The 69,307-nt window shown below is 33.9% G+C and overlaps 1 protein-coding gene across 1 annotated transcript; it reads left to right on the forward strand.

Moving 5' to 3' along the window:
• The first annotated feature begins 18,881 nt into the window (after positions 1-18,881).
• Positions 18,882-45,184, forward strand: LOC107191281 (vesicular glutamate transporter 1). The gene is made up of 8 exons (XM_015580313.1): positions 18,882-18,955; positions 23,596-23,822; positions 25,834-26,150; positions 27,065-27,239; positions 34,988-35,280; positions 39,020-39,400; positions 42,131-42,340; positions 44,907-45,184. The coding sequence occupies exons 1-8, from the start codon at positions 18,882-18,884 to the stop codon at positions 45,150-45,152; spliced, it is 1,923 nt and encodes a 640-aa protein (XP_015435799.1). The 3' UTR covers positions 45,153-45,184.
• The last annotated feature ends 24,123 nt before the right edge of the window (positions 45,185-69,307 follow it).

Raw genomic sequence — 69,307 nt, forward strand, 5'->3', positions numbered from 1 at the left:
ATACTAACGATTTAAGGTTATTTAAGAGGCGTTTCGAGTGTGGAGAGGATCGCCCGGATGATTTCGCAGTCTTCCGCGGCGATTATGAAAGATGCATGAACAATCTCAGCGCTGACTTCAGATTGAAGCTGTTGCAATACGTTGCACTTTGCAGAAGCGTGAAAGATACGTTGAAAAAGAGGTTGCGACCAGATATCGTTTACGAGGTCAGTTCGAGCTCCAGGTAACGAAGTTAATCGATTATGAATTGATGATGTACTCTCTCATGAATTCTATCGCGAGTAGTCGTGTAACATGTTAAAGGAATATCCTCGCACGGAGTAACGTTTTTTCGGCAATATTTAAGACTTAACGGGGAAGCATGTAACATCTAAAAATGAACGAATTTTTGGGAATTCATTGTGAAGAAAATATTGAACAATCTCTTTGAAACTTCGAGAATACTTTATTGTATAATTAAACTGAATACAAAATTTTTTATTTTCACGACAAATTTATAAATATTATTTTTATAAGGATTTATGTGCAGCCCGTAAGCAAAAAAAATGTTTTTCTCCGGGGTATGTAACTAAAAGAATATTCAAGCAACTGTCCCAGTTTTGCATGTACATATTCTTTAATATCTTGTTCACAGCATGAACCTATTTTGAAATTGACAAATGCAAAATTGAAAATAAGATGACATTTTTTAAAAAAAAGGTAACTTTTTTCAAGTATAAAAATACTAAAAAATATGATTTATTGGAACAATAAAATAATAAATGTAGGTTTGGGCTGTGAAGAAGATGTTAAAGAATATATACACGCAATGTTGGGTCAGGTGGTTGAATATTTTTTGAGTTACACTCCCCGGCGGGGAACACTTTTTTTTTCTTAAAGTTTCAGAGAAATTGGTTTAATAATTTCTTCACAAGAAATTCCTCCCCCCTTAAGGAGTTGTATACCTTTGAGCTGTTAAATAAGAAGAAAAACTAAAAATAATTTTTGTATATGTAGAATTATTGATTATTAAATATTCAACATATACAGCTTATTATATGTTATATCCTTAGTAATTTCTGAAAAATTGAGCTATATATCTATCAACAGAAGAAAATGACTGCCGACAATTACAACCCGTTTCACTAAAATACCATCTGCGGTAAAAGTCATTAGTACTAGTTTCTTTGGCAACTTCAATATAAAATTAAAAAACCCTGTTCAGTATTATCTGACGCAAGTTTTTTTAATTTTATATTAAAATGGACAAAAGGAACTAACACTTATCGAAGCCGATTTTAAAAATATCAATATTGTACAAAATGGCGGCTGTTTGAACTGAAACATGTAGTTTACGACGTAAATGTTCAACTTTTTGTGTTACTAAAAAAGGAAAAGAAATACTCGAATCAAAAATTCGATTCGTCAAAGTACTAAATTTTAGTCATAAAAATAAGACTGCCACAAAGTTTCATTCAAATTGGTTCAGTAGTTTTTTAAATATTTCTGGAATCGATTTTGAAAACTGCATTTCGAGTAAAACGCTTTCAAATGGCAGACATTTGCCTCTGTTAATAGATATATAGCTTAACTTTTCAGAAATTAATAAGGAAATAATATGTAATAAGATGTAAAGATTGAATTTTTAATAAACATTAATTCTGTATATACAAAACATTTTTAATTTTCCCTCGTATTTAACAGCTCAAAGGTATGTAACTCCTTAAACATCCCGATATCGATCGTGAAAAGCTATTGAAATCGTACCTACATAATTATTTATATGTACATATGTGAAAAAGTTATCGGGTGTAAAAAACATATCCACGTGACAAAAATCAAAGTTCAATTTCAATTTATATGGCCATTGGCTATACCGAAGTAAATCGTAAAAAATAAAATAAAAATTTGTTACGTTACATTACATAATGTTTATCCGTTATCAGCGTCTGTGTTAAATGGTGGCCTGGTGGTCACCAATGATCGATGCCACCAAATCTTCAGAAATGCTTGTAGTAAATCAGTCTAGTCGATTAAAGATTTTCGAATAAAATAAGGTAAAGTGAAATGTGTAGCACTGAACAAAAATTATATCAATTAAGTGGGTTACAACGATCCTGTGGTTATTGGCGAACATCAATGGCGTAAATACGAGTATACTAACGATAAGGATATATTGTGACAGTGCACAAGTTTCGATGAGGTTTGCTTTAAAAGACTACACTAATAATAAATTTCATTACAATTTAATAATTGTCTAATGATATAAATAATGATTCTTTTATAACATATACATAATTTCAATAGAAATCTTTATTCCAATAAATAAATTTTTGAAATATTGAATTTATATAATTGCATTATATTGATAAATTTATAGTTTACCATAGAGTGAGATTGACATAACAGCTTTTCCAAACAGATCATAAATGTTTTTTGCAGTGTTTGTAACGTTTATTCCTTTTAGTATTTAATGCCGTTTCAGGTGCTCAATTTCAATTTTGTTTTAAATAATAAAACACACTCGATCGTGTAAATTTTTGTTCTAAACATCAATTCGATACATAATATATTAACGTAAATATTTATTGTTCTCGCAAAATCCTAGCGACACGTTATCCGTAGAAACTCTACCAAAATTTTTGCACTGACCCAATAGTTTTGTTTAACTATTCTACAGAATATTTTATGATTGCGTACGTATGATACTAAAAATTCTATTGTAGCGAGTACTGTATGACAGACCAAATTCTTCTTTAGTGTTCTTCTAAGTTATCAGAGATTTAAACTATTGTATACGTTGATTTAATTTTAGTATGGGCAATGCACTGGCAGTTATTTCATATTTGTGAAAATTTATAGTTTTCAGTTAATCATTCTGGCGATATCGTAAATGTTAGTGTAAATGATTCAATTTTGAAGAAACAAAAGTGTTTAAAATTGTTTTCGTGTGTGTCCTTTGGGAGAGTCGTTTTCTTTACATTTGTAAGAAATATTTTCCTTTAAAATATTCACTGGTACTTTTTTTATATGTATAAGGAAATAATAACGCAAAAATACAATTATATGAAGGGAATTTATGATCTGCAAACGGGGATACTTCTGAACTATTTTTATGTGAAACCGATTTTTATTATATACCTACATACGATTATATGTATACCGCTCTATATTGCATAGAAGTATTCTTTCTTTCTTGGTGCATTTGTCTGGTTTAAGAAGACTTTTTTTGAACGTGAATGTAGCACAATGTTATTTACGAGAAAATATATATTAAAACTTTACAATTTTACAGACAAGGTGTTATTTTAATGTTTAATGTAAGAAAGATACAAAGAAATGTACCACAGTACATTCTGGTGAAGAATTAAATCCTGAAAATTGTAAGAAATAATCCTGGTTTGTTAAATCTTTGGTAACCTATTTGATTGACAGTAACGTGTGATAACGATGTATTGTATAAAAGGGAGAGTTGCCTAAACATCTATATTATATTTATTATATTTCCTGTTTGACACTATCTACTATGCAAATTAATATTGGTCACGGTAGCTTCATGTTTAAGAGACTTGCTATTACATATCTAACCTTTGCTCAAGAAGAAATTAAGTTGCTATAAATATTTTTATAAAAGTTACGACCGGTCTTCTAAAACGTACTTCTTTTAATAGTAGTAGATTTACGAATGGAAATAATAAAATAATAAGAGATGAGAGAAGGAATTATTTACTAATGCATATTTATACATATTAAGAACAAATAATAAAACATCCGACACACAGGGTGTCAATAAAAATGTGGGGTACTTTCTTAGATTCTACAGAAAAAACCAAGTCAAAAATCAAGAATGACGAAATTGCGTTCAAGGCTTCCCCTAGTAGCACAAAAATATTAGTTAAATATGTTTCTCAAATATTGAAACAATATTTTTTGAGCCACATTTTTTAATATGAAATAAATATTGAATCCAAATATCGTACACATGTACAGGAAATGTAAAATATATGTTTAAATAATATAAATTAAATATTCATAGAATATAAAAGAAATATTTAAAAAACGTAAGAAAGATATTCAAAAAATGTCGAATAAATGTTCAGAAAATATAAAAGAAATATTTTAAAAATATGAGTTGAATATTTAGACAATAGTAAATAAATACTGAAAGTGTGAAAAGAATGTTTAAAAGAAATTAAAGTAAGTTTCGTACGCCGTTTCACGCACCGAAATTAGTCTTATCCGTGATTATATCGCCCTCGCTCTATTAAACACTTTCTTTTGGCTTCTTGATTAAAGTACAATCTTTGGTTACATTTGGTTAAAAAAACATAGCAAAAAAAAATTTACCCACAGGGTATATTTCCGTTCGCGGACGGATCTTATAGATAATTTGCACTTTGTTTCGTTAAACTCTAAATGAGACGCTTTGGGGGTATGTACATAGTTATAATTTGCCGTATTTTTTACACGCATAAGACTGCGTTGACTTAGACGTGAGGAAAAAGGTCGTAATATAAAAGAACCCCTGTGAACATCTATAATTATTGGTACTTATATAGTAATACTTACTAACTACGGCTATGTACAGAAACTGGACAAGCTGCTTCCTGAATGAGCCGTGTGGCCCTTCTGTTAAAGAAATTATTTTTCATCTATATACAGGGTACGCGACATAATGACTCAGGCAAATCGAATTTAAATATATTTTACTACGTAAGTAAACTATGACAAACACGATAGAATCAATTGGAATAAATACCTAAAAATGCCTAAAATGGCCTAAAAATGCTTATTCAATGAAACTCTTCGTACCATGTACATTTGGCAAGCAAATCTGCAGGACAAAACTTTCCCGAATTTTCGACTTCACCGACCGTGCTATAACCCATACCTGGATCTTGGTGTTCGAGGCCACGGTAGATACTTACCATAAAGAAGTGTTCCGCACGTACACAGACTCGGGCTACATTTATGTGTTAAATTATTATATCTCACTTTCCTCAAAATTTCAATCCAATCAGCAATAGTCAATACTGAAAAATGAGTGGAAACAAATGTTTCTTGTATATTCGGAAAAAAATATTTCGCTTCCAATATTAAATAAATATTTCTTCTATATTTGGAAAAACATATTTTGCTTCCAATATTATATAAATATTTATTTTATATTGGGGTAAAAATATTTTGTTTTCAATATTGAATAAATATTTATTTTATATTGGGAAAAAAATATTTTTTCGTAATATAAAATAAACATTCTATGTATATTTAAATATTAAGAGGAGATTGAATCTCTTTTTAATATTGGATGAATATGTATTCAATATTTTGAGGATCATTTCCGAGCTACTAATTGATCAATAACTAGGGGATAATTTCCGAGCTACTAATTGTGGAAAATACGGACGAAATACGTCTTGACACGACGGGTTATTCTACTTGAAAGGCACGCTCTTCAAATGTTTCACAAGTTGCTTTTATTCATCTCATTTTATTTCATTCATCCATTAGTTTCACTAGGTCATCGATCGAGCGTGTGTATCAGCTGGGAATCGATTGTTGTAAGTATAGGGGAGAGTGGGTAGGTTTGGTATATTTCCAACCTTGTTACGCATACTTTATTCGTATGTCAATTGTTCGTTGTTGCAGTAATAGAAGTATTCATAACTTAAGCGAGAAGTTTGTACAGTGCGAATCTAGTCTTATCAAATATAAAGTCATTTTCATGGTCAGCTTTATACAAATTGCTAACCGAAATAAATCGCTGCAATAAAGTCACCCACTAAACCATAGTCATCTGCAGATACCGTAAGACATCTGAAAAAAGTCATTGTTACAAATATCGGAAAAAAGTTACCAGAAAGATATCATTCAGATAACTGTATTTTAGAAGTAGTCTTTACAATAACCTTCGATATCTTTTCGGCGGCCGAATAGATATCTTTTCAGATAGGATTACAGATATCTGTATCATTTATGGGGTATCTAAAAGGCACCTATTAGGCATCTCAGTGTTATGTGGGCATATAAGATACCTTGTGCTGGTAACAATTTTAATGGATCACCTTATGTCTCAGCAACAATTACAAATTACAAATTAGAACCTAAAACACGTGGTTTGAGTAACAGAGGTGTATTACTATGAACGTTCGGATACGGGAGGTGTCTATCAGAAGTGACCAAATAACGTCGTTAGTACGAGCAGAACACAGAATGTTGTCAAATTCAACATTGACTTTAGAAGTATTTAAAATTTACATTAAAAATTCGATTAACAGTTTCAATATTTTTATATACGTTGTGTTATTCCATCACAGACTTTGTTTTATGTTTATTGTGTTACTCCTTCAGAGTTTTTATTTCATTTATTGATTTCATTACTTTTATATACATGTATTACCACTTTGCAGGCAACAAATATATGCACACATTAATCTTTTCTATATTTACTGCAAAAATAATTCAAAAATTAAATGACCATTTATTCTCACTATCTGACTGAAACCTCCCCGTATAAGGGAGGTATTGGATGAAGAATTAGTTTTAGAATTATTATATTTTGAAAGATTCCTATGGAATAATAAAATGAAATCATGATGGAACATCAATGGTAAGACCTTACTAATTATAATTCTTCAGATTTAAAGCGTATTTCTCTTTCATTTTAATTGCTACTACAAATTAATTAAAAACTGACCGAAACCTACCCACTCTTCTCTAACTCATCTTGCCAGACTGTATTGTCACATATATTTTGCCCATATCTTCAATGATTACAAACTCAGAAATAAAGCGCCGAAAGCAATTTCGTCATTCTTGATTTTCGGCTTAGTTTTGGATGTAGAATCAACTCTGTGAAAGTGTCCCATAATTTTTGCTAGCACCCTGTATCATAATTATGGAATAACATGTTTATATGAATATTAATTCATATTGTGCTTTCTATATTTATATGTAATAATGAATTACGGCCAGGTGATCGCCACTAATAATTATTGGAAATATTATATAATAAAATATCAGGTAAGTTAATACATCGAAACTGGTTGCACAAGGTAAAATTGAATCGTTTCGAAAATTTTAAACCCCGTATCGCTATTAGGTACATATAGAAGGTGTCCCACCTAAGACCGAGCACCTAAAAATCGTCTTTATTTTTAATGATATGAGAAACAGTTCAAATACAGCTTGAATGATTTCAGAATGGGAGTATTGTACATGGAACATTTATGTATACGATTTCAGAATTTCATTACTTTTTCAATGTTCAAGTTCACCTCAAGGTCATAAGCTAGGCATATTTGAATGCACCTTAAGACGTGCTATATGATGCAATACAAAAACAGTACACGCTGTCGGGCTAAGAAATACCGGCGTTTTGAAGAAAAGTTTGAAAAAACTGATCATAACAATAAAAAATGTTCTATGTACGGTACTCTCCATTTGAAACCAATCAAATTGTGTTTGAAATATTTTCTATATCATTAAAAATAAAGAAGACATTCAGGTGTTCGATCTTGGGTGACACACCCTGCGTATAGGGCGAACATAAGCAATAGATTACCAATAATATCTATACATACATAAATCTGTCCTTAATAACCAAATTGGGAATATTTTTTACAGCCATATTTGACGAATACGTGTGGTCTAAGCAAAAAGAAAGGAGCAATTAGAGTTACGATCGTGAGAAATCAATAGCGGGCAAAAATTCGACGAGGAGAATTTCCGGCCGGTTTCTTGTCGCGATACGAAACGATAGTGAAATCTGAGTTATTCGATGCGTGCGGGCCTCCGCAGAGCAGATAATGTATTGTAGACCAACCCATTGAGAGCACCAGCATCCATCCCTCTGGCCAGATCGATATTTCCTGGCAACCACTGAAGAGGGTGCCCACCCCAGTTACTCTGTGTTTGTAACAATGCAAGTCGACTCCTAACAGCTAGCGAGAGATTTGAGCTGTCAGTATCCCTGATTTTTTCCCCTTATCCCTTTCGATCTGTGCGTCCCTTCGTCGCGTCATTTGGAAGAAATTCCACAGAAATCGTTCAAACTTCGTAAAATATTTAGCCCATAAAAAAGGTCATTTCGATGGATAGGATGCATAATTAGTTTTTTTCTTATTTATTAAAATATTCCTATGGACCAATACATTTTATAATATGATATTAATGTTAATAAATAAATATGATATTACGCGAAATTATTGTTTATATTAATCAGAATGACCTTTTTATGAGGTGTGAAAGACTGTCGTGAGTGACTGTAAGTACACAATCTGCAGTAGAAAGTAGAAATGGGCATTGCGTTCAAGGAGACACCCAGTACAAGTGGAATAAAACAGCTTTAAGTCAGCCATATGTCTGTATACAGGGTGTTCAATGTTATTACTAGCCAGCGTTTTCCTCGCAAATAATAAGTATTAGAAAAAAATGAATTCGGAAAAAGTTTTGCAGCTTTTTATGACAAACATAGTGACGGTTATCAATTTTTCACATTTGCAATATTTTTCCAGAAACGAAGGTGACCTTTAATTTTTTGAATGAAATGCTGTATATTTTTTTATGTTGCATGAAAGTATGTGTCAAGACGAATTCATTGATGTATTATAAAATGACCTTCAAGGTAATACATGTCCAGAAATGAAAGAAACATTTTGAATATTTCGCACTAATGTGTTTACAGTTTACAAGTATTCTTTATTGACAAGGCTACAATAGATCTTCAATATGACTTCCTTGTGCATGAATGCACATTTCAGATCTATGAATTACATCTCTGGTAGCTTCTGCTACTGTTGTCCGAGATATTAATGCACATGATTACGTTTTTTTTCTAATCGTTTACATTACTGGGCGGTGTATCGTAAACGATATTTTTAACAGTGCTTTATAAAAAGAAAGTCAGAAGTGTAGAAGCAGAAATAATCACTCTAATAGTGAATGGAAACAAAAAATCAGTCACATTTAACGATCTAAGCCGAATGAATGAGAAATACCTGTAAACACATTGGTACGAAATGTTCAAAATGTTTCTTTCATTTCTGACGCTGTAAGACCTTGAAGGTCATTCTGTAGCACATTAATGAATTCGTATTGTCGCACGTTTTCATGCAACATAAAAAAAATATACAGCATTCCGTTTACAAAATTAAAGGTCACCTTCGTTTCTTGAAAAATATTGCAAACGTAAAAAATTAATATGCGCTATTATATTAGTCATAGGAAGCTGTAAAACTTATTCCTCTTTCATTTTTTTCTAATACTTACTATTTGCGAGAAAAACACTGACTAGTAATAGCGTGTAAACCCTGTATACGCGTTCGAGATGTATTTGGCTGAAGAATGATAAATTCCATTTGACCGTGTTATTTCAACTCTAGATACGACTTCAATGGTCCCGAATAAAACTATGAATCTTCAACTTAAGAGACTCCTAATAAAAAATATTCTTCTCAGTAATTACGAAAATGAAGAAAAAACTGTACCTTCTAACAGGTTAAGCTTATAGTTACAGCATAGATTTTTTATCAAAGTCTAATTCGGGTAATAGGATAAGACGGATTCTATAAAATTAGTTCTTGATATGCGTAATCGATCGTTTCTAGATCTGACTGATATCCAAAATAACAGTGGAAGAGAAAAAGTCGTGACAGATTCGTATTGTTTAGATTCTAATCACACATATAAGAAACATTTAACTGTTATATTCAATTTGTTTTTAATGACTGCATTCAATAATATTAATTAATTTAATATAACGTATATTAAATAGCATTTAATTATAACGTTAATTGAGTTACGAAAGAAAGGAAATCTGGTATAAATGTATGAAATTATAATAAAATTGAAAAGAGTCTTTGACACATCAGAATTTGTACGCATGTTTCGCATTTTTTACGAGTTCTACATTTATTTAAAACTTGCATTACTTTGTCTACTGTCAATTAGAAGATAAACCTCAAGCTACTATGTAAGAAATATAATTGTACAATATGAACAAATAATACATATATGGTGTTAACCATGTTTTCTTATTTTCACTTTATCATTTCTGAAATTTTTATCAGAAAATCTATCTTCGTTGCATAATATTAGTAAGTCAAATGCCCAATTACAATTGTGCTGTTCTGATTCACATTGTTTTATGTAGTTTTATTTTCTATGAATTATTATAATATTTATTATAGATGTGATAAAAAATAAATACTATTGTGGTATTTTAAGAATTTCAAGTTTGTATTTAATTGCGTTGATGCATTTCCCAATGCTATGTATTATGCATTACTGAGTTCGTCTGTAAATCAGTTTCTTACTCGTTTATAAGATTTGTTAAAATAATTTTAAAAAATGGCTTAAAATATAGAATTTCCATGAAACGTTAAATTTTCTTCAAACAGACTAGGTGTCCTAAGTCCTAATACCTTTGGACGGCAGTGTATATGTACCTATACCTTGTATACATATTAATGTCTTGTTTTGTTTAAGTCAAAGTAAGCTGAAAATTTTAAACACTGTAATAACTTTATATCCGTAAGATTTACGAAAAATACGTATATTTAACTTTTCGACTCATTCCAATGCAGGATATGTTTTTTTTTGACATATTTTTATACTATTAAGGAAGAAAAAGTTGCTTGATACGATTAAAATAGATTAAGTCACGTTGAATACAAACGCAATACGTACATCAGTTTGACGGAAACTCTTTTTCAGAGTTTTTATTTAACTACCGGAGAACACACATTTTCTGTTCTATAGACATTTTTTCGTGCTCTTCATATTCATTCAGGGATGCAGTTAATTTCCATCAGGTTGGTGGGAAATTAATGGCCGATTATCACTAAATATCTCTGGTGTCATTACCCGGCTCAACTGGGCGAGGGTTACGGCCGAAGAAATCTTGGACTAAAATTTAAATTTTTTTAAAATTTCGTAGGCGTTTGTAAGGGGCGTGAATAGTATTGTAGTATCAGCCAATTTGTTTTGCTATTTTCTGGTCCTTCGGTGTGTCATCACCCCTTAAGGAGTGTTTCCCTACTTTCCTGTATATTTTGAAACATATAGTAGACATAAAAAAGTTGTTAACATGAAAGTTTAATAGCTTTTTATGTTCCATAAAACTGTGCAATGAAGTGGTTAAAAATGATTAATAACAAATATTTGTTCATTTAAACGATAGCCTTTTAACAATTTCATCGTACAATTTTATGGCGCATAAAAAGCTATTAAATTTTGGTTCTAACAATTTTTTTACATCTACCATAGTTTTCAAGATGTACAGGAAAATAGAAAAACACACAACCTTTAAGGGGGTGTTTTCACCCTGAAGAACCAAAAAGTAGCATGAATAAAAATTGCCTGATACATCTACTGAGATCCCCTAATAACCTGCACAGTTTCAAAAAAACCGGGATTTTCAGGTTACTACCTAAATTTTCCTTGTAAATGTTAAACAATTACACAAATATTTTCCAAAAGACGACAAAATCAATTTCCTGTTTACACGTTTAGACTTGTCGATTAATAAAATTCTAGACATTAAGATTATAAAGTAGTCATTTGATGGAAATATTTCATATTTCCTGTAAAAGCGTTCCTTTATATTCCGCTATTTTCCTCTTATATTTCCCTATGTTCCAATTTTATATTCCTTACAATGTTCGCGTTCGATAATTTATGTTCTGTTATTGTCTGTAATGAACGACCTATGAATGTTAAAGAATGAACATTGTGGCTCCATTCGAATGCAATGTCATCGATCGTTATGTGCATCCGGTGCCAATCGTTGATATAAGCACAGACTTTCTTCAGTCACTCCGATTGTGAATAATACATATTCAGTAAAGCTTGGGATATACATATTTTCTGTTATTATTAATTTGGGACTGTGCTATGACTGTAAATAAATAGAATTTCATTTTTCATTAACAATGCAATAATATATGTAAATAAATAAGATTTAAAATTTTTAATTTACAAAATATTGTAATTAACACCATAAGCCTAATAGTATACATTATTTTGTATAGGAAAATTGGTTTTTGCTTCGTCATACATAAAGGTTCATTCTCAGTATAAAATATGTTAGCAGAAATGCTGCAATTTTATTATTTATATTGCTTAAGACAATTTGTTTACAGTAAATCTTATAAATAATTATTACTACAGTATGTAATTGTTTAGTATTGTTACCTCAAAAGTAATTTCGTCTGCTTAATTTAAACGATCTTCTAACTCATTTCCATGAAATGAAATTGACGATTCTCCACAGATTTAATTTACCGAAAGCAAATGTATTTAGATGTTCTTCGTATACCAATTATTACGAATAATTAAATATTTCAATAATGTTTAACCATAAAGTAATGAAAAACAACTTTTCCAGATTTCTAATTATTAATTTTCTTTGATTTATAAATTATTAATCAGCTTTAATCCGAAGAAGAAACATTTCTTGTTGAAGAGATTCATTATTAATTAATTCTGTACGTTATAATTAATTCTATACATTGTGTATAATCAATACGTTGAAAAACCTAGGACCACGATGATCCAGATAAAAAGAAGGTATGTGTAGCAGATGTTTTACTAAATGTGGGTGGGTTAATTTGTCGAGATAGTTTGTATAGGGTAAAAGTGATTCGTTTCAAGTGTTTCAAGCCCCATACCGCTATTGTACATTTAGGCGACTTAAACATTGTTAGAAGCAGAATCATATTTTTTAAGAGTATACCATGTACTTTACATTCATAATTTTAAATGTATGGATTTTCTGCAGATGCTGTGATCACCACGGTTTTCTGGAAACAATAAACAATTATGTCAATATATTATACGTCGATGTCAATGCAACACAGTGAGATGTTGTTCAGAAGAAAGAAGCACTTCCCCTTCACACGTATTTTCAAACACAAATTTGCTCCTCCATCATGTTGTGTGCGCCGGCGCACCAGCACGACCCAGCTTTTGTGCAGGCACTGAGGCCGAGGCTATGATGATAGAAACTTATCATGGAGGGGGCTCTGAACTCATTGCCATTTTAGTCCCCTACAACCACGACCATGGCAATATAGTTAGAGTCCACTGTATATCGTAAACTGTAAATTTATCAATACATTTTAATTATATAATTTAACTGGATAACAATACTGAACAATTTTTTTTACTAGAATACAAATTTCTATTGAAAATACATGTTATCTAAAGAATCATTACGTATCTCATTAAATGGTTATTAAATTATAATTAAACCTACTATTAATCTACTCTTTTAGAGGAAGCCCCATCGAAACTTCTACACTGACCCAATATATTCTTTATAGTTTAATCTATTTCCACATTGATGGGCCTGTCCCATTTATAAAGTACACTAAAGCTACGATTAGTGTTCGAAGATTCCTCGGCACTGACAACGATAGGTTTCCAGGTGTAACGCTTACTTTTTAGTGAGGTTTAGCATATTCATAAAGCTTGAAATTCTGAAGCCAATGATATTTATTTCGGTTGCATATGGCCATTAGTTTATGAAATATTTAACGTTCAGTGCCGTGGAACTTTCGAACACTCATCGAGGTTGTACTCTAAGTTGTAAAAATCCTATATTAACAAACAAACGTTTTCATTCTAGTATGCTTGTATATCAGTTTAATCTAATGGATAAGGGTTCACAGTCTCCCCAAAGAAATTTCGTATTATAGTAAAGCCTCCCGTATCCCAACTATAGGGGGACATCAGGGTTTAACTTTTTGTTTTAAATATTGATCGTATTTAAATTTTACATTCACTTCTTCCCATTTCTTACAATACGCGAAGAATAAGTAAGAAGAATAGCAGGGTTAAATACAGGTTAAAAGAATCGACAATTAGTTTAAACATTAATGGATTTCGTATGTTTTTGTCCTGGTAAATTACAGAAAATTTTCAACGCATATCACTGCCGTAAAGTTTGAACGAACAAAAGAAACAATGACTTTCTATGCGAGCACTACACATTTGCGACAGGAGAAGGCGTCTGTTGTCGGAGAACTCTCTGTTCGGATAATAGAACGTTTGGATAATGGAAAACGTTCGAATATTAGGGTATATTCAGATAATTGGAGTTCGGATACGGGAGGCTGTACAGTACGTACTAGTTGAAATGAAATTTCCTTAATTCAGATTACACGTTATACACAGTGTCCCGTTGAATACCACCATTTAACCCTCATCTGTCTCTTCAGCGTCGGACTAAGGGGGGTTAGGGGGCTAGGGGGGACTATAGACCCGGTTCCACTTTCAAGGGGGATCCCGATATAAGCCTTCCCTTTATATAAAAAAATAATTCAATAAAATTTGTTTACTGTTTCCTTTTTGAAATAATTAAAAATTGTACTAAATATAGAAATAAATCGGATTAAAATTATTAAAATATAACAAAGCATTGTTTGTTGTAATCAAGTGTTCATTAGGATTACATGACATTTAATTTTAATTAAAATATTTTTCAATTTTATTGTATATTGCATTAGAACAATTGTGCCCCCCCCCCCCGCGCTTTTCATTCAAGGGGCCTTCGAAGGTTTAATAGCCCCGGGCTACAAGAAATCTTAATCCGGACCTGCGTCCCTTGTGTCAATTCGTTACATCTTTCTTCTAATAAATGATGTTATTCTGGTCACGTGTTGATAAATGTAATTGAGGCTGCGTGACTTTTATTTTAAATAATTTCCAAATTTAACTATTTATCTCTCCATTAGGATAAACACAACAATGAATGAATACTTGAGAGATTTTGTAACTACTAATCTAAATTAGACTTAAAAACGAATTTTGAATGATAATAATATTAATAAATATTTGACACGAGAAAATTAGATTTTTCAATATCTATATCTTCCTATAACGTACCTAGATTTTAGTTTAAAAAATTGACAAAATGGTATTAATTAAATTAAAAAGAAAGAATACCCAATTGCACAAGTAAACGAACAGTACAGTAAATCCTCGTTGAGTGGTCGAAGACTCGGCAATATTAAATATGTCATAAACTGATGGCCATATGCGGCTAAACCAAATATCATTGGCGTCAGAATTCCAAGCTCTATCACTGTGCTAACCTAATTAAGAAGCCAGCGTTAAAATTGGGGTCCTCTCCTTGTCAATGGTGACGAGCATTTGAACACACATCAAGGATTTACTGTATTATGTAAATGAACCTTTCTAACGAATCGCTCGAAAATTGTTTGAATACGAAACAAGGAATTGCAAAAACTCAATATTTAATCATTTCCTTACTTTTAATAACGTAATTTACTTGTTTCTATATAAAATGTTAATTCATTTACTGGTGCATCCAGTCTATATTAATTGTTTTATCACTATGTTAATCCAACATCGAGGGACATGTAATGTTTGGAAAATGAGGATGAGGGTTAAAAAAACAAGAATAACCGTTGGAATACCGTGTGTGTGTGTGTGTGTTCCATGCTAGAATGATCGACCAATTTTTATACGATCGTCTTTGTAACAGTCATGCGAGCAATTAAAACGGTGCCACATCGATCCTACCGAATTATGGGCTGTTACAGAAATCAACTGGGTGAGGGGAGAGGGGCTATCCCTCGCGTCTTCGTTGTCCACACGATGATGCACGCACATTAAACGTTAATGTCGCCCACGATTCCTGTGTTCCGGCGTAACGTTTTGTTGTTGCAAAACTCCCCGCGAGTTAGTGGGGGAGGGACCATGCCGGATTGGTCAGTGATATCGATGCGTCGTCACGTTCGGGCCAATGGCTTCGCCGTGTCGGGTTGCGCGGACGCGGTGACCAGGAGCTGAAGCTCGCGGGGGCCCCGCTTCCTACCGTGAACGTCGCCGCCGACGACGTCAGGCGACGTCGACGACGTTCTCCGTCGCGTACCCCGCGCGCTTCCGCTACTCGCTCCACTCGTAACCATATCTGGACTTAATTATTGGTGAGTCGTGAGTCTTTTCCTTTTCTTATTACTGTTTCGCCAATTTTTTGCTTTCCTTCAGTTTTTCCACAATCTTTTTGTTATCTGTGGTTTTGTCTCCACACCACCGTTTCAAGGGAAGAACCGTACCGTTTTCGTTCGGAAATCGGAAGTCCTGCAGCAGTTCCGTCTGCCGCCTCGGTGATGAACTTCGGGAATGGAGCAAGTTACGATTGAAATGCTTGTAAAAACGGGATTTGTGTCGATGATCGATGAGTCCAGTGACTTTTTTCCAGTGCGATTAGTGTACGTTTTCTTCTATTTCTGACGTAACTGTTTTGAAATTCGTTATGGTATTCGGCCAGTTTGTATTGTGGATTTTTGGATTTTCTCCGCTTCGGAACGGCAAGTATGGAAACGTTGGATGATCCACTGTGTGATTCCCAGCGGATTTGCTAGTTACGAAGTTACTTGTGCGTGGAAGTGATGATGTCACGAAGGATTACACAAAGAGATACGGTTTTGTTTAAGGGATCGGTGATTCGCGAGATTATAGTGGGGAGTAGTCGTTTTGCTCTCGAATCGAGATCACACGAATGTCCGAGATCAAAAGGACGTCAGCGACTTTTTGGTATTGATCTGCCGAGGAAAGGCATCGGACTCTCAGCTCTCGAGCGTTCGGTTCTGTTTTTCGCTGAGAAATTCTGAATATAGCGAAAACACGAAACTTATTTATTTATAAATAACTAAAAGTACTGCAAACAACAAAAGAAACGTAAACTTTTAATTGTTTCGTTGAAGTACTTCTGAACAATCTCTAACACATATCGTGATTCAACTTCTGAAACCTAAATTTTATACGGCAAAGTGGAGATACAACTACTAAAATACGAAATATATCCAATGACAAATTTCGATTCAATTTTTCCAAGACGGATTTTTCATTTTTCAAACGATATATTCCTGAATTCGCTCAATTTGTCCTTAGAAATGTACATTTGAAGCCGTTCTATTTGCCAAACTAATTAACTCTACAAAAATTTGACAAAATTCTAAAGGTATAATAAGTTAAATATAAAAATAACTTTTCAAGTTCTATTTATATTATTGATGAATTAATTTTCAGACAATAAACTAACTTTAGTTAGCCACTTTGGTCTGTGAACCGCTTTTACAACTTTATTGGTCACAAATTTAATCTATCGGTAATAGAAATGGATCCTAAAAATTATTTTTAAGTATAATTTGTCCCATAAAATTCAAAGATTCGATGACAATAAAATATAAGAAGTAAAGAATTATTAATGTCTGACAATATTATAGCTCCACGATATCGAGCGAGGAATATACTTCAAATAAATATAAAAGCTTAAAAAGCCTATATTAATCGGCATATTCAATAGCATTTGATGATTCTGGTAAAATGCATCTGAAGGGTTGTTCCACCACTTCGCGCAGAAAGAAATTGACGGGACCTGCATCCCCTATATAACGGCGGGCAACGAGTCGATTAAGTGAAATCAGCCGTTTCCATCTTCGCTGTTCCTCCCCAGTTCGTTAACACACGTGCTGTGCATTTCACGTCTTTTGTCAGTCACGTGCCGTTTTAATATCCGAGTGCCATTGTCCCCGCGATACGTCTCTTTGTGATCGGTTCGATAGTACCTAAGTCCACCATTTTTTATTTCGGGAATGTGTAATAGTGGAGTCGCCTCGGGCTACGAAACACGACGTTCATTAATCGATTTACCATCTGTAGAATAGAGTGAAACAAGGATCGTCATCGACATTCGGTGAAAGTTGGAAATTTGTCATGGTCAGACTTTATTTTTTTTTTTTACAAATCTATAATGTTTCTAGGTTTTTTCTGTAAAGAACAAGCCGTGAATCTCTATTCTGATTCTACGTGTAACGTTAATCAAGCTTCATACCGACCCCTCGTGGCGTCGAGCAATGTTTTGGGCGAAAAGCTTAAATGAAAAATACGACCTCGGGACAGGAGGCGACGCGTATCTTCTCGCATTTTCCACCCTGCAAAGACGTTCCCCGGAGAATTCGCAGATTAAGGCTGGAGAGACTACCACTCCAAATAAACACCCTTACTCCGAGTTTCCCCCCTGTGGGGCTCTATACAGAGAACGAATGCCCCGATAGGCGCAGACGTTTAAAGGAGGAAATACAGTCGACGGGGGATAGACTGAAATATTTGACCAGCAACGCTGCTTGCAGGCTCAAGGAGAAAATCGAGAATCAGTTCTTATGTTCCTGTATCTGAATCTTATGATTAAACAAGACGAAACAATTCTCTTCGCGCAGGGAATTGTTTCCTTGTAAAAAGAAAAGATTCCACTACGCGGAAAAAAGATTCATTTCGTGTTCAATAAATTGTTGCATTGCTGTTTCTTGACTTAAACTCGGTCTGAGCTAAAATCGAATTAGAGAAATATATGTCGCTTGATCGTTATTATGTGAACTATTTAAGTTGAATAGGTGTCAAATTGATTGGCTGGTTTTTTGGTAAAGAATATAATTAGAAATTAAAGGCGGAGTTTCGGGTAAAATTTACCCGAACAGTGCAGGAGGATTAACCTTTACGCTGCCGGAAATATGCCTTTCGAAACATTGACAGAACTCGAAATTCAGCGCAGTGCATATGTGATATAAAGTTTTGCCTCAACAAGACCAATTATTGATGAAAAAATGCCGGCAGTCTAAAGGTTAATAGAAGACTGAAGTATAAATGAGGCTTAACAGTCTGGTGATCGAAGGGTGGATTAAAATAGTTTAAACAGCTTGAAACGTTATAAATTCACGAGATAGGAAAAGTTTGAATGTATCTAGCTAAGTGGGAAACGACCTTTGACGAAGGAATTTATTCGCACGGATTATAACTGTTGATGTGCTTCAGGGGCTGCCGATTACTAGCGCGACCATTTCCAGCCCAAGAGCAACCCCAATAATTGGAAAATGTCCGGATTCGCGGCGGCGGGCTTCGTGGCCTTCGATTCCATCAAGTCGAAAGCATCGGAAAAACTTGCTGGGTAATATTACGCATGCCCTGTGCATGGAATGACGCGACGAAAAATCGTTTAAGACTATATTTCGCTCGTGCAACCGAATGTGATCATGCGCAAATCGACGGACAGCCCTTTCACGTGAATGGCTAATTGCATTACATAATGAGTACTGTGCGTTCACCGGAACTCGTAAATGATCTTGAATCAGCAGATCAGCCTCTAGTGATTTCCAAGAGACACTTTAAAACCATAAGAAAAATGTCAAATAAATCGTGGTTGTCAACTAGTAGTATATACTTTCATTATCATTTTCTTTGAATATATATCTGTAGCAGCTTCTATAGTTCCTCTTTAAAACTTTCAGACCTAAATTTTCTTTTAAGGGTAAAAAAGATATTTGATTACACATTTTAATTCAGTAGACTGTTCAGATGATAGTTTGTTTAAAAAAAGTGTTTATATGCCCCATAATGTTTTGGCACGTTATGGAATTCTGAATTTACTAGACCTACTAAAGACATTCAGAAGATGAAAAAATTCCCATTTGTAAGAAACTTCATGTACACAAATGTAATCACCAGGTCTGAAAGGGTTAAAAAAATTGCCGTGATTTTTAATAGAGATATTGCATTATTTCGTTATTTAAATTCTCAGTTTTGGCCTATTACACAATTAAATTTTCTAACGATTGGATTGTACAGAAATTCATATATACTATGGTGGTGCATGCAATTCAACTTCTAAAATATTGCTTGGGTACCTTTTCTGTGCTGAGAAACGGGCCTCATGAAATTTACATTACATTTCATAATATTTTAGAGGCTGCCACCGGCCTATCAATATTTTGAATTAAGAATCCATCCACAAGGCTCTGTAAATCTGAGAGTCAGATTTATAGAGTACTTATAACAGTATTTGTTGCTATTATGTAATCAGGCAATTCCGACAGAAATATTCTCACATTAAGAAGTCGATTTGATTAGCCTAATGATATTATTTGGGAAATAGATTTTTACAAATGTGAATGACTATTCCTAAACGTTGTTGGTTCACAAATTTATATTGTAATAATATTCCAATGTTAAGTAAATGTAATCATAGTACACTCAGAAGAAAATTGCATTCTCTTTCTTAAAACAAAGACATAAAATCCAATGGCTGGTAGCAATATCTAATATTTAATTGAACGAATGTTTAAAGTACGACATTACTTACTCGTAAGTGTGAACATATTGACAGGTTGCTCCGTGAAGTAATACAAACAATTTTTTTGCAAAATAAGAACCACCTTAATATATACTACTTGTAACGTTTGGAAAACAGAAAGCTCGGGATAATTACTTCCCATTATAGCGTGTGTTTTTACAAGCACGAGAATAAGAAGGTGAATAATAGCAACATTGTTAGACACTCTCAATGCAAATCAAATAATTTATTTAATGGTTAAACAATTGTTCGTGTCATTTATGGGCTGATCTGATGTATACAGTAGAAGTGTTATTATCAAAATGTTCTGTAATTTGAAAATTCTATTGTATTATCGAAGCACAATGCACATTCTTCGTTTTATTGAAGTATTGTTCAAGTTGCTAGTGTAATCAAAATTATTTAACCAAAGAACGCATTGCACTAACTGTTAAATAAGTAACTGGCATTGAAAACATTTCAATAAGCATCGTTATTAAGAATCTTTGAAACATAGGATGAGTGAAAGGACTTACGGGTTAATATTCTACGACCTGAATTGTTTTTCTTTATATGGGAAAAAAAATAACACGACAGTCATGACTAGATAACTTTAAAATACGGATATTATAGGAAGTTCAATGTCTATTAACTGGGTGAACCTATTATTATATAAATAAGTTCTTTGAGATAGATCATGTTATTATAAAGAAAAACATATTAATAAAATTATATTTATAAAATACATTGGACATACGGATTTACCGGTGTTATCTCAAAGTTATTCGGCGTTATAGAGGGTTAATTTAGTTCTATTAAAACTTTTAATAAAATGCAGACAGACTTGACAAAACATGCGTGACATTTATTAGAAAATTTGATTTATACATTCTTAAGAGAATGATTATGTTATTTCATTTTCATTCCTGTTATTTTAAATACCAATAAATCAGCTTCGTGGATCTTATATTTCGAAGATTCTTGTACCTCGTCAATTATGTTTCTACAGTAACAGTATGATATTTTCATAGAAAGTAGGTGCACGTTTTTCCTCTTTCCGTTTCAAACTATAACGCTTTTATCCTTCTATAATCTATTTGTTCCTGTGTAAAAAGGAGAATATAGCCATAGAGAGAGTTGAACATGTCTTTTTCGTGAACTTGCAAGTGTTCTTTCTGTACGTTGTTTCATTTTATATGATTTTTAGAAAATCATAATAATATGTCTTTGTTAATGTCCCAGTCGGAGGAAAACGATTCATTAAACGTTGAGTGTGTAATTAAATAAGCATTTTGTTGAAGTGTTGAACTGATTGCACACAAATTTTTGTAACATTTTTCGTGTTGAAAGTTCTTATACTGCATTCTGCAATGGAAAAATAAGCAATATGTCTATGAGCAATTCAATATGAATCTATTTGTAGTGTGAACTCGGTTAATGCTCAGAACAAATTCCTAGAAATAAGAGTGCTATACGAAACAGTGCTACAGAAGATTACCTTTACGATATGTATGGTTTATCGCATGAATTGCCTTGGTTGCTGAATATTTTGATCAAAATTGCTATAATAGATGTTGCTAAAGTTATGAAAGCCATAACATCGACCTGGACTCTCTTGAATCAATTTTCTTGTTCAGTAGTAACAACTTTCTTAATAAAATAGGAAGAGTTTTGGAAGTAAATTTTACAAATTACAAGACAATTTCTTGTTCAATATCACGTTTTGAGGTTATGTGCACCTTCATAGAAGTGAATTATTACATAGTCAATAGAGCTAATTTTAAATGTGCTTTCTTTTATTAAAAATAGGTAAGCGTGAAGATCAACGTTAACGAAAGTTGTGTGTGCTTACGAAAATTGAAGAGCACAGAAGCATATTATTTAGTGAATTTAAAAATAAAAAAAAAATTCGCATAATCAAACAAAATTAGGAGGCTTCAGAGACTTATAGAGTACTAATAATAATATTGATTTTGCTTGTAATTTGTAGAATAGTAAAAATACTAAAAATTATTTGTGCAACAGAAGTCTACAAAGTACAACTTGTAACTTATAAATTCCTTAATATTATTAGTCGGTAAATTATTATGCCAGGGGTCCCTGATGTTCACATGTTTTTAATCGCACGAACTACTGTATTTGTGTTTTCAACAATATGTTCCTATATATTTTGGAGTTTCAACCTTCGCCTATTTTTTTGAAACATTCTGTTATACAGGGTGGGTCAATAACTATTACCACCTCAGATTCGAAGCTATACGGTTCACAGAAATATTTGTTTAACCAAAATTGCACTGTATGAATACTTGGATAGTTTCTTTGCAGATGGAGATACTTTGGATATTTCAAGATCACCTTTAGTTTTTTAAATGGATCGGTATGTTTTTCTTTCCGTAGAATGATAGAACAGCTTAAAACGAGTTCAACGTCCTATTACATAAGATCATAGTAGATGTAGGAAATGATGACCATCACTGTTAATGCAACACTAGATTCTTTTTATGACTAATTGACGTGTAAGTCTTATAACCTCAGAACTTATTGACGCACAGACTGCGATAATCCGCTGCTGCATGTCTTGATGTGTAGTTGGTACTTCTTTGTACACTTTATCTTTCAATGTAACTTTATAGTTTCGAAGATATCTGAGATGGTAATAGTTAATGCTCCACCGTGTACATGGTATTCAGAAAAAAATAATTTTAGAAATAAGTTTTTCTCTAAAATGAAATACTTATTATTGTAGTAATCGAGAGATGTGTATACGTATTAAAATTAATTTTTTTCATAGCTATAAATAATAAAGTCATTTTAACACGATGTATGTTTTATTTTAATGTTTTGAGACATATCTAAACAGTTATTTCTTGCATTACTCGTTTAATTTTGTAGTAAATATTTTTAAAGATGTATTGTATAGTTTAAAATCATTAGTGGAGTCTTGTAACTTTTATAAAACCGAATATTGCATGATGCTATGTATCAATTATCAGAAATATTGTCGTGTTTAATGTAACTATAACTTTATTAGTCCCTTATAGACGAAAACATCTTCAAATGTGGGGAAATATTTAAGAATCGAAAGAATAACATTTTTTCATTTAAGGCTTCGTTTTAAAGAAAATTGGGCTTGGAAATTCATCTAAATTAAGTGTATTAAATTTGTGCCCGCAATACACAGAAGTGACTTGCACTGAACAGACGCGTCAGTCAATGTTTAAATTCGATTATCGAAAACGAAGCATCACCCGAAAAACTTTTATTCTTTGTTTTCGACTTATTTTTGCATGTAGAATGCACTTGATTTTGAGGGCACCATGTTTTTTTCTATTTTAATTTTTAAATAATCCAATCAATTCTTTGTCATAATAGCGATGCCATTCGATTCTTCTCATAAGAAGGCCGCTTATTTGATGGCATCTGTTCGCAAATGGTTAATAATAGTTATATGTATATATATATATATATGTATATGACAGTAGATTCAGAAGAAGCAATGCTGGCTACGAGGAATTCGAAATGCCTCGCGAGGGTAGCAAAGACAATAAGGGGTTTGAGGAGGATGAACGAAGATACAGCAGACAGGTCTCGTTTGAATCATTCCCGGAACATGAAAGGCCCCCATTGCGTCATATCGATACTTATTGCATGCCAGAATGTCCCTGCTTGTCGAAGAGATATACCATTGCAACTTTGGCTTGCATAGGTGAGTATAATATTTTTCTCGACCACTATCATTTTATACATAACGGAAACGTTTCAAAAGAAGACATACCCGTCAATTTAGTAGGATTTTGAGTCGATACTATTTTTACTTAGACATACAATTAGCAGAAAGGAAACTCATGGGCTTTCCTCATTTGTCATGTTATTACGTGCGTTGGGGATAGTGGGTAGGTTTGGGTCAGTTTTCAATTAATTTGTATTAGTGATTAAAATGTAAAAGAAACACGCTTTAAATCTCAAGAATTATAATCAGTAAGGTCTTACCATCGATGTTCCATCATCATTTCATTCTATTATTCCATAGAAATCTTTAAAAATATAATAGTTCTAAAACTAGTTATCTATCTCCCTTATGGGGAAAGGTTTGGGAACAGATAATGGAAATAAATGGGTCATTGCATTTTTATATTATTGTTGGAGTAAATACAGGAAAATGTAATGTATGTATATATTTATTACCTACAAAGTGATAATACATTTATATAAAAGTAATGAATTGAATAAATGAAATAAAGACTCTGAAGGAATAACATAATAAACATAAAATAAAGACTGTGATGGAATAACATAACTTACATAAAGATACTGAAATCGTTAATTAAATTTTTAATGCAAAATATAGTAGTGAAAGCATTTCATTAAGAAGAAGATGAGAATGTTTAGATCGACCCAAATCTTCCACACACTTCTGACCCATACGTTCCGCATCCGAACGTTCATACTAATGCACCTCTGTTACCCAAACCTCGTGTTTTAAGTTACAATTTGTAATGTATAATTGTTGCTGAGACACAAGGTCGTCCATTATAATTTTTAACAGCGCGAGATACAAATCTCATATGAATTAAACCTGCCATGAAAATGCACTTATACTTGCACAAGACTAAATTCGCACTGTAACAAACTTCCCGCTTAGGTTATGAATACTCCTACTAGTATATGTAACAACGAAAAATTGGCATGCCTGTAAGGCATGCGTAACAAGGATGGAAATATACTTTCTACAACCCGAACCTACCCACTCTCCCCTTCACACACACTGTGTAAGTAAAGTTCGGTAAACATTTCAAAAACAAAAGACATCTACATTAATGATTTGAGAAAATCACTTCACCGCCCTTGAAAATAATTCCCTTGAGACACAATGCAACGTTGAAATTGTTTAAGCAGGTATTGAACGCTTTGAAAAAAATTCTCCTTAGGTATCCTCTGAAGTAAGGTTCTTAGTTTTCTAGGATGTCTGGAATGCTGGAAAATCATATACTTTTCGGTGATAACTTTAGCTTCGACAATAAAACATAATCTATTGGGGATAAATTGGGTGAATCAGACTGATGGTTCAACACTGAAACGTTTCTCTGGGCTAAAAATACTTTAACAATCGCAGTGTTATGATATGGTGACTGAAATGGCTACCACCTTCAAGTCTTCCTTTTACATAACCTCAGACACACAATGTGTAACGATGTGTTGCAACATGTTAGTTCAAGACATAGACTGTATCAGGAACTTATTACATATTTCTATAGTATATTTAATGAAAGTTGCAGTGCCATTCACCGAACATTATTGACACATAGTGTATGCACGTGTGGTTCTGGTCCCGATTGCCTAAATCGTAGCAGCATTTAATTTACATTTTTGTTTCAAGGTCCTTTGCGATATATCATATTTTTATGAGATTTTTCTCGTATTTTGAGAAGTCCGTTGACATAATTAATATATCAGAATTTTATAGTTGAGACCATGTCAGTTCTGAAACGCTCTCATGGAGTAGGTACACTTGCGGATAAACAATCTGATAAGTTTCTTGCGGCTTGTGTGAATGCAACTTACATAAAACTCGAGTACACGTAAAGAAAATCTTTCGAACTAGAGCTTACAATTAGTTAAAAGAATATTACCGTGCTTCATGGATATGGGATTTAAATAATAGCTAAAAGTCCACATTTGAATACGTATCCAAGTAAACAAATTAATGTTCATTACAGGGTTTATAATTTCGTTCGGTATGAGATGTAACATGGCCATGGCGAAATCAGCGATGGAGAACAGTACTACAGGTGACAACCACACTCTCATGTTCAACTGGACAATTGCTACCAAGAGTGCCTTGGACTCGTCTTTCTTCTGGGGCTACTTCGTCACCCAGGTGCCAGGAGGCTTTCTCGCCTCTCTGTATCCAGCAAACAAAATATTCGGCCTTGCAATCGCTGTGTCGTCGTTCTTGAATTTACTGGTACCTGGCGCGATAAAAGTAGATCCGATCGTCGACATAATCGTGCAGGTCATGAAGGGACTGGCCGAGGTGAGATGACGAAACCCATTTATTGATGAAATCGTGTATAAATATTATGTTGATCTACAAAGGTGTCCCATGTAAATTGGCCAAACTATTCGGTCCAAGCTGCTTAATGTGATCTAATACTGCTGTTTGGTGAACTCCAGGCACGTTTGCAATATCAATAGACATTTATGTTTGTTTGCCTTCTATCATTGTGCGTGAAATATCATCGTCAATATGTGATGGTCTCCTGATGTGCGTTTTTCTTTTAATGAAAAATCACCACTTCGAAATTTTTCGAACCATCTCTGATACTCGTACAATATACAGCGCCTCCGATGCTCGTTTGAATCGCACATAATGAATCTGATTAATGTAAAATATACTTAATTCACTGGACTAGTTTCTATTACTGAATACAATAGGATATAAGTTTTGTTTCAATACGTGTCTCCATTTATTCGCTAGAAGGTTCGAAAGTTGACGAAGCAAAAAACGACAGAACTTTCCCTTACACCCAGTAATAAAACATTAGTAAACATGAGCAACGACATAGAGATGAAACGTTCAAGCTAAGGTCCAAATATTATACAACTTTGAGAAAATGAAGTTAAAAGATATCTTTTAAACTAATCATGTTTCGACCACAGTACCTTAATCATTTTTTGTAGTTAAGTAAAAAATGCATCGAATGGTAACTACAAAATGTACAGTTCCATTTCAAAAACATAGAGGTGACCTTGAAATCTTTGAAACGGCTTCACTTTCAGAAAACGCACGTACACTACGTGACGCAACACTCGAAACCATTTAATTTTTTTAACGAGAGTTTTTTCTATCTTCTTCCGTCTTAACACTATGGCTTGGCCCAGTTGTATGGAACACCCTGCATGCCTACACAATTCACGGGAATACCAATAATCTTTATCTTGGCCCAGGGTGTCACGTATCCAGCATGTCACGGTATCTGGAAATATTGGGCGCCACCCTTGGAGAGATCACGTTTGGCAACGTTAGCGTTCTGCGGTTCTTATGCCGCATTGGTTATCGGAATGCCGCTTTCGGGTTTTCTGTGCGAATGGTTCGGATGGACGGCGCCGTTTTATTTCTACGGTAATGTATCTACCAATTTTTTTTCATTAGTAATTCTATGCTAACAATAGATGATATACGTGTTATGTACATTAATTACCGGCCAAAAGTACGGGACCAGAGTTCATGATTGATGGAATACTAACTCATTATTCTGTTACGATGCAATAAAAGTTACGGAATCAGTATATAGAATGTTGAAAAAAACCATTCAATATTTATATGATAACAGGATACACTGTACTGAGTAAAAATGCCTTAGTAAACATACGTTGAAAGGTCAACAGTTTCTGAGATATAAATATTTTTTTATGTTACATTTACAATCAGTTTTAACACAATACTTACAGACTCCTCTCGATTATCGTCCCGAACTCGGGTCGTGCGGGACAATAATCTTATAAGGAGAAATGCTTCAGACAACAGAGCCTCAGAAACAATAGCGGAGGGGCAACAAAGTATGCGCTTGACAGGTTCTACGGCCTTCCACGTAGTGGTGGGGATAACGCCTGGACAATACTCATGTAGAACAAGCCAGACGATAATCGAGAGGAGTCAGTATATCAATTTTCTTTCTTTTTAATTATCCGATCTGGCCCTAAACCTTTGGCAGATAGTTGTACCTCGAGCGGTTCTCCAAATCTGATTCTCGGTATGTGTAAACTGTGCGTTGACCGTTCCGTTTCGAGTAGCAAGAATTGAAATACTTAACAGGTAAGGCTAGCCCTGAGACCCAAAAATCATTCATAAGTTGGACTATTTATTACAGGTAAATAATTTTTATAGAACTTAGCATTTTTCCTTAAATTTTACGTATAATAACGTTAACTGCAAAAAGAGATTTCAATATTTTGCAAAATCCTACATATTTCACAGCAGAATGTATTAAAGAGTACACAGTAAAAATTGTAAGTGAATCGGTTAAAAACTGTAACAGCCATATAGACGATACGGTTTTTTGACCTATACAGGGTGTCTCAAAAATGTCCTTCGACCCGGAAATGGGGCACTCGGGGGGTGAATTGGAACAACTTTTTCCTTAGCAACAATGTAATCTGAGGGTTCGTTACCGAGATATTAACGAAAAACCGCGACCAATCAGAGCGCGAGTTTGCCAGCCGAGTTCCCGTGCTAGCGGCGGCTACGCGCTACGCTTGTACTAGGAAGCTCCAAACAAGTAGGTCAGCATGCATCGCAGGATACTGCGTATAATAGCGAATAAAAAAGACGTAACAAATACGATCATACTTTTTATCATCTGCCGTTTGTTATTTAAAGAGATTAATGAATCAAACGTAAGTTAGGCAAATTATGTGTAACGTAAAAAGACGAAGGCGCATTTACTTTTTTGTAATTTACTTTTTACGAATTTGCAAATTTCCTTTCCAAATAACATGTGAACGAAAAGGTAATTTAACAGAAAATGAACGAGAAGTAATCGTAATTCGGTATTGGTATAAAAATTCGTAGTTTAATAACGGACAACAATGTTACTCATAATGAATAAGTTTCTTCAAAAAGCCCCAAAAGAAATTTACGCACAGAAACTTGCAAAATTATCGCCGGAAATAAGTCATAGCTTGCGTTAAATTAAAAAAATAATAATCAGCAATAAATTGCTTGGAACTCACCCTTTTGGAAATTCACCTGCAATTTGCAAACCTGTGTCACTAGGTCACTGAACCGATCCTGGTCATCGACTGCCGAAACGGTTTATGGCAGGGTACCGCCCAGTTCGCAGGTGATCGCAGGTATACCTCACCAGCCGAAGTTAAGGGTTGTAACATTAAGTGCGTCCTGGTTATTCCACCGAATACGTACTCACTTCACTGCACGACCACTAACACTGATCACCCGACACAATCACTTAATGTATTTTTAATCCAACGTGTTGTTCCTACGTTAGGAAAATTCGTGGCCCCGGAAAGGGCCGATTGTTTCCAATTTATCAGATCTTTTACATAGACAAACACTTGCACAGCAGCACCCGCCTATCCGTTATTCTGTACGTACCACCAGAACATTGCGTAATACTTCCGTGAACTGAACATCTCTGTCGCCCGATTGCTAATCGACTGCCAGAATTTTTCCGAAAAGGCTTCCTCTACCCCCAAGTAGTTTCCCATCGTTGCATTGTGAGTTCACTCCCACCACGACAAGATTTAGGTAAAAAGAAACCAACGGGTCTAGAATAACATGTACTTTGCAGAAGTGCAAGCGTGAACTCACAACAGTATGAAGTATTTTCATGAGAAATACAATTTTTCACAGAGTTGTAATAAAATTGTCGATTGTCAATTCTGTTGTGAGTTCACGGTTACTACGAGGCCGAAGCTTTTGAGCCATAAATAACCGAAAATTCCGCTCCGGCCTCTACAAGGGTGGCCCACCAGGGCCAAGCAACGTCAACTCACACGTGTCGGTAAAATTTTTTCCCTGCTCCTCGAGGAAAACAATGTACATTTTACTTTCCAACGCGAAGCAGCGGGTACGTTGGTGGTTCTCTTTATTTCAGACATTCTCAAGCCGATACACGCGATGTCTGCTTTCTATCTCGAAGCAGTAGGTACCCTGGCAATAAATTAACGGGCTATGCGCCTTGGTGAAACTGCGCGACGATTCTTTCCTTGCACTTCTGCAAAGCACGTGTTATCCTAGAACAGTTGGTTTCTAAATCTTGTCGTGGTGGGAGTGAACTCACAATGTAACGATGGGAAACTACTTGGGGGTAGAGGAAGCCTTTTCGGAAAAATTCTGGCAGTCGATTAGCAATCGGGCGACAGAGATGTTCAGTTCACGGAAGTATTACGCAATGTTCTGGTGGTACGTACAGAATAACGGATAGGCGGGTGCTGCTGTGCAAGTGTTTGGCTACTTAAAACATCTGATACATTGAAAACAATCGGCCCTTTCCGGAGCCACGAATTTTCTTAACGTAGGAGCAACACGTTGGATTAAAAATACATTAACTGATTGTCTCGGGTGATCAGTGTTAGTGGTCGTGCAGTGAAGTGAGTACGTATGCGGTGGAATAACCAGGACTCACTTAATGTTACAACCCTTAACTTCGGCTGGTGAGGTATACCTGCGATCACCTGCAAACTGGGCGGTACCCTGCCATAAACCGTTTCGGCAGTCGATGATCAGGATCGGTTCAGTGACCTAGTAACACAGGTTTGCAAATGGCAGGTGAATTTCCAAAAGGGTGAGTTTCAAGCAATTTATTGCTGGTTATTATTTTTTTAATTTAACGCAAGCTATGACTTATTTCCGGCGATAATTCTGCAAGTTTCTGTGCTTAAATTTCTTTTGGGGCTTTTTCAAGAAACTTATTCATTTTCAGTAACATTGTTGACCGTTATTAAACTACGAATTTTTATACCAATACCGAACTGCGATCACTTCTCGTTCATTCTCTGTTACATTACCTTTTCGTTCACACATTATTTGAAAAGGAAATTTGCAAATTCGTAAAAAGGAATTTACAAAAAAGGAAATGTGCATTCGTCTTTTTACGTTACACATAATTTGCCTACATTTACGTATCATTCATTAATCTCTTTAAATAACAAACGGCAGATGATAAAAAGTATGATTGTATTTGTTACGTCTTTTTTATTTGCTATTATACGCTGTTTCCTGCGATGCATGCTGACCTACTTGTTTGAAGCTTCGTAGTACAAGCGTAGCGCGTAGCCACCGCTAGCGCGGGAACTCGGCTGGCAAACTTGCGCTCTGATTGGTCGCGGTTTTTCGTTAATATCTCGATAACGAAGCCTCAGATTACATTGTTGCTAAGAAAATAGTTGTTCCAATTCACCCCCCGAGTGCCCCATTTCCGGGTCGGAGGACATTTTTGGGACACCCTGTATATGTATGTATCTAAAAGTTAAAGTTAACATATGTTTGTATATATGTCTGCTACGTAGAGGCTACTATACTGCTCATCGTATCCGCACCACGTTTACTATGAATATTCTCCAACACCCTAGAAAAACGACTGTAGGGGTCTCCATCCACCAACCACCCCTAAGGCCCAACCCCTCTTCACGGGCACATTTTTCTATAGGTTTATGGGTTTGTTGATTACGATTCTGGTATTGGAATTTCGAAATTCCATACGGCAGATCCAATATAACGACTACTTTGGACTAAATTCACGATTTTTCATTAAATTTGCTGCAATATCCCTTAACATAGTTGAACAGAAAGCAATATAAGCTGTGGCTATAAAGACGTGTACACGTGTAATTAATATACCCGTGTTTCAGACCGTGTACTTTTTAATACACGGGTACACGGGTACGTAATGAAATACAGAGATACACGAGTATTGAAATACACAAGTACGAGCCATTCCACGTAAAAACGACCAGAGAATTTCGGTCATAGTCCAGACCTGGGCACTTCTAAAAGCATACCATTTGAAATATTATTTCAAATAACTTGTTATTTTATTTTCTAATCATTTGAAATAATTCTTAGAAATAGTTGTGAAATTGTTCTTCGAAATTATATAAGGTGACTAGGTCTGAGTTTGTTTTATTGACCTTTTCCTGAAGTGTATCACTCCTCTTCCATCTTCAACACCAGTAGAACGATCTTTTTTTTCGCGACAATATTAGATAAGTCCAAGCAAAAATCTCTCACGGATGAGCTTTTTGAAGAGCGGGTTCTGTTTAATGCAGAGATGGAAAAAGAACCGTTCGTGCGATAATGATTCGGAACCGGTACTATAACCGGTGCTACTTTATGACTGGCTCTACAGTTCCGGTACTAGGACTGGTTCTACTTTATGAGTAATGGGTCTATAACAGAGAAGCGGAACCTTTAATTGAGAACCGGTTCTTCTTAGGCTCAGTGGCTGAAGCGTCAACGTCAGTGCAAACACGTGCGTGCATGCGTGTGTGTGCGTGTGTGTGACACATGTCATATTTCTCGAGAATACTCTATATTCTTGAATATTCATGACGCAGTTAACGTAATTATTAAAAAACAGTCAAGAATGAATGTGCGTGTGAGTACGTGAATTGCACATAGTACGTGGCAAGGGGCTCTGGAAAATCCTGGAAGGTTTCAGATCTGGAGTGTTCGTGCAGCGTGCCGTTTACAAGAATAATTGATAAACAAAATCGTGTAATTAAAAGACTCGCTCTGTGCCATGGGCGATCGGTATTTCACCAGTCACCACACGCAATAGAAATAATTCCTTCAGTATTGATACATAGGGGATTCTGCGTAGGAACCAGCGATCTCGATTACACGTGTAGGTAATGAATCCGTGTTTCAGTCCGTGAAGTTTTTAATACACGGGTAGTTGGGTATGGGAATACCCGGGTATGAGCCATTCCACGTCAAAACGCACGGGGAATTGTGATTATATTCACCGATTTTTTCAAATTGACAGCATTTGTTGATTACTACGAGGAAATAAACTGTGTAAAACTTTAGCTTGCAATCTCGAACTACTTCCGATATGTTTAACGTTAAAGTTTTAAAATACTGGAAAAAATCAGAAAACAACATTAGTTTCGTGAATAAAGTTTAATCAATTAATTGTCTATTTTGGTACAAAAAATGTTTTGTCTTTATATTTGCAACAGACGGTTCCTTTTCGTAGTACATATAATATTGCTAGCAGTTGAGAAATATCGTCCGGACATAACCTGTCACGGGGATTCTTCCAAAAAATTGAGTAAACAAAAGAATGTTTCTAATTCACAGTTTTGATGCTAACTTCACTTAATTCTGTGGGACAAGGATGTGGTTCCAGGTTAGACAAAGAAAGAAACAAAGATATGCGTGTACGTCGACAATCGATATGGAATTCGTCGCTTATTGCGTTACCAGGGCCTTTATACAGGTGATACGCGGAGTCGTGTGTACGACGGTAGTATCATCTGCCGAAGAGGCGGTTGCTATATAGTGAGTTAACAAATAAGAATTGTACCTGACAACACGCGCAGGAGAGTTTTTAAGCGTACATTTTATTTTTTCACGAATCAGTTCTTTCATGTCGAACCAAAAAATATTTAACAGTTTCAACAACGTCGCATCGGTTACGTCCGAATGTTTCTCAACTGCGGGCAATATTGTAACTACAAAAAGGAACAGCCTGTTGCCAAAAATGTAAACACATTACTTTTTTCGTATCAAAATATACAATTAATTGATTAATCTTTATTAACCAAAACTATATTGCTTTTTTATTTTGTTCAACTTTTAAAAACTTTATCAGTAAATATCTCGGAAATGGTTCGAGATTGGAAGCTAAAGTTTCACACAGTTCATTTCTTCGTAATTATCAACAAATGCTGTAAATTTGAAAAATCGGTAAATATATACCTCGGGATTTCGATACCCGTGTACCCGTGTATTAAAATCTACACGGACTGAAACACGGATATATTAATTACACGTGTAATCGAGATCTCTGATTCCTACGCAGAACCCCCTACATATTAATACTGAAGGAATTATTTTTATTGTGTGTGGTGACTCTCAAAATATTAATCGCCCATAGCGAGTCTTTTAATTACTGGATTTTGTTTATCAATTATTCTTTTAAACGGCACGCTGCATGAGAACTTCGGATCTGGAAGCTTCCAGGATTTTCCAGAGACCCTTGCCACGTGCTATGTGCAATTCACGTACTCACACGCACATTCATTGTTGACTGTTTTTTGATCATTACGTTAGCTGCGTCATGAATATTCTAGAGTATTGCATATTCTAGAAAAATCTGACATGCGTCACACGCATGCACGGATGTGTTTGCACTGATGTTGTTGCTTCAGCCACTGAACCACTGAGCGTATGAAGAACCGCTTCCGACGTAAGAACTGGTACTGAATTAAGGGTTCTCCTTCTCTACTATAGAACCGTTACTCATAAAGTGAAACCGGTTTTAGTACCAGAACCGTACAGCCAGTCATAAAGTGGAACCGGATATACTACCGGAACCGTAAAGCCATTCTTAAAGTAGAACCGGTTCTAGTACTGGAACCGTAGTGCAAGTCATAAAGTATAACCGGTTTTAGTATCGGTTCCGAGCCGCTATCACACACACGGTTTTTTTTCCATCCCTGGTATAGAATGAATAGTTCAGTTATTTACAAACGTTTAAAATGAATGTGAGGTAGGAACGTAATTAATACGTTACGTTATATGAGTGAGAATTTAAGGACCCAGATTTATCCTCCAAAATGACGATGTCAGTAAAATGATATTTTTGCCGTTTTATTGCCTTATACATATACCCTCTGTTCACTGCGAAAATTTCAAGAAACTTTCTACGAAGCAAAATAAATAAAATATGGATAAAAGTTATTGAAATTATTAAATACCTTTTCAATTGTACCTTCGTTTTTTTCAAATTATTCTTTTAATAAGCCTATTATAATAAAATACTATATAATATATACATTTAAATTTAATATTAGTCACGTTTTTGACAATTTATTATTTTCGAAAGTGGTATAAGTTCATTTGCGGTTAACAAAAACACTGATTTATGTTGAAAATATTTATATGGTCACAGAATAAAATTAAATATGTCTGGAATCTTAAAAGCTTCAAACAGTCTTATTAGCGTTTAACAATATTGTTTAAATAGGAAAAATGCAAAACATTAAATATCTCAAAATACAGAAAAGTGGGGATACATTTGTATTTGTATTTATAGTGCAGTTAGTTATACCATTTAAAAAAAAACGGCTCGTATATCTCTAGTAAGAAAATGATTGAAGTTATTGTATTCGTAATTTCAGGTGTAGTCGGATTGATCTGGTACGGATTTTGGTTGTGGTTAACCTTCGAGAAGCCGTCGCAACATCCCAGCATCTCGACGCGTGAACTTCGATACATCGAAGATTCTCTTGGCCAAGGACAAGCTCAATTACCGATGCCGACGTTCTCCACGACACCGTGGCGAAAGTTTTTCACGTCTATGCCAGTGTACGCTATCATCGTGGCTAATTTTTGCAGATCTTGGAATTTTTATCTTCTGCTGTTATTTCAATCTCGGTTTCTACAGGAAGCGTTTGGAATGAAACTGGTCGAAGTAAGTGGTTCTTTTTTTCTCGATTTACTATTTTCCCATTCTAGATTGGGATATTATTTCTTTGATAACATTAGTCTCGCGGTATCCACGAAGTATAGTTAGGTTTCTGATAGACGAATGGTCGTTCGAACATGATACTCACTGTTGTCCTGCTATAAGTGCAAAATGTTGGGTTGTTCGTCGCGTTTTTAAGAAGAGAAATACACAGTCTACCAAGTGTATCAGGTAAGTGGGATCACAGACGAGATATAAGAATAGACCTAACATGCAATGTAATTTTCTGTCCCATGCTTCGAGGGCGTTAGAAGCCACCGTACCATTTCAGTATTCTATTTCTTGCTAGCGAAACCGGGGCAATAATGTATATATATATGTATCACTATACATGTGCAGTCACGGGTGCGTGTGTGCTGTGTGTTATCACAGTGCCAAACGTGGTTCCTGAAATCGAAAACTTTTATGTAGAGGTACGCTTGAACCAGCGATTTTTTCCGTGGGACACAAAGTCCTATTCTTATATCTCGTCTATGGTGGGATCACCTAATTATCTGCCGTATTTACCGTTGAATGAAAAAACTTCTCAGAACAAAGTTGAGCTATCTCAAGGGATATATATAACAGTGGAAAGAATGTTTTTACAAAGTAATAATTTTCCAATAAACGGAATCCTATACTTTTTTTCGATATCCTCATTGAACATACAAAAGCGAATTTAACTTCTAAGGCGAAATTAACTATTTAACTTCGAGATATTTGCGTCTGAACATAACTCCAGTTTCCTCAAGAGTCACGCAGCACATCGATTCACACATTCGTATCTAAACGTAAACATTAGCTGCGTGCGAATCTTTAATAAACTTCAGTTATCTCAACAGAGTTAGGCGCATTTCATCCACTTATACTCCAACATGCATACAAGTATGAGGACAGTTGATCTAAATGAAGAAAATGTGATATGTTCCAAAAGCCACGTACAATCGGTACTATATTCTTCCTCATATTATTATAAATTTAGTCGCTTCTGCTGTCATAAGCTCTAGACAATATCTATTCAAGATCTTCAATAATTAAAAATTTTGTTATCCAATTCACGTCGCAGTTGACAAGTGTGGAAATACATATGAGCGGAACTGTGTATGTCACTATATTACTGGTCCTCTCATGGCCTATGTAATTAATATACGGTGTTTCAGTTATTGGTATCGAAAACTTTAAATAGTCATTCTACGTGTCAAAATAAAACAAAAATTAAGAATGACGAAATTGTATTGGAAGCTTCGTTTTCAAGTTATTAACGATAAAAAATTGAGATAGAAACGGTTGAAACCAGGGAACCGGCGTACAAATAGTGATGGGTAATCGAGCCGTTTGAGCCGAGCCGAGCCGGAGACGAAAAGCTCGAGCCGGTTCGAGCCGGCTTGAAGCCGGCTGGAATCATCGTGCCAGCCTAATCAATGCTGGCGGCGAGGCGGCGAGTTACTGTCAAAGGCAGGAACGCCGGGCCTCGGCGAGTCGAGATGTTATCTCATACCCTATAAGCCTCCGTCGCCCGACGCTCGAGTAACAATGTAACACACAGAACGAATCACCCATGAATAAAAATTTAAACTTTTACTCCTTTCAGTGTACTTTATAAAGAAGGGTATGCATTCATTCAGGAGAATTTTTTTTCCTCATGATAATAAGTTCAAACACGATATAATTCGGACTATTTTCAGTATTACTTATGTAGTTCGATTCGAAACAGTAAGGGGTGGGATAATTGATCACAGTTTTGCCTTTTCGTTGAAGTAAAAGTAATTGTTTATTTCACTTGTATCTCATCATTTGTATACAAATTTTTAGTATTGTTGCAGTATTCTAACTTGCAAGCATTCGATAATGAAAAACTACGTTTAAGTGTTGAACTTGCTACCATTCGTGCATTGTTTTACTCTGCTAATATAGTATTAGATGTTTGAAACAACTGAGAATCGAGATTTAATGTGATGTTCCATTTATTCCTTGAAACTAAATTATTTTGTTGCTAGTGATATCTTGTGAAAAGTGGCTGCGAGCATCTTACATTTGATTCTATACGTAATTATTTATTTGATGCATTTACTGATTAAAATGATCGCATTAAGTTTATGTCTTAATCTTAGTCAGGATTATACTATTTTATGCATTATATCGTACACTTGTTTTTATCCCATATTTAGTCATAATAAATTTCTTATCTTTGATTCTTATATTATCCTTGGAATATGCTTGAATTAAAATAATTGTATTATGTCTATGTCTTAATGATCAATCTATAAATGCACTGCATTGCTTCATATTATGTTATGTATTTTACCATATATTGGTTTACAATGTTACTTAGGTGCTTTACCATGTTAAATTATAATCAATTTGCAAATGCATTAACGTATATATGTATTGAATACATGCAAAAGTGTATTGTTGATTTATAATGTGTAAATTTATTATAACATCCTTACATCTTTTTTGCAATGCCGTTCATTTGAGAAATTGAATATGTGACACCAAACTAATAAAGAATAAAAACCAATAAAGGAAAATATAATAGAGTTAAATATCAAATTAGCGCTGCACCAAGCAACAGTGCTGTTTGTAGTGGAGTAAATACTTTACAATATAATGAATACCCTATTATAAAAATATTTCATATCAAGTTATGTACTCACTTAGTGAACAAAATACAAACATTCAAAGTATACGTTATTTTTTCACGGAAGAAACCCCGGTATTTGCAATGTATGAGATTGTTTCACAATTTTTGCGAGTGTGTGCCACCTTGAACATATCAAAATGATAGTAAACAAAGTTGGGACACTTTGATGCAACAGGGCACAATGAAAAATGAATAGTATTTCGATATCCATAAACATTTAAAAGTTCAAAATATGACCACAATATAATAATTATATTCTATATTTAGCAATTTCTTCTGTTAAGTAATGTACTCAATAGCAAATCTTATTAATTTAATTTATTATACAAAGTCTCTTGTTTATTGAAGATAATAATAGAGTCGATTGTTTCGTTTTTTTCGACAATATGGCGGTGTTACAGCCATTGCGTGGTGGACCCTTTAAAATTAACTCGCCAATCGGCGTTACGTACATCTTCCATCTGGTGTGACTTATTGTTACAATAAAAAACAAAAATTTTCATTTTCTACATGACAAAAACTAAAGAAGTACATTCGGATTTTACGATTGTTTGAAAAATATTATTTGCTACAGACATTTTTGTAACCAAATTTTTTGCTAAAAATCAGAATTCTTATTCAAGCATTCACCACTTTTATAAAAATATTTATTTTGAAGTATCCCTATACATTCCTATGGTTTTTTTCAGGTAAAAAATAAAAACATTTTCTTTTTGTTCTAAAACACAACAGATCGGAGAACTGCGCAACGTTGATTGGCGAATCAATTTTAAAGAACCTACTGCATAGCGTCTCTAGCATTGTCACTTTGCTGAAGGAAAATGAGCAAACAATTTTTGTATCATCTTCAATAGATGTATAATAAGTGCCATTAATAAGATTCTCTTTTGAGTTCCTTATTTAAAAGAAAAAAATTGCTAAATAAATCTATTATTTTCATGCGTCCAAGTTGGGACACCTCTTTGAAATTTCTGAAACGATAACAGAACGCCCTGTATATGTATAATTACTAGGATTTTCAAATACACAAAAAGTACTATATATATGCTATTATTTTTCTAGACCGGTGTAATCGGAGCACTTCCGCATTTGCTGATGACAACGATCGTACCATGCGGAGGGTTACTGGCCGATCATATTCGAAAACGCGGAATATTATCTACCACTAACGTTCGAAAACTCTTTAACTGCGGTGGTTTCGGCATGGAGGCCATATTCTTCCTGGTGACTGCGAACGCAACGGTGCACAGAAATGGTACAGCGGCGATCGTCGCCCTCGCGATAGGTGTTGCTTGCAGCGGTTTTGCCATTTCCGGATTCAACGTCAACCATTTGGACATCGCGCCTAGATACGCTAGTATTTTGATGGGAATGTCGAATGGGGTTGGTACAATAGCGGGACTCCTGGTACCTTTCTTCGTGGATAACATCACAGAAAAGAAGGTATTTGCAATGAAATTAATGCCTGGTACCCAGAGCCAGACTATATTAAGCAGAGCTTCAAACGATTCCGAAAATAACTGTTTCATACTGTTATATAAAGATTCTGATTGAAAAAGTTGTGGAGAACCATTATTCTGAATAACTGTAATGAAGAACCTAAATTTCAAACTGTATCAATTTCAGTTACGGTTCTTATATCAGCTCCCGCATCACTTCTATAGCCGTTATTATTTAGGATTTTTATAAGTTTCAAATTATTATAGAACCTATTCTCATTATAACAGAATTTTACATATTACGCTTATACATTACTATAAACATATTTGTTGTGAAGTCAGTATGGTAAAATTGTGTTAAGCAGTTAAACATTTATATTAACGATAACTTTTCATATTACAAAATAATTGTACACGTATAAATGTGTCCATACGTATTTACTTACTCATAATAATTCAAAAAAATTGTTTCTTATACATAATTATCAATAGCTGTAATATGTTGTGATTTCATTTAATGTAGAATTCTGTACGACCGTTAGGAGAATCGACTCTATAACTGATCTATCGATTCTATAAGTTACAGAACTTATATGGGAGCTAATGTAAGAACTGTAACTGAAAGTGACATAGTCTGGAATTTAGGTTCTTCGTAAGAGTTATTCAGAATAAAAATTCTTCGTAACTGTTTCAAGAACCTAAATCGATATTATAACAGTTTTCAAGCCCTGATATTAAGTCCCACTTACCAAACCAAAGGTATAAAAGTCTTGTAACTTTGGAACCCTTTGGTACGGATTCAACGAGAAACAATCATTACCTCCCAACTATTGAATGGATTTAATACATGTTTGAATATGTAGAAATGATGAACACTGCATGAAGTCCCCTGTGTAATGGACTTTACAGTGTTTGGCTCGGAACAAAATATGGACTTAATACAATTATTAAGACTTAGAACGAAATAATGTTTACCATCGCAAGGAGTTAAACAATTTGAAACAAGAAAGATGTGAAATGTCATTTTTTTTAAAATGGACTTAATACAGTTTGCCTCTGGGGTTCAGATATTATCTTTACAAAATGCTGCAAAGTCGTCTCTATGTGTGTCAATACGTAAGCGATCGAGTGTATTTGAGCAATTTTTATGTGCACGAACATTAGGAATGGCATCGAGCATATGTGTAAATTTTTATTTAAGTATCATATCTTCATGTGAAGACAAATTACAATGAAATACAAACTTCAAGTCTTCGCATTACAGTTTTCCCATTGCACCACCAAGCTTTCTACAAGAGTCAGCAAAATTAGAGAGCTTTTATCTATTACTTGGGTTATGTATGATATCTGTTGTTTAGTATCTCACAAGGTATTACTTATCTTATTATTGTTTGATCTGAATACTATAGGGAAAGTTTCGCTGGTATACCCGAACAAAGAGCTTTAACAAAAATAGAACAAGAAATTTAAGAACAATTAATTTTTCACTAATGCATGTAAGATACTCTATGCGTTTCCTGGGATTATTATTTACAAATGTTAATCAATGACTGTGCGCACTAAAACGTCACTTATTTTCAATTTGTAATGATATAGAGGGAACATCAATGTATAAACAACGAACTCGAATCACGTACAATTAGGGAAGCGTTATTCTGTTTTCTAATGGGATTTAGTGTTGCATCCACAGCTTCAATCGGTTATTAGCGACAGTCTGGGACGAGTAGGCTATTCTAATTTACATTATGTTGTCCATTAGCTTCGTTTCGGTGAGAAACGTTAGTATTTTAGGAATTTTGTTCATTGTACACTTATTTCTTAATGTCGTGTCCGTCCGATTCTTTTGGCGCACATTTGACAATTTAGGGCGGTCTAGAACGATATTTCTGACAGTTTCTATACAATTACAGGCTTCGCAATAAGGTGGGTCAGATTTAACTATTAAATGGAAACGACTAACAAGGGATTTTCGCGAAGTGATACACGTCGAGTTTTGTGTAACTTTGCTCAATTGTTTATGAGGCTAACCGAAGAATTTTGACGTACTTGTTTGATGCTATTTTTAGACTTTCAGGGAAAAACCACCATTTTTATCCGAAGCGTACCTTTTAATTATTTGCTTCTCATTCCTAAACTACAAAAGATATCGAAAAAGAGTTTAGACAAATTTTATATTGTTTTTAGTTGTCCATATATGGGTAGGAAGAAATTTTCAACAAAATCATTTTTTGGACAATTTTTGTTTAAAAGAACTTTTTTAAAATTTTGTCCACCTATATACGAGCAACTATAATTTACATAAAACTTATTTAAACTTCTTTCAATACCTTCTGCAGTAGTAACAACTGCTGTTTGTTCTTTTCTGCCAAGATTCGAGTATTGTTAATGAAAGAAGTGATCACCGATGTCTAGAATGTATGTCGGTGTTAGTATTCTTCCATTCTTTTTTCCCAGTTAGTTTCCAGTTTTTGTAAGTATAATGGAAAAATATCTGTCATAAGTACGGAGGAGAATATTTTATCGATGCTTTCCTTAATTGGGAAGTATTATATTTCTGTATTTCTATATTTTGACAAAAATCTGTAGCTGTTGAAATACATTGTATTTTAGACAATATTTTTGAATGCACCTAAACATTTCATGTACCTATTGATTTAAGTATTTGAATATAATTTTCGTTAGTTATTGTCATTCATAAACGAAAGCTAATGCGATTTGAATTTTGATCTTCTAGGACACTCAAAGTTGGAAGAACGTTTTCATAATGGCTGCCTGCGTTCACATTTTCGGTGTAACATTCTACGGAATCTTTTGCTCTGGTGAGTTACAACCATGGGCTGATCCTACATTAGAGGAGCAAAAGAGCTGGAACGCGATGGACGAGTTTGGACAAACGAAGCCACCGATCCCACCACCACCAAACACTGTGCAGTCCGAATTTATTGTACGTACTTTTTCGCTTACAATATTAACGCTCTTATACATTTTTGAACGCTTCAATACTAATATAGAGTAAATTCTGGTAAGTCCATGGTAGTTTGACTTTTTCTATTTTTTTATTAACTTCGGTTATGTGCAATCTGTTATAAAATAAGACTAAACAAATGTAATTACTAGACTGCGGATTTTATGCACTTATCATAAATGTGAATTTTTGAGAAACTATAGTATACAAATTTTCATGAAGATTAGTATGAACTTTAGTATACTTTAGGCTTAAAGGAACTTTCAATAAAGGAAACAAATATTTGATATAATTTAGTGCCGTAAATTAATCTATAAAAATCTGAATTTGCATACAGATCCGCAGTATGGACATTACACAGGAGAACAATCGTGCGTATTAGTAGATAATATTCCCATTGGCTCATATCTTTTTTAGACTTCTTATACAACAGTTATATTGCAAGGAGTTAAACTCTATTTTTAATATCTGATGGTTTGCATCATTTGAGTCTACGAGAGTCAAATATTTCTGAATGTAGGTACTCAGCTGGCGAGTATATTTGGATGATGAAGTGATTTTTGGAAATGGTTGTTTGCAAATCTTGTGACTTCTTGTTTGATCGAAGGAAGTTCGAGCTCTTTTCGTAATGTGTCGTTGGTTATAAACCGAGACGCATTTGTTAAAATACGTAGAATTTTGTTTATTGAATCATTCTAAAATTTCAAAGTTGGAGGTCGATGTTGAACCGCATAGTTATATACCGTGTGTCTATATTGGTAGCAATATGCATTTATACAATGTAGTTTTAAAATTAACAAATCGTTTTGATTTAGGTGCTAGTAACCAATGTAGTTTACCTAGTTGTTTTCTTTTCTGTCAGATGTGTTTCTTCCGATTAAGTTCATGATCATTTTTCTATTAACTGCTAATATTTACGTGATCGGAAAGTGAGTCTAGGATGCAATGATAGGTCAGACATCAAATAAACAAATAATACGTTGCCAGAATTTTGCTAAGTATATTTAATTAAAAAAATATATAATTAAATTGTTACGAAACACTCCGGTTATTCCGTGATACCTAGCTCTGATTACTCCGTGATAGCACTCTGCTTACTTTCTAATACTTCTTATCAAGTCGTAATATGTTCACCAGCTATTTATTTATTCTTGTTTATATTATTATTAAGTAATTATATTAAGTCAAAAATAAAGAAATTGCATTTCAGGTTTTGTTTCTGAGTTATTAATTGTTGAAAACAATGACACTGACACTGCGGGTTATTCTACTTAAGAGGCGCGCTTTTCAATTGTTTCACTTGTTAATTTCATTTTATTTCATTCGTTAGTTTCACTAGGTCATTGATCGATACCGTGTATCACCTGGGAATCGACTGTTGTAAGTATAACCCATCGCGCCAGGCGTATTTCACGTATATTTTGCCCATACCTTCAACAATAATAATTCGGAAACGAAACCTCGAAACGCAATTTCGTCATTCTTCACTTTTGTCTTTGTTTTACATATAGAATTCACCCTGTAAAAAGTGTCCATCATTTTTATTAGTACCCTGTAAAGTAGGACTTCGATTAACTGGATCGCGATTAACTTCTTCCGATAGAGTTTCATACAAGAAAAATTTCCCGATTTGCAACGAGTCGAGATGTTCTAAATAGCCTCCTTGTTTCATCTGATTCTCTCATGAGAAACACGCGAGAATTGCCTGAAAACATTCCCACGCTTTATCACAAAAAATTAAAGGGATGAATTTTCGAAAATCAACCACACCCGATGACCCTGACTTTGGCATATGTTATCGAGGACACCCTCCCGAGTAACATTTAGAAAGTTTAATTCGCCGATCATTGTCTATTACAAAGTTATTAACAAAAAAGGATTGAAAAACGTACCGTAATTTTACCAGAAATCGAAACTTTAGTAACGTAGTGCCTTTAAAAAATACTATTTAAAGCATTATACTGATCTGAGTTGGTTAGATGTAGTTAAAAACAAAAAAGATACTATTTAAAGCATTATACTAATGTGAGTTAATTATCGCCAGTTAAAAAACAAACTGCTAGAATAAATATGTGCTTGCTTATTTCCTCGTTGAATTCCACCATAAATTCGCGGTGATAAGAATGATACCTTTTTCGTGAACTGTCTCTACCTAATTTTGTTCTTGAACTGTCTCTAATTAACTTTAAATCAATATACTGATCGGAGTTGGTCAGAGATAGTTCAAGCACTTTTTTTGTCCATAGCTTTTTAAGAACCAATGATCAGCGGTTTGAAGTATTCCAAAATTACTCGGGAGGGTGATCTTGATAACATATCTCAAGGTCAGGGTCATCGGGTGTGGGTGCTTCGCGGGAGTTTATCCATACATATAAAGTTCAGGAAAATAAAATGAAACACTTTTAATTAATTCAAATAAACACACTATGTAATACTATTTCCGAGTTAATTTGAATTTTGTCCAAAAAATGATGTCCATACCGATCACTGTACACTGTGCTCGTTATTAACATATGTTTACACGAAATGATTGTTCTTTTTCCAGAAACAACCATCAATGGATGGAGGTGCCAACGACGATTGGAATAATTACGAGCAGCAACCAGTGGACAGTACGTACGGGCAACAAGATAAACCGCCCGTGATAAGTTACGGGTCAACAGAAACGAATAGCAACAACCCGTTCCATTCGACGAATCCTTTTGCCACCGACGTGAGTGCATCCCTGGTACAACCGCAAGCTTCGGACGACTACGCATACGATGTGACGCAGAATCAGCAGTGGAACTAAACTTGTCAATACCCGAACGAATGCGTAAGGAAACCAGCAAATTTAAAGCGATGGACCCTTTTGGTTGATCACGTTAATTTTGTAACTACTTCTGGTACTTCGATCCAAAGTTTTAGCCTGTCAATATTTATCGTGGTCCGGATCAATCTGGCATTATTTAGTATTCTTCTGCGCAATGCCATTTATTCTAGTCAACGAATTCAATTATTTAATCAATTCTTCTTTTCTTTAGACCAACACATGTACCATATTAGGGCAGACAAATTGGTGGAGCTGCCTTAACTTAGGATTCTTAAGGAAGAAACATTGTTTCACTCATGGGGCAAATTATGGAAATATTAATATGTCTAACTACTCTTATTTCATTGGAATACGAATTTGTTATTTTACAATAATATTTTTAGAATATTTCCAGTTCTACTTAGGAAACTTTGAAATAGAGGTTTAAACACATGTTAGTAACGAAATAGGTAAAACAATGAAGTACCAGAAGTATATGGAAAGAATATCAGATAAGTTATTGTATTGGTTATAGTACATTTTTAACAGCATCATTGGGCTCTCACAGGCTTTATATTCTGAATTGGATTTGAATGAGTGGAATATTTCTCATCATAATACCTAAGAGTGCAGGGTATAGTGCTGTCAGTCGATGCATAAGACTTCGAAGTTATGGGACAGCTTTGAGCTCTCGATTATAAACGGGGCGGGGGGAATTTTTTCCAACGGACACAAACAATCGAAGTGAGCATTAAACCAAATCACATAAAGGCGTAATCAACGATGAGGTCCAGAATGTCTCCGCAAATAATACAAAAACACAAAGAAAACACTTTCTATAAAAAATATCGATGGAATGTCGTAAATATTCTTATGCGACGAAATGAATTGAAATGGATTATTTTATAAACGCAAATAGGCCTGTACCTTGAACACACCATACATGGCATAAAAAGAAAAATAGAAATGGCCTAACAATGAAAGTATCTATTGAAGGGTCTGGTAAGACCTTCACGAACAAATTATTATTTTACAAAGAGCAAAATGCTCTTAAGAGAAACTTAAGGGGATAATAATTCGCAGCCAAACCTTCGCAGACAATAAATCTTTGAAGACAATAACGAGAAGGTTTGGAGAAGCAACGGCAAGTTAGGTATCAGCACGATCGCTGAAACTTTTAGGTATTTTCTATTAATCTTATTTCTTTTTACGCTGATAGCAGACCTCAACGATATGGAAATTTAGAAACATAGCAATAAAAGGAAACCAATATTGAGAAATTAATATGCCGGGCGTCGAGCGTGAGTTGAAGCGCGTATTTTGAAATAGTACAACCTGTTTATTTAACAATATATGAGCGCATCATGATTAGAACGAATTAATTATGAATACGTCAATATTTTAATGACGAGAATGGCGGGTTCTGATAATTAATTATAAAATATCGTCGATTGGAAAACGCTGTTCCATGGTATGACGAGACGGCAGGGCGGGGGGGGGGGGGGGGGTTAATATGTATGTTTATTCAGGTACAAGTCGTATCTTTAGACGAAGGCTGTTATCGAAGTCCTTCGGGTTTAAACATAATCGCAAAGTTTGCGAGAACCTACTGGAATTCTCAAACGTATGAAAGTACTTGTAAGAAAGTGATAACAAGATGAAAGTATTAGTATAAGCCGCAAAGTATCGTAGAGCTCTATTTGTTGGGACCTGACTTCTTCGAGTGAAAGTTTTATATTTAACCTCTTCAGGTAACACATTTCTCCTAATTCTATTCTATCTAACGTCGAACGTACAAAATTTCACTTGCCAATAATTTCGTATACAATATTTGCTTTGGTATAATCAGTGAAGGTAATGGATAGAGGTGTGACTACATAAACATGAAATTTGTCTGTTCGTTTCAAAACCTTTCATGCTTCCACCCTTTGAAATACAGGATTATACAAAAAAAATGCCTTTTTAAAAAAAAGTAGCTTTATTTTAATTATTTTTTATTTTTAGTAGTTTCATGATTTAAAGGTGGTTTGAGAACAATAACGTCCCGCCGTGCACATGCAAGCGCCAAGAAAGTGGGACACTTTTCATACCACCGTGTTTCAGAGTTAACCTACCGTTAATTGTACCGAATTGTAAACTCGATATTCTTAAAACAAAGAGCACGAGGGATAAGACAGCAGGCTAAAAAATAGTATGACAGGAACAATTTTTTGCTAGCTATAGCCATCAGATTGTGTTCAGTAATAGTTATCAATAAATATTTAGTTTCTTTACTATAGAGTAGTAGAAAATAAGAAAGCAACAAACAGCCGTTTAGTTGAATTGAATATCTATTGATTCTATCACTGATTCGATTGAATGTGCTTTACCTGTTTCATGAAGTGTTGTGGCTGAAGAGGTTAAATGGTTTAGCAATTCAGATATTCAGGAATATCCATGTCAATATAGGTATGTTAGCCAGGATATCCAGATACTGTTCGACGCGTCGGAAAAAATTATTCGTTCGAGACCCTGGTATCGTTAGGATATTTGAATATAAAGGTGCCACGGTTCAGATACATCGAGTTCTACTGTACGTAATCTGATGAAAGTATATATATGAAAGTACGAACGTCAGTTCGAACATTAGGAACAAGTCGCGTTATTATACATTGTCCTAGGTGTTTGTACTTCGTATTAACGCCTTTCCGGTCCGCAGTCTGCATTATTGTTTTGCAGCGGTATCTGATTGAAAGAAATGGAGGCGTAATAGGCATTTAGCTCCATTTTTTAAACTGCAGATAAATACTTAAAATATTCTGTTTTTTTGTAATTGTAAATTTTATACTGTCTTCTTATTGACAGAAACAATAAGTTTAAACTTTATATTTGGTTTTAGTTTCCTAAGCAGTTCTAGGTATCAGTTTATTTGTAATTATCAAACATGGGTACATTGAACGTTTCAGACAACAAATATCACTTTTTAACATTTTTATGTGACAGAGTAAAGTGTAATCTATATTTTGGTTAGTCATTTGTTACTTTAATATTATATTTGGCTCGATGCCGTCAGCGGACCTCAAGCTGTTAATATACATGTAATTGCACACGTACATATATACACGGACACACAAACACATACAAACGTATATATGTATATTTCATTACTCTATACTCTATACGAATGTTGTCGGTGATTCTTCGTTAATCACCGTATCGAGAGACAGGATACATAGATGTGGATAATGACATGTCCTATTGATCGTATTGTTTCGCGGGCGAATCATATAACAATATAAATGTATATATACATACGTATCGAGGGTATTAACATACATATAATAGGTTGTATACAGTTAAACGTCGATCGATCGTTTGTATGTGGAAAAATCAAATGAATGCATAATTAGAAAACGATTTCTGATTAAGAAAGTATTATAGAGAAATACTGTAATATATGTATTTATTGATTTCTAAAAAATTAGAAAAATTACTTAAGCTTATTATGCGCGAAGAACTTTAGTAAATTCCTTGGAACAGTTTGGAAGGCACAGTAAACATAACAGAATTATTATTTTTAAATGACAAAATTATTTTACCTAATAGTTCTTTTCAAAACGGAAGAGTATTAGAACATCGAAATACATAGAAGAATGAAGTAATGATAAATACGTTATATTAATAAAGTTTAAGAGGTCAAAATCTCAAAATCTTGATTATTAAAAAAACTATTAGGTTATAGAAGAGACGGAAAAAAAGAAATGAGCTAGCCAATAAATCTTTACAAAAGTGATCCATCTTATGGAAGAATTGAAATATGAACTGCAATTAATTATTGACTGGAAAACGTTAAATTACATTTCGAAGAAGATAGCTTATATTTTTGATCGCATTATTACGACACATTTGAGATATTAATGGAAAAGAAAATTGTGTTACAGTTAATAGTAATTTAAGGAAATTGATTAAAAAAGAAAATTTCCGCATAACAATCCTTTTATTTGTATAAATTCAAATGTAAATGTGCTTCAATTGTTTTAACTCTCGCTCCTCAGAAATAGTAACATAAAAGACCCTCAGGTGATATTTCACCCATTTTTTTCTTTACACTTCAATTAATGTTATTATTAACCTATTATATTGCATTTCATAAAAAGTTAGTTACATTTATTAACTTATTCCTTACATTTTGCAATTATTACACATATAAATAGCATTTTTATGTTCCACGTACATATTTTTTACACAGTTCGCAAGTTGCATACGCTTTTCTATCTTCTCTTACGCATAACTAGCATCTAGAGCCTGTAATTTTTTTCTTTTTAGCTTTTGGTGATTCTTTAGTTCTTGGTTTATTCTTAAAAAATAAAAACATGTGCATAAAAAGCACTATATAATAACTTATTTTCACCGTAGAGTATTTAATGTATTTTCTCAAGGAACTTTCCCGTTACTTTCTTTTTTACAGCATTCTTGTTATAAATGAAACGTTAACTAGTTGTGTTTTACATACAACTCTATAGTTTAGACAAATACATCAAGTTATAGCATACTTAGAAAGAAATCAAGCATATTACAGCATTTGGAAATAAAAAACGGGTGAATTTTTACCCGAGGAGCGTATGAGGGTTCAAAGAAATGGATGCACTTTATATAAAACAATATGTCCATTGTTTTATTAACACTCTTGGACGAAAGTGACAGTAAAAATACACTAACAATGCCAATGATGACGATAAAGCAGGAAGAATATAAATCAGAAGGTGATCGATCAACATTTCACTGTATACATTTAATACCAAATCATTAAGTTACATACACACATGGTATACTGTCTATCAACACTACTCAAACAGCCCACCTTTTCGTTGTCCAAAAGGTTCATGAGATTAGTCAATTTACGCGATACCTTTTTAAAAGTTATAGATTCATAATACGAAATACGTATACATAAGATTTCTCGATCGTGTCGTGGTTTAAACTGATATACATATACGCATACACGCATTACACAAACGCATCGAGCTTATGTTATCTACAAAATATTTCTTCAATCCATGTTAGCCGTTTCGCAGTGGAATTCTTTCACGATAATCGCAATCTTCTTCTTCTCGCAGGATCATACACGTTTATCGTTATAGAGACATGAACGACAAAAACTAACGAGCTAAACACATTTCTTCGTGAGAATTCTATCGGTCTATTGTAATACTCGACAAACTTTCTAACGCGTATAAGTTTGAAAATTGGCATTTGTACGTTCGCATTTCCAAAAAGAAAACAATCTTTTTTTTATGTAGTGTTCACGCCGAGAGTCGTGTGTTTTGTAATCCTTTCAGACGAACACGCGAAGAGATTTTAATCGAAAAGCAATGGTTCCATAACGATATGAATCTTGACGTTTTTCATGTAAATAATATAACGGAATATCAACTGTTAAACGTAATGAAGATTATAGTGCACAAAAAAGGGGTTAGCATCCAGTATATCAAAGGTTATGCATATACGGAGTGGAACGTCATACTGTGTACAATCGAGAATACTTTATTCTGTGAGAAAATAAGTAAAACTGTAAATTGTCTATTATTTATAGTGAGTTTTTTTAGATAGTAATTCTGCGTAAGTTCGTTTGTCGAACAATATTTTTCAAGATAATTGTTCCTCGTGCTATATATGTATACATATACTGCTGGCCAAAGTGAAGTTTAAAACTCATAGATCAGAAATCTTCTTTCTGTAGATATCTATTTATTGATAGAAAATACGATTAAAATATATTATTCTTTTTCTGTGATAATCACACTGACTAATAATAAATCCATCGAAACTTGATTACATGCTGCAAAAACAAATGACACTTTTGTTTATGCTAAACATAGTTTGGAGAACATGAAAAACATTCAATTTGAAGATAATTATGATCATTAAATATAATTAACTTAGAATCAGAAGAAAATTTGTTACGTTATACGGTTTCAGTGAAACTCGTTAAGTGATTCTAACTTTTTGGTGAGTATATAACAAGAATTTTCACATTAGATTCTCTGGAATATTAAGTCGGTAGTGAGGAAAGTAAAATTTGCAATCTTTATTTATTTCTTTACACAGAATTATTCCATCTTAATTGTATCAAGTCGTGCGTTCTACTTTACATATTGTAAGTCGCATTATTCTATTATTATATATATATATATATATATATATATATAATATGTGCGTGCGTGTGTGTATGTTTGAATGTATATATCGTTGAGGGCAACGTGTAAGGTGATCAATAATTAAAAGTAATTGCTATAGACGAAAAGCTGGGATAACAGAGTCGCGGAAGTTAGGAATGCGTTGAAAGTTGTTAGGATTTTAAAAGTGCGCTTCGAAATATTTATTTTTTAGAGAATTCGCGGTGCCGACAATAATACTTCGTAATCTCATGCACATGTTATGATGATGCAACAAATATAGGAGAGTTTTTATGTTATATATTGTTGAAGTTCGGTTAAGAGAATCCGTTAACTCTTCGATCTTGTTCATACAACGTAATGGTAAATATATAAGCATATAAGCAGAACATGCTGAAGACAATAAGAAAGCGATAAAAGTTTTATTGAAAACATGTTTTCAAATAATTAGTTAAGATATACACTTTGAAGATAGAATTTTAGACAAAAGTTATACTTAAGTAACGCAAACCAAACAGAAAAATAGAATATCTGTTGTCCGAATTACATAAGACGTAAATGTAATTACAATTGTTCGGATACAATAATTTTAAAAGTATATCAAACAACCTGAACTAAAAAGATATACAAAAGAAAACAGTGTTCTTACAAATTTATGTAGTTCACATTCTGTGCTTGTAAAGTATTATCTAAACTTTTTCCTTCATTCTGTCCCACCAAGGTTCGTAATGGAGAGACTTGTAATAAAATTTACAACGGTCACAGAAGTTTAAAGTCTGCAACAGAGAAACATAACATTGTTTTACGCGAGAGGTACATTTAGAAAAAAGTCAATCAACCTATTACCGTGTTCCGTAATTTAAAACACGTTTAACAGTTTTATACGTGTATAGTCATTATTTTTTTTTAGGACACGAAAGTTCGTAATTTACTTCAATTAAAAAAATCTACTTAGTAGACTGAATTCGTTATAAAAATTCATTTTTAACTACGGACTAAATCACCATATGTATGGTTCGGCAGTTAAAGTGTCAATTTATTTTAATCGTTACATGAGTTTACTTAATATTATGTAATAGGGTTCAGTTCGAACCATTGCAGAATGATATTGTAGTAAAGTAAAAGTAAGAAGTTCTCTTCAGGTCATACAATTCGCAACGCTGAGCGTTCAGGTGATCTATATTCGTGTAATGGCGGTTCTATTGTATTTCCTTCACACCAAAAAAGGTGTTAGAATGACAATAATCTTCGAACGCATTCCCATCCAGAATTCGAAATATGTATTTCGCTAAAGAAAAGAAAGAAAAGAGAGGTTTCGTACAATGTATTTTTAATACATTCAATATTATTACACTCTATGCTATCAGTTTCATAAGATGAAGAGTTAACGGTGACGACGCAACGTTATTTCGTCGAATGTTTACAATGCAATGATATTTTCGATTGATTTATATAACACTAGTATATAAAACTCCTTTCGAAGCTATATTAACAATATTAATATCCGGACTCCAGAGCCAGAGTGCGTTAAGTCAGACTTTTCAAATTTTCGATAAGGGCTAATCAAAGGCGTAAAAACCTTGTAACTTTGGAACCGTTCGGTAAGAACTGAACGAAAAACAATCGCTACCTTCGAACTGTTGAATGGATTTAAGACAAGTCTGGATATCTAAAAATGGTGAACGTTGCATTAAGTGTCCTATGTTGTGGACTGTACACTGTTTAACTCAAAAGAAGCTATAGAGTGAATATCAGTTTTACATTGTTATATTAAAAATTAGACAAGTTAAAACAAAGTAATTTTCATCACGAGAAAGAGGGTAATTTGAAACGGGAAACATGTTAAATGTTATTTTGTAAAAGAAAGTGGACTTCATACATTCTGTCTCCAAGGTCCAGATGTAAATTAAGGATATTAACAATTATATTAATATAATTTTACTGGGGTTCGTTATCAAGCTTCCCCGTTGAATCGTTCTATACCGTTACGTTAAAGAAAATCGGTACGCTTCTGTAACAGTTTTATGCAGGCGTAATGTTGTCGACAATAGTGGAGTCACGATTGCCTGCTTGATAATAATCACACGATGATCCTATCGGTAATATGAACAATAATGGCGAAATGTATTCTAAGAATACCTTCATTCACAGTTTTCGTGATAAAGCGTTTGGTTTCGCGTTGCTTTCGATTCGGTGGAAAGCCGGAAATTCTAATGACACGTGCACCAACGGAGAAGAACGTCGGTTGCACGCGATGTCTGCCATGTACTAGCAGATTTGTCACTCGAATATCAAGCGGAACGAGGAGCCGTTACGTTAACGGAAGAAAGTAACATGTCCGGTTTACGTCGAAGGCTATGAAAGTTTTTTTTGTCCTTTTGATTACCGCGAAATACGTTTCGCGGGAGTAGCATTATTGCTTGATGTAAGACGGCAAATTGACCATAAAACTATTCGGTTGTTGTCGGAAGTTTTTAGAACTTTAGAGACGAACTTCATACCGTGGAATCTCTGTTAATCGGCCCTTATGGAACTAGTACAGTGTAACCTTCCTTATCCGATCCAATAGGGAGACAAATCCGTTTAATTTTTTTTCGATAATTGGTCCAGGACAACTCAAATTTAGTGTATATCATACAATGATTAGAAATAAAGTAATTTTGTCCGAGAAATGCTTATTGTATGGAAAATCGCATAATAACACAAATAAGCATTATCATTATTTTCTTCACTAAGAATAGATGAAACGATATCATCGTTACGTACGCTCCGCCCATAAGTCACCAGGCACTTGATTGTTTTGAGAAAAATGGAAATCGAAACTGTTGCAAAAATTTTACTGATTTATCCTATTTTTCGGTAAGACAGTGATTTTGAACATACCTTGGACATCTTTTGGAATTACTTATCACAAAATTATAAAATAGTAATCACTTTCTAACATTATATATAGTCGGGCCAATTTCATGCAATTGAATCATTTTGGAACTGATATCTAAACAGACTAGGAAGACACGTAAAAATTAACGAACACCTAGTAGAATAATTATAAACTGATTTGAATGGAATCAGGGGGGAATTATCTTTTTAAAGTGCGACGATTTAGATTGAAGAATATTCTTGAATGAAATAAATATATGGTTGTTCACAACACTGTACGTAACTTAGGTACATTTTTTTCTACAATATGCAAAGTTATTAAGAATTTGTTTGTTTCATAATTATAGTAACTTTTTAACTCTAACTCTTTTTTATTCCACGTTTACTAGAATAAGTGTCAGATTACTTGTGGACGGCAGTGTACACATAATTTTATATCTTGGATTAGTTGTGGCCAATTAAAACTGTGCATACTTTACTTTAAGCTCGCTCGGGAATAAGAAATGGTATGTTTCCAGTGCTTTTTAAAAGTGATTATTTCATAAATAGTAATTAATTAAATCAGTATTTCGAATTATACATACATATGAATTAAACGTTGACTTTCCCTCTTTGTTATAAACGAAGTTGTGTAAGCATTATAAACTCCATTTCGATTATATTATTCTAAATGCGTAAAAAATCTGAATTATTTTGATCAGAAAATTTTACAGTGTCCACCTACATTTATGAAAAATTACCCTTTAAGTAATCACTTATTCAGGTCCCTGAAATATTTCACGTCGGAAACAAAATTTCGAAAATGAAGATGTCATTTAAAAACACGTTGAAGAGTGGTTTGACCACAACTATAAATCTTTATGTATAGAATTGATACACTAAAGTTATCTAAAAATCGAAAGAAATTATAAATGCTAGTGGAATTAGATTTTACTGATGGAATAAAATACAAATTGAAAGTTACAGACCGCAATGATACGATTCGAAACGACACAAACGTTGAAGATATCTAATAAATAAGTGTTTCAATTGTATTGAAGTGGTTGTATGTTTTATATATAATATTTAATAAAATGAATGAAAGTCAGTTGACGAAACACAATTCGAAAGTTTCATATTCCAAGTATAATATATATGGTTTAAACGATTTTACGTTCAGGGTTACATTGTTAACCATTGTGAAAGTACGGAAATGCCAAAATTGATAGCAAACAGATCTCAAGAAAGAAAGATAACAATTCTCTAAGGATCATGTTGGAGGACTTAGAATATTAATTGACTGAAAGTACGTTGATATATGTATATGTTTATAATACGTTCTAACCGGATATTTTTATGGTCGTCTGTATATTATTGTACATTCAGGGTGGAGTGGAGTCGAAGTTGTCTTTTATAAAAAAACAATTCATAGAATTGGGAGTATTTTTCGATCACGTATTTAACTGTTTTATGGTACATAAAAGCTAGATGAAGCAAATTATGACTAGAATGAAATCACAGTTTCCAAAGAATGAAATAGAAAGGAAAAACATATGAATGAATATGTAATGATAGTAAAGTATGTACTGAAATTAAGAGATGTGGTAACAGAAAAACAAAAGACCAGTGAAACGCTGTAATAGAATATTTGGTCATCGACCACGAAATACCACAAAGAAATGTTGAAATCATCATCAAATACGTACATACAAGTCACTATGCTGACACAACGATGCACTCGGGTATGTAAATGGTCAAGTACATACAGACGAGTAACTATATTTTAAAGCTGCATAAATTACCAAGCTTGCAAATATCGAATAATGAAATTATTGAAATAATATACTGAAGCATTGTAATATTAAAACAATGAAACATTGGAATTGCATAATAATTGAAACGTTAACACGCTTGAATTCAAATAATAAAACAACTACGACATTGATATATTTAAAAATAGAATTCAGAGAAATACCAGGATAATAAATGTTTCATACGTAAATGAAGAATGAATTTATTCGTATAATTATTTTACAATACAAATAAATTTGTGACGACGATGACACACACTCTATTTACTATATACATTGACGATTCTGCTCTGCTAGAAGAAATTAGAAACAGGAGACTTTTCTTTGGAATCGTGGCTCACGGTGTACACGCAATACGACGCTGCATGAAACGTAATTATATTTGCCGTTCCATTGAAGTAGTAACTGGCCTAACGTCTATTCACGTTATCCATTTGTCGAATAAAAAAAAAGGTGAAATTAAACTCGAGGTATAAATTCACTGTAGCCACTACAGACAGAATACTTAGGATAAGTTCTAATGCTGTTCGAACAATAATACTGATATATTTATATGAATATATAGCTCCAAGAAATAATTTACGACAATAAAGACCGAACTACAGGGTGGGCCGAACACGACGCACTGACGAATTAGAACGAGCTTCGAATAAATTCGAATTTTATGTGACCATGTTTACTATGTACACCATAGTATTCAAGTTGGATTCCGAAATTCTAGCGTTCACTTTCGTCGGGACACCCTGTGTCGCTTTAATAACGATTAGCTTTACATATTCTTATAATCGAACTTACAGACTCGTGTACACTTGGGGTTGCCACCCTTTTGTATTGAGGGACGGAATGCAAGGAAGATGTTTTGTGATCTTTTAGTGAAAATGATATTGGTCGTATTTAAACTACAATCATTACGTTCGTGACACTTTTAGAATTTCACACAGGTAAAAAGTGCTTCTGAATTTGATTTAATAGTGATAAGAAAAGGACAACAAATAATGGATATTAGGGTAAACGCACCAATGAACAAACACTTAAGAAGTTTTATAACTATTAAAGCCGAATTTAAATGATAATAATATTAATAAATATGCGGTACATGAAAATTAGATTTTGTAATATCCATACCCTTTTATAATGTACCTAGATTTTAATTTGAAATCACTGAAAAAATGTAATTAATTAAGTTAAAATGAAGAAACATACAGATTTCACCAATTAATGAACAATATTAAATCAATGAATATTTCTAATCAATGACGCGGAAATTATTTGAATATGAAACAAGGAATTGAAAAGAAAATCAATATTTAACCATTTGCTTATTTTAATAACTTAATTTACTCGTTTTTACATATGATGTTATATCCAACCTAGTATGTTACGTGATGTACACACTCTGTAAGTAAGGTGTGAATATGATTTTGAATTTTCTCAATGCCTATTCAATATGTGGATAAAATTCTCATGCGTTATTTCGATTGTATATCGTACAAATATTTACTTTCAGTACGATGTAATTTTTAAGAGATTCTGAAAATATTGTGCAAAATTCTAAAAGGTTTCGAATGTAATGTTAAACACTTTCAATGTCAGATGGCACGACATTAATCTATAAAAAATGATTTTTAGACTGAGTATATATATGAGATTTGTAGTTTGTAAATGGAAGTGAATAGGGTGGCAGTCTAGCGTACAAATTAACGCGATATTAAACGATGAATAAAAGAAATTGAAAGTCACATTTATCTGTAAGCGTGGTTACGTATTTTTTGTCCGATTTATCAACTGTTAAAATATTTATATTTAATATTTTCCGACAGTAAATACAAAGATCGACGAAAGAAATGATTGTGTGAGGTTGAAGAGAGAAAATAACTGATTCCAAATAAGTTATTATTTAACTCGTTTAAATTCTAGGAAGTATGGAACTGTCGAAATTAACGCAACTTGAACTGTAGACATTCACGCTAATAACTTCATTTACTATTAGCGAAATATATCTATCACGATTTCATACGATTTATCAAAAACAATTATTTAATAGTTTTATATATAGTGCAATCTAATAAAGACTTTGAAATCTTTCTGTTAATGTTTACCGTTCACAGTGTGTAAATGTTAGTCACGTATGAAGATTAAGTTTGTAACATGTAAAAAAAGTACACGCAAGGCATTCTGTCGTACATGCCAGTACTGGTTTTTATTATGTACTGTTACTATAGCGGTTTTAATTTTTAATACTTTTGTTATGTTGTTATACAACATTTGAAGATAATTGTACATGTCGTATTCGTTAGGTGTAATGTTGTTGTTTATATAATACAATTTACATAATATCAAAATATTTCATTGGACTTATCAGCGGATTAAGTCGCCATCATTAATGGTACTAAAAGCTGCAAACATTAAATGAAAATATTACCAAAATGAAAAACAATTAGGTATCTTGATTTGGTGAATTCTTGTACCCTGTAATTATGTATAACCTAACAAAGTTTCTCAAATACACAGCTATGAATGATATTGTTGTCAAGTAACTACGTAGCCGCACCAGGAGGTAACATCACACTAAAATAAAAAATTACATTGAATTACTTCAAGAATTTACCAATTATCTGTTTTATCCCGTGCCACATCATAATCAAAATATACACGTTGAACATTTCGTAGAATTGCGGATTCTTCAACTGGTAATTGCGAAAACGTGACGGGTATATTTTTTTTAATTGCCTAGCTATTTTCGTCGGATACGATTAAGGGGCTGTATGATATAACAGATTGTATAAGGGTACGTGAAGATGCTTGTTACGTTACTGTCTTCGGGCGCAAATGTATACTGTGTGAAATCTGAAAGGATCTCGACCGTATGTATAGTTACCTATGTCTATTCAGAGAAAAGAAAGAAACTTATTATCTGTCGCTTATACGAGAAGGAAGATCACGAAATCGTATCGAAGGAATCACTTGAAACTCTATATATAAATAAATCATATGCGTATACATACAGAGAACGCATTTACACTCCCGCTCGTAGGTATTACGATACTTATCGAATATGCAGTAAATGTTATGAGGTATTACGAAATTGCTGAAAGTCTGAAATAATTATTGTTTAGGGGATATTAAAGCTCCATGAACATCGTTTATGCTACTATAAAATATTAGCGATAGTGTACGTAACAGCTGAAATTTTGGGATTACTTATAATGTCCACAGATTGCGAAGGAAAATAATATAAATGACAATGAGGCTTAGCATTGAAGACTCTTCTGTTGGCTGTATGTCATTTACTTAAAATACATGCAAAAAGACAGACATTTGTTTGTACCTTTTTCATATTAATGAGTTCAAGGTCAATTTTGGAGAAATAAGTGATTTTAACATTTTTAGCGGTAGTGTATATATTATGTGTAACACGTTACGTGTACCGTGTACGTAATCACACGTGTACCAGTATAGCTGGTCGTTACGTGTGCACAGTTTTTAGGTGCATATGTATTGTATTTAAGGTAATGTCTACGTTATTCTATTAACCTTATTTCGCGAGACGATATGAATTATTACTACCGACAATAAAGGAAGATGCTCGCGACTAAATCAAGTGAAAGTAATACGTTATAAGGACAACAAAGTAGAATCGTTTCAGAGATATGCGTTATATGTATACACGTATTATACGAAGTCTGGTTTCTCGTGATACTCTCGTGCTTTTGTTTTCTTTTGTCAGTTTGATATAGCATTTTATATTTTTCTGCACATAGGGATTTTAGTTTAGAATTATTATTTCTTAAAATAGTTAATATTTCATATAAATATCGCTATTAGTTTAAAAAACTAATATCTTGTTATTAAATAGATGAATTTAAAACTTCCTTTGTAAACAGGTCATGCTAATACTGAATAAGTTACTGTTGTATTGGTAAATATTATCGATTCAAATATTTCTTTTATTCCACTGTTGTAACGAATCTTTTACAATTGAAATGTACTTTCGCTGTTTTACATAATTTATCGAAATTTTAACTCGATAAGTATTCAAATTAATGTGTTTATTTATTATTTACTCACGGAATTATTAACAATTTTCCTGCGAAGAATACACTATATATATATACAAAAAAAATATTATACTTCTTTTATGAAATTGATTGTTTCCCAGAGAGCACGAATGTTTTACGGAGAAATATTGAAATCCTCTTATGCTAATTATAAGCTTGTCGTGGCTTGTCATTAAATATCGAAAGTAGATGGAACATCTCGTTATTATTAGCGTGCTTCTGTGTGTAAAGTTTTCAAATTATATATTACATATAATCGCGTGTTTGTAATCGGCCGAGGAGACTGTTTTGCGTCACACGAAATAATTTATTATCTTACGAAGTGTATAATCGGAAGTATAAACACTCTGTTTACAGTATTACAGCGAACGTGTTAAAACGATTTCTTTCTCTGTTTTTCAATGAAATGCTGCAAAATGAACCATTATAATAGCACAGAAATTCCAACGCTTTCTCATCGTTCATTAGTAGAACCACTGCATTAATTTCCCTTCAGATCGTCCTTTCCATTAAACCAACTAAATACTTTTACTAATAAAAATATGAAGGAGGCTTGAAGAACTTTTTTGTAATATTTATGGGTACGTCCGACACTGCTTTTATGTTTCTTTACTCTTTTATGAATGAAACAAATAGTACTTGTAAAGTTAAATTGTAAATTCAGTCAGCAAATAGAAGTTATATCAACATTTAAATCATACATAACGGACTGCTGACCTATTTACCATGTATTGTTTAGTAACCTAGTCATTAGTACAAACTTAACCAGTGACAATTATTGACGGTTATTTTAAAGTATTATTACCTATAAAAAACTCTTTGAAACCTTTCTAGGATAATTAAAATTGTTATGTTTTAAATAAATAATTGTGCGTGGCGTGTGTGTGTGCGTGTGCGTGTGCGTGTCCGTGTGTGTGTGAATTATTATACAAATTTGATCGATCCTAGTGTATCTAATTGACAATGTTAATATTGATTGGATTTATTGTCTTTTAAGTCTTTTTACAGTTCATCACATAGTTATTTCGGGTAGTATATTTCGGTAAGTCCATTTGAAAGAATTATCCCCACGCTTCGCAACCACTGAATCTACCTTAAAACATTACTAATGTGTTATTTCACAATTAATAACTAGCTGCAATGCCTGCGAAAGTTGGGAACATTTTTCCAACAAGACATGGCTTACCCCTGAAACCTTTAACAAATGATAACTGTGCTTTTTTTTATTCGCAAATGCCAAGACTACGATTTCGATTTCATGAAACAGTCTTTGAGAATTCATCGATAAAATTTTGATAAGACATTTAAGTAGCCGGTGAATGATATTTTAGCGTTTATGTGTTTCTAATGGTAATGCATAAATATTTCATACCTGGTGTCAGTTTGTTTAGGCAGAAACGTAGATCCCAATTGTCGCATGTATCATTGTTACAAAAAATCGTTACGGCTATTAAAATCTTAAAATGGTTGGCACACTGGTACTAAAAGTAGGATCGAGAAAATTTTCAATCACCGCGTGAAACACAACCCTTTGTATCCGTTAATTGTTATTTTAACATCTCCGATTCACAATTTAGACTTTCGAGGTGTATTTTCGCAATGATCTCAAAGACAGATCGGTGGTCGATTTAATTGGTGGGCATTAAAGGAAATTTATTTTGACTGTTTAAAAAATAGCGGGCCTGCTCTATAATACACTAGTAGCTGCAAATTTAGATTGAAATGAATCATTGTTACACACACCAATAAGGTCTGGTTTGTTAATAATTATCACAATAAATAATTATGTAAAATATGTATGTATATTGTAATTTTGAGTGTATTATGTAATTAAAAACAAGAAATACTGATTATTGACAATAAATTGCAGGCCAATCTTTTCAAGTAATCACAATTTTCTTTCAGATGGCCAAGATATAGTCGCAGGACAAAGGTTTCACGTGACGCAAAAAGTTTCTTGATTAATAATCGATTTTTATTTTTAACTCAACATCCCTTTATTAATATTAGCTGCATGTGGCACATGCAGATTCACATTGTTCATTAAGAATGTCCGTAAGCTTTATGGAAACTAACTACAGTAAATTCACAATAAATGCTTGGGAAGATCTCTACGTTAAATGCTTATTTATTTAGTAAGTATTAATTTCATTCAATCATTTTCTTTAATTTCGCTTCTGATAAATTACAAAAACAGGTCTTTAGCCACATTTACGGTACAGTATTTCGTGTATGTTATAAATTAGAGTAGTGTGACATAGTACAATATTCCACATTATTTATAAGAATAATTACTTTGGATTACATTTACAATAATATGATATTTACATATTTTAAACATGACATTACAACATTAATATCGTACCAGTGACAGATCTGGTACAAAGTGGGAAAAGATTAGTCAAGAAATGGGTACATGTGGACTTTCATTTTGAACACAACATTTCACGGATAAATTTCTTTCTTTAAAGCTTCTAAATAGAGGTTCACTGTAGTTATGCGTTCAGCAAGCAATAAAAGGTGGGATGAGAGTTTGACGGCTCAAATTCAACGAGAGGAAGGTAGGTAGAGAGAAAGGAGGAAAAAAGATAGGCACACTTCGTTCTGAGCTTGCTAGTGGATTCGTCGGTAAAGGTATATAGCAGATTCTGCCTTAGACTCGAAGATGTTTGAGGATCGGTTTATAAAAGTTTCAGAAGCCCTCTGGCGTTCAGTACTGGCGGTGCAACCAGAGGAGTAAGGAATTACCACTTCAACCCGAACTGTGCACAGGTGCACGGTATGAACCTTTTAAATTATCTTACTTTCACTTAAAATTTCGGAAATGTATTGACAGGTATTACTCTCGAGGCTTTCGAATATGAACCATGCCCTTGCGGAAAAATTATCGCTACATTTTGGAGGATGATGCTTATCAGTGCGTCATTTAACCCCTGAGGAAGCTGCAAAGGCTGCGGAATGTTGGATTAATAAGTAACTAAATATGGATAAAACTATTTATGAAAACAGTATATTTGGATATTTGTTTTGTTCATAATATTTTATTGTCTATTATTTATTACGTGTGAATTTGATAGCAAATCAGGAATACATTTTTGATAGCAAATCAGGAATACATTTTTGATAGCAAATCAGGAATACATTTTTAGAACTTGCAAATACTAGAAAGAAAAATGTCATTGTATGAAAATAAAAAATTTTTTAAATTACTGATAAATGATATAATAGTTCTCAACCTCTCAATAGTTACGGTTACCAACATTATATGAATAATTACCAAGTGTGTACTTCGTAACTACATACAATACTAGGATAATCCTTGACTATAGGTGTCCAATAATGTTTCTCAATACTTTTTTTTGCACCTTTAAAAATTATGACACTTGGCGGGAAAATGATTTCGGGAAAATTTCAAATTGATTGGATATTGGAATTCTGTATTGCATTGGCATTAATATTTAAAAATTTTACTGGTTTCATGGAAACTTTAGGTATACCTTTATTTGAATGTTATAAAAAGAACGGAGAATACTTTTTAAGGAAAGATCATTTAATTTTGTAATTAAATTTACAAATAATATAAAACGCTGCATTTCAGCCATTACGCGTGTTTACGCAAGCCAGATTACTATGCTGTCCCTGTACACACATTCTATTAATTTCTTGTATCCTAATAATTCTATAAGTACCTGACAATAAAAATTATAGTCGCTTCATAGTTACGAACAACACGGTATTCTAAGTTATATACAGTGGAATAAAGACAAGAAATGAGTATGGTAAGAAGTATAAAAAGTGGTATCTATTTTTTAATATGTACAAACATGGCTATACCTCGAGATAGAGATGAAATAGAGCACATACTTCTATGAACTTTTTTTATTCTTTCTGATCCCTCGTCCACCGCTGAAGTGTCACACAATTTTACGAAACACCCTATACATGCATAGAGCTTGGCCCCGGGTCAGTTATTATAGTACCATATTATGAAAAATTTAATCAAAATTGAGAATGGATCGACGGTATTGTTCTAGATGGTTTCATTACAATTATTATATATCACTTACACGAATATTTCACATCATCAGCATAATTGTATACGTTAACGCTGCGACATTTGTACTATGAATAATGAACCAAGATACTTACAATTAGTCAGACGTACATATAGGGTGTAACAAAAATGTTGCTCGACCTAGAAATGGGACACTCGGAGGGTGAATTGGAACAACTTTTTCCTCAGCAGAAATGTAATCTGAGGTTTCGTTACCGAGATATTAACGAAAAACCGCCGCCAATCAGCGCGATTGGCCAATCGAATTCCCGCGCTAGCGGTGGCTACGCGCTGCGCTTGTACTATAGAGCTCCGAACAAGCAAGTCGACATGCATCGCAGGAAACTGCGTACAATAGCAACTAAAAAAAACGTAACAAATAAAATCATACTGTCATCTTTTATCATCTGTCGTTTGTTATTTAAAGAGATTAATGAATGAGGCATGAATGTAGGAAAATTATGTGTAACGTAAAAAGACGAATGCACATTTACTTTTTTGTAAATTCCTTTTTAGGAATTTGTAAATTTCCTTTTCAAATAACGTGTGAACGCAATGGTAATGTGACAGAGAATGAACGAGAAGTGATCGTAGTTCGGTACTGGTATAAAAATTCGTAGTTTAATAACGGTCAACAATGTTACTGATAATGAATAAGTTTCTTCAAAAAACCCGAAGAAAAATTTAGGTACAGAAACTTGTAGAATTATTGCCGGAAATAAGTCATAGCTTGCGTTAAAATAAAAAAATAATAATCAGCAATAAATTGAACTGAACATCTCTGTCACCCGATTGCTAACCGACTGACAGACCTTTGCCGAAACAGCTTCGTCTACCTCCAAGCAGTTTCCCATTGTTACATTGTGAGTTCACTCCCACCGCGGCAACAAGATTTAGGTAAAAAGAAACCAGCGCTCTAGGAAAACACGTGCTTTGCAGAACTGCAACGAACGAACCGTTGTGCAGTTTCACCGAAGCTCGTGCTCCGTTAATTTACTGCTAGGATATCCATTGCTACGAGATAGAAAGCAGAAACTAGGTTTTTCTCAGAAAGGAGGAAAAAAAATTTCATGGACACATGTCGAGTTGACGCTCCTTAGCCTTGTCCAAGCACCTTAGCAGAAGCCGGAGCGGACGTTTCGGTTATTTACGACCTAATTGGTTTGGCCTCGTAACAGACGTGGACTCACAAGAGAACAACATCCCGAATTTTGACTGTAAGCATTTTTAAGCATTAAAACTTCGTCTTGGGAGTTCTCTACGCACAGCTTCTTAGCGAGACGTCTGGGTCGTCGACAGTTTGTATATTTTCATGGATAGGCTGTGCGTGACGAATCGACCGAACGCATTGAAGGCTCGTCCACTTGGGAGTGCACCCCCCACTGTCTATCCTAAAAGACATTTTCCTGGTTGAAGGGACAGTGCGAGTCAGTCAAAACCAGCAACTTGTAGAGAGCAGTTCTGTTGGAAATATACACTCGTTATCTGTTAAATTCGTATCCGTTCATTTTGTGTCCAAACCTTATCCGTATTCGAACGCCCGCCATCCTGCATGACAATCGCCGATTTTTATACAACTCTGTGAGATTGTAGTTCTCATTAAAATATTTAATACGTATTTCTTTTTAGCTGCTCTCATCGACGTTGAAGGGGTAATAGCGGAGCGCCCAGTTCTTCTACCTGAACCGGGGCGCACTGCTGTCTTTAATTGCTTACTGCAACATTAATATGAACCGAATCACCCTACCGATAGACTTATTTTATGGAAAACACTTCATCGAATATGATAGTATTTATTTCGGATTTTAAAAATCACAACCTCGAGGTAAAATGTGCACAATAAGAATTTTGTTAATAATTTTTAGTATTGTAAAAATGATGTTTCCACCTCGAAGAAATTTATTCAGGAAGGCTGATACTTCTCGATTAAAACAGAAAGAGGAATCAACCAAATATGACAGATAGTTTCCGAGATATAAATTCATAAGTGCAATATGTACAATAAGTACATTATGTTTGATGTTTCCTTGTATTTAGTATCAGATGGAATACTTCAAAGCGTATAATTAAATACATGGAGCACTTTAACAGTTTCCAGATATTTCTGTTACGGTATGCGTTGTTGGTTGATCTTCAAATGGTTGAAACTCAGTCTGCATGTATACAAGTTCCCTGCGTCCTGTAGCGAAACGTCCGCTCCGGCCTCTGCTCAGGTGCTCGGACAAGGCTAAGCAGCGTCAACTCAACATGCGTCCGTGAAATTTTTTTTCCTGTTTCTCGAGAAAAACGTAATTTCTGCTTCCTATCTCGAAGCAATGGGTATCCTGGCAGTAAATTAACGGAGCCCACGCTTCAGTGAAACTGCACGACGGTTCGTTCGTTGCACTTCTGCAAAGCACGTGTTTTCCTAGAGCGCTGGTTTCTTTTTACCTAAATCTTGTTGCCGCGGTGGGAGTGAACTCACAATGTAACGATGGGAAACTACTTGGGGGTAGAAGAAGCCCTTTTGGAAAAAGTCTGTCAGTCGGTGATAGAGATGTTCAGTTCAAGAGAGTATTACGCAATGGTTTGGTGGTACGCACAGAATAACGGACATGCGCCTGCTGCTGTGCCAGCGTTTGGCTACGTGAAGCATTTGATAAATCGAAAACAATCGAGGCCACCAATTTTGCTAACGTAGGAACAACACGTTGGATTAAAAATACATTAAGTGATTGTGTCGGGTGATCAGTGTCAGTGACCGTGCAGTGAAGTGAATACATATTCGGTGGAATAACCCGGACGCACTTGACGTTACAACCCTTAACTTCGGCTGGTGAGGTATACCTGTGATCACCTGCGGACTAGGCGGTACCCTGCCTGGGTATGCACAGTTTTGCAAACTGCAGGTGAATTTCCGATAGGGTGAGTTCTAATCAATTTATTGCTGATTATTATTATTTTTTATTTAACGCAAGTTATGACTTATTTCCGGTGATACTTCTTCAAGTTTCTATACCTAAATTTTTCTTCGGGTTTTTTGAAGAAACTTATTCATTATCAATAACATTGTTGCCCGTTATTAAACTACGAATTTTTATACCAATACCGAACTATGATCACTTCTCGTTCATTCTCTGTTACATTACCTTTTCGTTAATACGTTATTTGAAAAGGAAATTTACGGATTCCTTAGCCCCTCTCTACAAATAATTATTAGTTTCCATACTGTTTAAAAAAAGTAAATGTGCATTCGTCTTTTTACGATACACATAATTTTCCTACATTCATGCTTCATTCATTAATCTCTTTAAATAACAAACGACAGATGATAAAATGTTACGTTTTTTTTATTTGCTATTGTACGCAGTTTCCTGCGATGTATGTCGACTTGCTTGCTCGGAGCTCCATAGTACAAGCGCAGCGCGTAGCCACTACTAGCGCGGGAACTCGGCTGGTAAACTCGCGCTCTGATTGGTCGTGGTTTTTAGTTAATATCTCGGTAACGAAGCCTCAGGTTACTTTTTTGTTAAAAAAAAAGTTGTTCCAATTCACCCCCTGAGTCTCCCATTTCCGGGTCGAGCAACATTTTTGTTACACCCTGTATATGTATTATCCCTTAGCGCTCCGTTGGCTCCGCTATGGAGACATCCAATATTTGTTTCGTAACTCCGGTGGCTCCGCTGCTGAGACATTCTATTTTTAACATAATTACGCTCAAGATGCTTTGTCATCGTATGCGTTGGCAATTGTTATCTGTAATTAAAACGTGCTACGTTTATAATATTGAGGTTAAATTATTTTATGACCTTTTTTTATGGTTAAAAGCATGGAGAAGAAAGAATGTTACGATGAGAATTTAGAGCTGAGTGATAGTGAAAATGCATTTGATTTTGAAGTATGAAAAGGTAATTTAAGTATTTTAACATCTCAAGACAATGTTGATTATGATTCCGGTACTTCAAGTAGTGGTAGCGAAATTAGGGGGACTTTTTCCAAAGAAATCACACCATGATGAATTACAAAATTTAAAATTTATGTTTTATTTACAAGGGGAAAATGCATATGCTTAAAATAGATAACACCAAATACATTCACAAGCACATGTAATTTTTCCACTCGAAATAAGACTTTCCTTTTCTCAGGCGCTTCGCTGCAAAAAATATGCCGGAGTTGCTGGTAGGCAGTGGTAGAAAAACGCGCGGAGTACAAGGGTTAAAGGTTAGCTTCAGTCACATACACAGAAACATAATTTTAATTTTTAACATTTCTCACTACAATATTGTTGAACCTTTATTTGGTATTACATCGAATACCTAAAATCAGGATACAACTGTACAGGTGGGCATTTTATATGCAAGAATAAGTTGAAAGAAAAGAATAACATTTTTCTAGTTAAGGCTTCGTTTTCGATGCCAAAAATGTGCTGGATACGCGTACAGTTGAATGGGACTATGTAGGCTTAGCGCGTCTGTTCATTGCATGTCGTTTCTACTTACTACCATGACGCATACACGCAATTCAGTTTAATCTTCAAATACCACTTCCTCGAAAACGAAAAGAGTTCATTTCTTTCGTTCGACCTATTTTTGTTTATAGAATCACCTCCCGGTCAGTTGTACTACAATTTTGGGAACACCCTATATTTCAGTTGAATTTTTAATTATGATTCTTCTTTCATTCGTTCAACCTCAAGGTCACAAATTCTTTCTTGACACTTTTATCACAGAGTTAATGAAAAAAATTATACGTTATGGTCTATATTTTAGCGAAGTATAAGTTATAAAAAACTAATGTAATTATCGAAAACTTCTAACGTCCAAGAAGCTAAAGTTTTATTGAACTTACACGCATGCTTTGTGTTACTTTACTTCAAAAATATTAATCTCTTCATGGACGAAATTATTAGAACCAGAAAGAATATTTTATTTATTCATCCGCTGTATTTAATTAAAGCATATTTATAAATATTAACGACAGTCAATTGGTAGAATATTCTGTTTTTCTGAGGAATTTCCTGGTGACAATTTAATTACAGTTCCAGAATAATGCTTGAAGAAAGACAAATTGAACGTACACATATGTACGTCCCAGTATCCCTGAAGAGGTTAAGAGAAAGTACACAAAATCTGTTATCGATTATGAATATATTATGAAAATGATACAACACTTTAGACACTAAATAATATATATAAATGCTTCCACGTGAGATATCAGATTATAAAAAAAAAAAGATACT

Source organism: Dufourea novaeangliae, unplaced genomic scaffold, assembly GCF_001272555.1.
Source record: "Dufourea novaeangliae isolate 0120121106 unplaced genomic scaffold, ASM127255v1 scaffold13, whole genome shotgun sequence".
Classification (NCBI taxonomy): domain Eukaryota; kingdom Metazoa; phylum Arthropoda; class Insecta; order Hymenoptera; family Halictidae; genus Dufourea; species Dufourea novaeangliae.

Bases quoted from the DNA above. Each gene is read 5' to 3' on its own strand.
- LOC107191281 (XM_015580313.1), top strand. From the start codon at position 18,882: ATGTCCGGATTCGCGGCGGCGGGCTTCGTGGCCTTCGATTCCATCAAG. The intron at 23,823-25,833 runs GTGAGTATAATA...TGTTCATTACAG, and splicing joins TGCAACTTTGGCTTGCATAG to GGTTTATAATTTCGTTCGGT. The intron at 35,281-39,019 runs GTAAGTGGTTCT...TTATTTTTCTAG, and splicing joins TTGGAATGAAACTGGTCGAA to ACCGGTGTAATCGGAGCACT.